General features: G+C 43.5%; 1 protein-coding gene across 8 annotated transcripts; it reads right to left on the bottom strand.

The window, feature by feature from the left end:
- Nucleotides 1-13060: 13060 nt before the first annotated feature.
- ACP3 (acid phosphatase 3) lies at nucleotides 13061-58404 on the bottom strand. Of its 8 annotated transcripts, none has more exons than XM_054729739.1 (12): nucleotides 58202-58219; nucleotides 55713-55882; nucleotides 43770-43865; nucleotides 42211-42297; nucleotides 41604-41756; nucleotides 36219-36317; nucleotides 34915-35007; nucleotides 33105-33237; nucleotides 28778-28860; nucleotides 25891-25994; nucleotides 22829-22998; nucleotides 13062-13668 (listed from the first exon to the last, which is right to left on the bottom strand). In XM_054729739.1, exons 2-12 carry the CDS (start codon nucleotides 55842-55844, stop codon nucleotides 13550-13552), a joined length of 1269 nt encoding a protein of 422 aa, XP_054585714.1. In that variant the 5' UTR covers nucleotides 55845-55882; nucleotides 58202-58219; the 3' UTR covers nucleotides 13062-13549. The 8 variants fall into 8 exon arrangements, with proteins under 8 accessions (XP_054585719.1, XP_054585714.1, XP_008151363.2 ...); XM_054729740.1 differs by lacking the exon at nucleotides 13062-13668 and adding an exon at nucleotides 19196-19328 and having other exon boundaries at nucleotides 58202-58221; XM_054729742.1 differs by lacking the exon at nucleotides 13062-13668 and adding an exon at nucleotides 22184-22477 and having other exon boundaries at nucleotides 58202-58218.
- Nucleotides 58405-59217: the final 813 nt, after the last annotated feature.

Genomic DNA, 59217 nt, shown 5'->3' with positions numbered 1-59217 from the left:
CAGGGATCCTGCTGATTGAAGACAAGAACTTTGATGATAAAAATGGTACTGGCTGTCTGTTGTCCTTGATGAGTGAAGAAACACAGTCACCGTCCCCACTTAAGAGAGGGAGAGAGTTAGACAAGTAACTTAGTCTCCCTGTGCCTCAGTTCCCTCATCTTAAAATGAACAAAAGTAATATGTCCTTCATAGAGTTATTGTGAGGATTGCTGTGCACTTCTAAAGTGCATGGAAAAGTACCTGGGACATAGCAATAGCTCAGAAAATGCTGCTGCAAATATCAGTACTAATATTGGAGTTATAATTTGTTTCATTGAAGTACCAGTAAGGCTAAATTCAGACCCCTAAAAAATAACACTTAAGATTGATAGCACTTAAAATTTTCTTCGTGTTTTTTTAATCCCAGCTACTCTTTGGTGTTACAAGAATGAGAATTAGAAAGCATCAACTGTTCCATTATTCAGAACACCTTATATGCATACATAATATATATACATGAATAATGGATATATTTGTGTTTATATGTCTATACACACACATATACACACATGCATATATCCATGTACACCTATATACATATATATACATGTTTGTATATATAGTTGGTTTTTACATAAGTGGTAGTAAACTATAGTTTCCTAGTTCAATATCTTACATTTTTTATTCACAATATATATTTGAAATTGGTCTGTATAATTTGCCTCATTCTTGTGAAAGCTGAAAATTATTTCATTGTATAGATGAAATGTACTTAGGCTTTTCTCCTATTAGAAGACATTTAGGTAGACATTTAGGTTCTTTTCAATCTTTTACTTTTACAAACAAGGCTGGAATGAACATCCTTGGACAGGTCATTTCAAATAATGTGCAAGAATATCTCTTGACTTTTTTTATTATTCAATTTGCTATAGTTGTTTCTTATTCTGCAGTAAATTGTGGCCTTCCTTATTGTTTAGAGTGTTTCTACAGTTGTGTTTTGTAGAAATATGTATATGCAAGATGTCTACTATGTGTAATTTATTAGTCTATATTCTATATGCTAAGCGTAACAAAAATAAAGTACATAAACACATGAGTAATGTCTGGAAAGATTTCCTGTGAATAGCTATCCCCAATTCTGGTGTTGATGCCTTTACGTTTCAATCTTGTGACCTAAGTTTCTTATCCTTTTAATGGCAATAGCCTCTAATCATGTTTTACCCAGATCTTCAGGCTCTCTTGGAGTTGGAATCGGCTATCTCACTTGATCGTTTCCCATTCCTTTTATTTTATAGTTTTTTTTTATCTCCAGAAATGAGGATGGTGGGGTTTGTTTTTCTCCTTTTAACTCTCTCCAAAAGCAAGAAAGTACTTCAAAAACATTTTAAAGATCAAAGAATTTCCAACAGCATAAGAGAATCCTGAGAAATTCAATATAAAAAATCATTGTTGAAAACACAAATTTAAAGTCACATAGGAAAAAAGATTGTATTCAGTTGCATTGAAAAAGAGCATGATATGGGTTGAGAAGTCTCAAATTCAATGGAGGACAGTAAGTTCATGATGGGCATTGCTTAGGTTCAGTTGTATGCCTTTCTGGCAAACAATCCTACACAATATCAGCAGCTGATGCTTATTGAGTACTTACTTTTTTCTAGGCACTGCTCTGAAAACACTGTTCCTACTCCAGCCTCAGGCAACTTCTGATTTGCTTTCTGTCTCTATGGATTTGTTCTTTCTAGCATTCCATTTAAATGGAATCATTTACTATCCAGTCTTTTGAGTCTGGCAAGTGATTAAACCTCTTTATGCTTCTGTTTCCTCATCTGAAAAACATGGCTAGGAATACTATCTTTCATGTTTGATAGAAATTATAAGCCAGTTAATATTCATGAAGTACTTAGAACAGTGTATGGCATGTAAGAAGTACTCTGAAAGTGTTTTCTATTCTTCTTCCAGGATTGTAGCAATATATTACTTAATGTTGCTGGAATCTGCAAATCCCAATAGGGAAGGAAGCATGTATCTCACATCAAATAAATATCATATTCATTTATGCATTCATTCATCAAATATTATTGAAAATCTAAGTTTAAGGCATGATTTTATGTTCTGCACATTTTGAGGAACTAACTCATAATCTTGAAAGACACATTTAAAAGTTCATGATATTAGTCAGCAAACCAGATGACGGTCCCTGGATCAGCATGGGATGGATAGAAAAGATAAAAATCAACGCTACATTAAAGAAAAGATTAGGTTTAACCAAAAACAGAACAGAAAATACACGTAATACCCACCCCCATCAGTTAGAATTTCTAACCTTGTCTTAACTTCTTTCCCAATTATAATATTACTTTCCAGGCGACCATAGTGGATTAGTGTATATTCTACTTTGGTTTTGTTAATTGTGCTTACTTAAATTAACCCAATAAAAGATATTATATCCTCTATTCAACTGATTTTGCTCTTCCCATTTTATTTCCACTAACTACTTTGCTTGAAAATCTTGGTGAATGGGTGGAAACTTTGCCTTTATGGATCAAAAGCTACCTCAAGATTTGGATTGAAGGGTGTTTTTTTCCCGTTTCTACCTATCCCTCTGATCCAGGTACCATTATCTATTCTGATTAATATAATTCATTCTTAAATATGGCTCTTAGGACAATGAGTTAGTACCTTGAAGTGTTCAGCATAATGTTTTAAGCCTATTATATTTTCAACAAATTTGATGAATGTGCAGATGAATGATGTGACAATTGTTTGACATGGGATATATACTCTCCTATATACTTTTCTCTCATTTTACTTTTAATCGATGTACATCATACTTGAACTGAGTTTTTTGTAGATGGCATGAAGTTGGGTTATATTTTCTTATCCATTCTGATAGTTCTTGTTTTTAAATGAGTATGTTCAGATCATATACATTAAGGTTAGTATTTATATATTTGAGTTTAAATTGTGGTATTCAGAATTCTGATGTTCTTTCCCAATCTGCCTATTGTTATTTACTTTTCAGACTAAAAAGTATTCTGTTTCCCCATGCATTCTGTCCAAGTGTCATGATTATATTCAGTAGGTGTGGAGTGTGCTTACTCCATTTTTCCTATAACTGGAATTCTGGGAATAATTACTTCCAGAGTTCCTCTGAATCTGGGGATCAGATTCCAAGTTTCTGACAGTCACATTAATGTTCCTATTAGATCTCAGAATATCAAATTTGCTATTAATCCAACATATTTATATAAATACTAGAGGCCCGGTGCATGAATTTGTGCATGGGTGGGGGCCAGCCAGCCCACCCCAATCTGAGCGATCAGGCCAGGCATCTGCGGAAAGGGGCCCCGGGTGGTTGATCGGCCAGCCCTGCCCCCTGGTTGAACTGAACTCCCTGTCAAGGGGACAATTTGCATATTAGCCTTTTATTATATAGGATTTTCCTTCAGTAATTACAACAACAAAAAAATACCCTTGAGGACTCCCAGGACAGGCAGCTCATAAAATTCTTCCCAGCTCAGTGCTGCCGACTCAGAAGGTCCCTCTAGTTCAGGGATGCTTGAGGTGAGCATTCATGATGCAGACTTTTCTAAGACCAAACCAAACAGAATCTCTAGGCTGGCAGGTGACTGATGTCACAAAATAATTGTATCTATTAAAATTTTAAACTAATATTATGTATCAGGTCCTATTCTAAGTATTGAGAATGTAGCAGTGAACAAGGAAATGGTCCTTACCTCTGGCAGGAGGCGAGGTGGGGTGTGGTGGAGGAGGACAATAGACACCTTGAAAAATAAGTGAATCAAATAGTTTCAGTTACGGATAAGTGCTGTGAAGAAATAAAAACAGGGTAGGGTGGAGGGAGGGAAGAAAGGCTCTCTAGGAAGTGACATTTAAGTTGAGATCTGAATGTCGGAACCTGGGAAAGATGTGGGGGGCAACAGTTTCCAGGAAAAGAGAAATGAAATTGCAAAGTCTTGGTCTACCTTTTTTGTATCTTCTCTTCTGCATTTGTGACCACAGAATTTAAATTTGGATGAGGAAAAGTTGTGTTTTTCCCCCAGGCAACAGCTGGAGACCTTAATGAACCTCAAACTGTATATAGGTAATAAGCAACACCAGTGTTTGACTGATATAACCCACTTCCTCAGCAACATTTTTCTGCAGATCAATGAAAGCCCAAGTTCTGGCCCAATATTAAGGAAATAGTGATAGTGCATTTTAGCTAGATATGAGGTTTAGAACGAAGGAGGCAGATCATTGGATTGTGGATGAAAGAATCCAGATTTGCTATTTCTTTCATTCATAAGAAACACTAAAATATAATTTGTATTTTGAATGTTATTTTTCAACTATGAAAGCAAGCATGCAAAGACCATTTATGGACAGTAGGTGTCAGCCTATACCTACAAAGTAGTGGTTGAGTCTTCCTGCAACCTCACAAGTATTTGAAAAAGAAGGAGTGGAGGAAGGAAGCTGGTGTGGCCGCTGTACCCTGGAGAAACAGAGCAGATGTTGAGGTGATGCAGGACTTACAGCACAGACATGAAGGGAAAATGTTTTAAAAGTTAAGGTCGTTCAAACACTCACTCAGCCAAGGGTAAAGTCCCTTCAGTGTTTTATATGTCCCTAGCTGACATACCACTTCCTGCCCACAAACACCACTGGGCACCTGATGCTATAACCCATCCTTATACAGAACCTCAAATCAGCCCTTCCCATTCAAGTGAGAGCATCTACTTCCAGTAATGGTTATGTGCCTCCTATGAGACTAACTTGCACAGATGACAACTATAAACTCTGAGCAAAATACATCTAATTGAAGATACTTGGAAGTGATCAAAAGCAGGCAAACACTAGAGGGGAATCAACAATAGGATAAAAGGGTGATTTTTATTTTTTCTGGCTCTTCGCCTGCAGGCATGTTCAAGTTTGTGCCATGAAGCAGCAGAGAGTGGGGGTGGAATAGCTAACGTGTATGTGTGTGTGTGTGTGTGAGGGAGGAATCCATAGTTTTACTAGTTTGAAGTACTAGAGGACAGAGTTTGAAGGCATCTACAGCCTCTAAAAGTGAGAAGAAAATCCCCCAAAATTGAAAGCCAGAGAGGGAAAACTATATACAAACTCTGTGGCTGACCCCCACAACTTGAACTAACCATACACAGGGAAGACTTCAAGCAGCCTAATTTAGATTAAAAGAACTGAACTGAGATTTGAGCTGCTGCCCTCTGCAGGGGAGACAGTTTGCAGTTTGAGTTCAGCCAACTTAACTGACTGCTTAAAACAAAAACAAAAAGAAAAAACACACCCAAATTTCTAGAGAAACACAATAAAATCCAGTCTTAAAATATCTCATTCACAATGTCCAAGACAATCCAAAATTATTCTATATACAAAGAAACAGAAAAACATAGCCCATACTTAGGAGAAAAGACAATTAAGACCAGTCCTGAGGTGACCAAGATACTGTAATTAGCATATAAGAATTTTAAAGCAGTTATCCAAGAAGGTGTTTCTTGGGGAAACAGATATACAGAGCTAAAAGGGAAACAAACACTGGCCATTCCAATTAACTTACAAGGTTCTTCATTTGTGGATTATAATTTGTACTAGAGGCCTGGTGCATGAAATTCGTGCCCTTGAGGGGGTGTTGGAAGCTGCCCATTGTCTTCACTAGCAGAGAGGTGTGGACAAGGATCCCTGAACGCTGGTGAACCTTGAGCCCTGGCAAAGGTCAGAGCTATGCACTGTTTAGTCGAGATAATGATAGCTGAAGCAATTTCCCAACCAGATAGTCATGTAAATCCTTACTGATAAGATAGACTGTCTGTTACTGGAATTGCCTGCCTAAGGGCTATAGGTATATCCCAAACTAAATAAAAGGATGGCAAGGCCTGAGCACAGGTGGAGTCCTTCCTCTTGCATTGGGCTCCTGCCTTGCCCCCCAATTTCCAAATCATTATTTCTTGTCTCATCTCTGTCATTTGTGCATGGCCCTTCTCCAGAGCCCGAATCCTGAACCACGCAGGACGTGGGTCATTCACAGAGGGGAGGTCCCTCAGCCTGGCCTGTGCCCTCTCGCAGTCTGGGAGCCTTGGGGGGATGTCCGACTGATGGCTTAGTAGGCCTAAGCCATCAGTTGGACATCCTTAGCATTGCCATGGAGGCGGGAGAGGCTCCCACCACTGCCACTGTGCTTACCAGCTGTGAGCCCGGCTTCTGGCTGAGCAGCGTTCCCCCTGTGGTAGCACACTCACCACCAGGGGGCAGCTCCTGCATTGAGTGTCTGCCCCCTGCTGGTCAGTGCACATCATAGTGACCGGTCATTCCACCATTTGGTCATTTGCATATTAGCTTTTTATTATGTAGGACATGCTGTAGATGAGACCTCCTAGAACCATAAGAAATGCAAAAAATTTACTGTTAACTCATTCTCGAATTGCCCCCACTTAAAATGAAATTGCCCCTCTCTGGGGCATATGCTGCACCTTGGGAACCACTGGGCTTGACACTTCTCCTCTCTGAGCTTCATTTCTGAATACATACGCATATCCCATGGGAATTGTAATCTCTTCTCCGTCTACCTCACTGGGTTGTCATGAGGAGGTTTTGAGCTAATAAACCTAGAAATGTTTCATCAAGTAAGTGATGTCTAAATGGGAAGGGATTGTTGTTTTTAAGCTCAGGGGCACCCTCACAGGTAGCAGGTGCTGATTAGGGGAGGAGGGCATGATTGTTTCCTGGGACTGTAGCTATGGAAGCTTTGCAGAGGGTTCCACAGGCCTCAGAGGGGTGGGCTCTGGCCAGCAGCCCTGTAGCGGTGGTTGTCCCTGGAGGCGCTGGTGAGGGGCAAGGCATTAGGGGGGGCTTTAGGGGGGCGGTGAGGCCGAAGGGGGAGTAACTGTCAAACCTTCCTGCTTGGCACCATTCTTTAAATTGTACGTGGCTGTTTCGCAGCTGTACCTGCTCAGGTCAGGGCTCCAATCTCCTGGAGTGGGGTGGGGGCTGGACCAGGGCAGAGCCAGGTGGGCTAGGAGGGCTGGTTTAGCCACACCCCCAGCGAGGTTCAGTGTGCTTCTGCTGTGGAGATGGCATTGCTGCTGTTGGGGGGAAGGGTCTGATCCGCTCAGGCCTGCCTCCACCCGGGTCTGGAGTTGTAGGAAGGAGAGGCATGCCTGGCCCAAGTGGAGGGGCCCGGCAGTGGTGGGCCACAGGCCCCAGGTATCTCGGGGGCGCTGACGGGTGGTCACCGGCATGCTATTATTGTGGGTGCCCCTGGCGGGGGTGGTGGGGGAAGAGATTGGGAGTCGGAGGTGAGGGCTGCAGCTACCTCCGAATCTGGGTCTTCTTCCCATCTGGTCAGCCTCCCCATCCACCCGGGGGTGTGGGGGCTGGGGTAGGGTGTCGGTGCATGGGGATTGGAAGAGTTCCCTGTGGCTGCTTCCTCTTCCTTCTTTGCATTCCGGGCTCCTGTCAGGCACTCTTCTCAGACCCCCGGGAACTTGGCTCTGGCCACCCACCCCCTGCTGCGCATGCAGCCTCCTGCTGGTCTGTCATTATGCAAATTGGTCATTACTGGGACACCGTACGGACAATTAGCATATTACCTCTCTATATATATATATATATATATATATGAATTTGAGAAAAAATGAGGACATGAAAGAAAAGGTTCAAGGTTAATAAATTCAAACAACTGAGCCCAGAGAAAATTTAGGGAGTACAGGAGAACTTGAAAAAATTCTTAGTAGTGTCTTTAAAGATATTCAAGAATAGATTGCATTCATAAGATACAAAAAGGCTGCTATGAAAAAGAAGCAATAGGTAGAAAAGAATTCCTGGGGAAAACATGAAAATAGATTTGCTAAGACCAAGATGGTGTTCTAGAAAAAGGGATTTCTTAGGATGTAGAAAAGTAAAATAAAAAGCTGGAAAATATGAGAAAAAAATGGAGGCTTCAAGATAGAATCAGGAAATTCAAGTTCCAGAACACAATTTTCTTGAATCAAAGACACATGTAAGCCATACCGGATTAGACAAAACAAACAAACAAACAAACAAATACTTATGCCTAAATATATTCTAGCAAAATTCCAGAACTTCAAGATTAAAAAGAATATCTTAAAAGATTCAGCAATACATACACATGAACATATGTGTATACACTCACACATAAAATAAAATAAAATAGACAACAGCAGATTACTTACATTAGAATGAGAATCAGACTGATATCGGATTTGTCATCAGTAGTCCTGTATGCTAGATGTCAACAGAATACTGCATTCAAATTCTAGAGGGAAGTGATTTTCAACCTGAAAAGTTTTATATATAGCCAATTGACAGGTAAGAGGGCAAATATAAACATATTTTGTGCTCATGTATCCTTTAAAAATTATATCAATATAATTTAAAAAAAAGAATACAAGAAAGAGGGCAATATGGGTTATATGAGCAGTGAAAGATGTAAAATTTCAGAAAATCCTTTCTAATAAAAGAGTAATATGCAAATTGACTGTATCTCTGCTACATCCACAAAGCCACACCCACCAGCCAATCAGGAGCGAGTATGCAAATCAATCCAACCAAGATGGCTGCAGCCACGGAGCAAGCAGGAGCCTTGGGTTTCCCCGGTAATGGAGGAAGCCAAGCTTTCCGCACACCCTGGCCGGCCTAGGCCTCCACTCAAGGCTACAAAGTTTCAATTATAGAAGATAAATAAATCCCAACAAAAATGGCTGCCGGCCATGGAGCAAGCAGGAGGCTTGGCTCCGCTCAAGGCTACAAAGTTTCAATTATAGAAGATAAATAAATCCTAGATATCAGGGCCTCTGCTTGGGTCGATGGGGGGCGTGACCAGCCTGCAAACCACCACAGGCTCTTCGCCCAGATGGCCCATGCCCCAAGGGAACCCCCACCCTGATCCAGAACACCCTTCAGGGCAAACTAGCTGGCTCCCACCCGTGCACCAGGCTTCTATCCTATCTAATAAAAGAGTAATATGCAGATTGACCATCACTCCAATACACAAGATGGCTGCCCCCATGTGGTCAAAGATGGCTGCCCCCATGTGGACAAAAGATGGCCGCCACAAGATGGCCAGCAGGGGAGGGCAGTTGGGAGGGACCAGGCCTGCAAGGGAGGGTAATTGGGGGTGATCAAGCCTGCAGGGGAGGGCAGTTAGGGGTGACCAGGCCAGCAGAGGAGGGAAGTTGGGGGCGACTGGGCCTGCAGGGAAGAGCAGTTGGGGGGGACCCAGGCCTGCATGGGAAGGCAGTTGGGGGTGACCAGGCCTGCAAGGGAGGGCAGTTAGGGGCAAACAGGCTGGCAGGGGAACAGTTAGGCATCAATCAGGCTGGCAGGGGAGTGGTTAGGGGGTGATCAGGCTGGCAGGCAGAAGCAGTTAGGGGCAATCAGGAAGGCAGGCAGGCGAGCAGTTGGAAGCCAGCAGTCCTGGATTGTGAGAGGTATGTCCACTGCCCTTTTAGGCCCGATCTTACCGGGATCGGGCCTAAACGGGCAGTCGGACATCCCTCATGGGGTCCCAAATTGGAGAGGGTGCAGGCTGGGCTGAGGGACATCCGCTCCCCATGCATGAATTTTGTGCACCAGGCCTCTAGTAAAGGTATAAGTGTAGTTCATAAAATTCATGCTACTCACAGGGGAACAATGAGCAGATGTTGTTGACAGCACTGCCTTTGATGATTGGAAGTGGGTAGGAAGATCTTTTACTTTGTATTTTATGCTCTTCTATATTATCTGCACTTATTTTTGTTTTGAATATAATCACCTGTAACTGTATTAAAAATTACTTTAAATGACACCCTTCCCCCCAAATCTGGCAATACTTATTTTCTAAGCATGATGTCATTTTTTTCTTAAAATATTTGATAAGAAAAGGAACTTGTCCATTTAGTTTAGGGTAGTTTTAGAAAAAGTATATTTGCTACTTAGGCAAGTTTACAAAAAAAAAAACACATTTCAGAAAAATCTTTTATTGATTCAGCACCCATGCAAAAATAGTAAGAGATAGACATAAAAATTTGACTTTTATTTTTTCACAATAACCTGAAAGTGGATTTTACAAATGATAACAAATACATTCTCTCTGCTTCAGAAGATTGCCATCTAATGGTCTAAAGTGGTACTGCCCAATATGGCAGCCACTGGCCACATAAGGCTATTGAGACTTGACATATGCCTAGTGCAAATTGAGATGTGCTGTGTAACACTCATCAGATTTCAAATACTTAGTATGAAAAAAACTGTAAAATATCTCATTAATAAACTTTAAAAATATTGATTATATGTTGAAGTGATATTTTAGATGCACTGGCTAAATAAATTTTATTATTAGAATTAATTTCATTATTTTTACCTTTTGAAAATTTGAAATCCCATACGTGGCTCTCATTTGTGGCTTGCATTATATTTCTATTACTCCTTTATTATGTATATGTAGCCCTTATTTTTCAAATAGAGTTTCTGTAAAAAAAAGTTTTAAAGGAGAAAACTAACAATTGGGCTTTCACTCACCAAGAAATCCCCCCTGGCTATGAAGAGAGAATCAATGCCAACAATATTACAACAAGACAGAAAATAGAACATTGAGAGAATAGGGAACATGATCAGGAGAAAAAAAAATGCCAATTTTAATATTAAAAACTTCTCTTGTTTGAATGACTTCCAGTAAAATGTTTGCCTCTAATGCTTGTACTCTTCTAATGCCACCAATTATTCTTTTTGTAAGCATGTTCTCTTAATACTTTCTTTATGCAATGCCATTCTAGCTAGGAATATTCTACCTCAACTCGTCCTTAGAACTTTCCTACATATACATTGCTGATAATTTGTATGGTAGGGAATGTCCCTACATTGATATAGTAATTATTGCAATATTCTAATTCTGCTCAAAGGCCTCTCCAGTGGTTCAAATGTGGGGAATACATTTCAGAGCAGAGCTCATCTCAACCCTAGCAATTGTCTTTCATACAATATTCGTCATCGTGTCAACTGGACCCATCTTTCCTGACCCACCTGAAAAAGTCCCTTTTATCAGTAGAGATAATTTCCTCTGGAAATTGGATGATTAACTTATTTCCTGAGGAATGTTACAGTACATTTGTGCTCTTTGCTTTATCACTATAGATCATTTGTCACTTTGAATTTTCATTTGTCACATGGGAATTCTTCCGTAAAGTATGAAAAATAGTTACAGCATTGATCAACAGCATAGTTCTGTGGAAAGTAGAAGTAACAGCTAAGTTGGGAGTGAGAACTTTCTTTACAGTAATCTAAAGATGGTAGAGGAAGAGAACGGGAGATGTTAAAAATCTCTCAGAACAATAGAAACTAGAGGTCCTTTTAGCCACTTATTGTAAGAAAAGATAAGAAGAAAAGTTTGTGAAAGCTTTTACTTTCACATTCTGTCAACCCTGTATAAGATAGTTGTTGGGCCAAACACCTTAATAAACACATTAGGAATGAACAATTTAGCATCTAGGCCAGAGATTAGCAAATAGTAGGTCTTCCATAGATGTTGGTTGAATGAGTGAGAAAATCCATGACTTGCGGTTCTGTTCATACTTCTATTTTAAAGTCTCATCACTTATTACCATAGGATATTGTGACTTCCTTAGTGATATGGCTGGCTACTTTGTGGAGACAGAAATGTGTTCTTTTTTCTTGCTGCTATAGATGTTTTGCCTTTCCCCAAGCTGAGAACGTAGTCAAATCTTGTATTTCTTGCCTATGTGCCTCCTGTATTCCCACAGAAAGCAGCAGGTGCCAGGCAAGAGAAGACAACTTCTCAGGCTTTTGTTTGCAATAGCCATATCTCAGTGAGAATTAAGCAGAAATTGAGGATGAGAGGTAAGTGCTTGGAGTTGTGGAAGCTGTGGAATCCAAGGGAGAGGAAGGTTTCTGAGACTAAGACCAAAAGATGGGGTAGGATTCTGGGGGCAGCGGGTTCTATGCTGGTGGAAGATCCCAGCAGGTAACACCCCAGTAGGGGACTGGACAATGCCAGGCTGATGTGCTCCAAGTGTGTGACCTTGGGAGTCATGGCACCGATGCCCTCTGCCTACCTTCAGAGCACCACGTGGGCATGGAAGTGAGCTGATTGAAGACCAGTGTGGACAGCAATCTAGTGGACCCTTACCTGACTCTTTCCACTAGGTACACTCTGGGACTTTTAGTTGAACCTGAGGAGGTGAAGAACGCTACCAATGAAGGAAATCAAGTTTTCCACCAACTGGATGGTTGAAGCTCAATGCAGAAAATAATTGTTAAGAATAAATTTCAGACTCACTACAATGGTACCATTCGTGGAAGTGTTTGCTTGGACGATGACCAACCCAGAGTACAAAATGAAGAAACACATTGTTCATAGACCATGAGAACTAGATGTGACTTCTGTGAAGAGTCGGGACTCTCAGTTCTAGATTATGAAGCCACGGTTTTAGATTTTAAAACATTTGTTCCAACTTGGACTAAAGCTGGCGCAGAGCTGAGGCAGTTGGTCATAATCCTTCAGTCTACTTTTCTATCTACCTCACCACTTGAGAAATCCAGATCTATTTGCAGCAATTAAAATACATTATCATTTCACCATGGCTATGAATAGCCCTTATCAAAGTGAAATCTCTTAATTTTAAAATGAAACAAAGAAATCAGAACTTTATAAATATCAAGCTCTGATAGTTGAGGTAAAAGAAGAAGAAGGAGGAGGAGGAGGAGGAAGAAGAGGAGGAGGAAGAAGAGGAGGAGGAGGAGGAGAAGGAGGAGGAAGGAAAAAGGAAGAAGGAAGAAGAACCACCACTACCAGGGGTACGTAGATTTTCTAGTTATTCCCTATTATAAAAATTATGGGGAAAATGACCTGAGCTACAACTAAAGCAGTTGATATTATAGTTTCTGATAATTAAATATAGGCATTTTTAATATAGATATATGTATGTATGTGTTGGCTATCAAACATTAGGTAGGAGTTTCTTTTCCAGTGTGTGTGTGTGTGTGTGTGTGTGTGTGTGTGTGTGTGTGCATTTGTATTAAACCTACTTAGTGGCTGAAAAAAACACACAACACAACCAAATTTATTAAACCTTCTGATTGGGTCTTATTTTATAAGGATCATCCTATATAATTCTACTGCTAATCTAATCACCGCCCCCCCCCAATTATCCAGGCTTCTTTAATCTATGTCTTTGCCACACCTTGTAACCTTTTGATCTTTGCAGGCTAAAGGTTGATTGGAGTTTGGCTTCTTGTTTCTGTCTGGACATCTGTGCCAGAGAATACAACTGTTTGCAGAGAACTTCTTCCTAGACATAGCCGAATGAGAAGCCTGCACTGCGATGAGACCTAACCAAGCAACCTGGGTGTTCATTCATCAGTCAGTCCAGCAGCTGTCTCTGGGTCACTCACTGTGAGTTCCTGCTCTAGGCAGACTCAAAAGGAAGAGTGTGGGCAGGGTTGCACCCACATGGTGAAACTGTCCTTTGAATCCTGTGTCACTGAGAGATGCTGCTTCACAGAAGGTTGGCATGTCCGCCCTTCTTCAGCTGTCTGTTCAGATGTCCCGATAGGAGTCTCTCTGCCAGCAGGGCCCATGGCGGACGAGGGTAAATAGAAGCACCACTAGAATACCAGACACCAGGCAAAAGGCAATGGCAAGGATGAGCCTTAGGACTGTGGGAAAACAGGAAGAACATTAATGGGTTAGAAATATGTGAAGATTACTAATCAATCAGTGTTGATTTCTGCCTTTAAAAAAATTCATGTTTTTATTGATTTCAGAGAGAGGAAGGGAGAGGGAGAGAGAGATAGAAACATCGATCGCTTGCCTCCTACATGCCCCTACTGGGGATCGTGCCCCCAAACCTGCCATGTGCCTTGACTGGGAATCCAACTTGCAACCTATGGGTGCACAGGATGACACCCAACCAACTGACCCACACCAGCCAGGGCTCTGCCTTAATTGTAAACGTCAGTGGCATTTCTGAAGCAGCCTTGAAATCAGCATAGTGTGGTGAAAAGAGCAATAGACTAGGACTCAGGAGAGGACCTAGGCCAGTGGTCGGCAAACTCATTAGTCAACAGAGCCAAATATCAACAATACAACGATTGAAATTTCTTTTGAGAGCCAAATTTTTTAAACTTAAACTTCTTCTAACGCCACTTCTTCAAAATAGACTCGCCCAGGCCGTGGTATTTTGTGGAAGAGCCACACTCAAGGGGCCAAAGAGCTGCCTGTGGCTCGTGAGCTGCAGTTTGCTGACCACTGACCTAGGTCCCAGTTCCAGTATGATTTTGAACTTTGTGTCTCAACTCCTACAGGAGGGCAATTGACTAAAGTATTTCTAAAGTCCTCTTCCAGGACTAACTTCATGTATTTTTCTACAATTAAAATTATTAATTGTTCCTGGTCTCAGGGTCAAAGGAATTTCTGAATACTCAACTGCAATCATTAATTGGATCTAAAAGAAATGGAATATCATCTTTCAACCTTTGAATTTGATTTTTGGTAAATATCTTTTAGAGAGGAAACCTTGAGCACAGATTGATGATGGCAAGCATTTTTTAGGATAACTGTGTACTACTGTTAATCTGTACCTTTATTTACACATATCCCTTTGACAGCTGATCAGGCATAATACAGATATATGGGGTCATTTTAAATTAGATGCTATTCATTATTTCATCTGGAAAGTTATCCTAACCCCACCCACATATACATCCTAGTCAACTATAGTGTGTATATCATAAATATATAAATGTGTGTCTGATTTTCATTATACCATCTCTAGATGTATGTCTGATTTTCATTATACCATCTCTAGATTTATATCTGATTTTCATTGTAAAAATATGGATTTCTTGTTGGCAAAGGCAATGGGAGAACAAACATCTCTGATCCTGGAAGCTCTGTCTACAGATCCCTAGTTAGTGAGTATTCACGGAACCCAGTTGAAAATCATTTATTTAGCCTAACTTTATCATTGTAAAGATGATAAAAATGAGAAGTGGAGAGATTAGATAATTTGGCTAAGTTAAAGCAGATATTTGAATTTGGATTGGAATACATAGGATCTTATCAGTCGTATAATTTTAAAAGCCATCTATTCACTAATGACTTCCAAATTTAAATCTTCCCCAAACTCAAGACTCATATATCCAACAGTGTCCTCGACATATGCCCTTGGACATCTAGTAGGCATTCCAAAACTGCACTCCCAACCTCTGTTCACCCCTACCCCCCACACCCTGCCAAATCTGTTCCTCCCGCATCCTCCCCACTTCAGTTGATGGTAACCTCCTTCTCCTAGTGTCTCGCTCCAAAACTCTTGGAGTCTTCCTTGACTCTTTCTCTCACATCATATACCCAACCAGTCAGGAAATCCTGTTCTTCTATAAAAAACTGTATTTGGAATGCAATGATTTCTCCCTTTCTCTGCCACCACCCTGCTTTGAGCCACCATCATTTTTTTTTGGCCAGGAATATTACAATGCCCTTCTGTCTTGCTCCTTAGCTTCTATCCTTTCTTCTCTACAATTATTCTGTTTTTAACCCAAATGACTTCAAGTCAAATCAGCGTATTCCTCTACTTAAAGTCTGTAGTGAATGCTCATCTACAGGAATGAAAGCCCAAACCCTGATTAAAACAGTTGATGAGACTCTTCATCATCTGGCTTTTTAACCTCTTGGATTTCCTCTCCTGTCCCTGTCCTTCTACTTCTTCTCTTTTGGCCACACAGGCCTTCTTGTCCATCCTCAAACATGCCAGGCACACTCCCCCTTACTGCCTTTGCTATATTGTTATCATTGTCTGGATGCTCTTTTCATATATCTCTGCATCAGGCCACTGCATCACATTCTTTCTCAAATCTCATCTTCGAATTGAGGGCTTTCATTTAAAGGTGCAATCTGTATGTCCTCTCCCCAGATCCATTTCCAGTCTGGTGCTAATGATCTTCACTTTCCAAAGTACTTTCTTATCATGTTTATTAATTATTGTCCATCCTTTTTCCCTCTCTAATAGAATGTAAGCTTCATGAAGGCAGACAATTTTGTCTCTTTTGTTCAAATATATCTAATGCACTTATAACAGTACCTGCCCCATAGTGAGTGCTCAATAAATATTTGTGGAATGAATCAATGGTCTAGAACTCCTGGGTTCCTGACTATTAGTCCAGTGCTTTTCTCATGATGTCAGGAATTCTATTAGCAACATGAGAAAGTGAATATTAATAAAATTAGATCCTGGGAGTTGGGTGCCATTAGGATTGAGGATGGAGTTAATGTCAAGTTGGAGGGAACTAAATGGAATTGAGGAAGGAAGGAAAGGACTAAATGGAAATGAGGAAGGCAGAGACTAATGATTCTTAAAAACTAATGTTCATGACTGTCTGTATTTGGAAATTATTTTCTTTTTTTAAAATATATTTTTATTGATTTCAGGGAAGAATAGAAAGGGAGAGAGAGATAGAAACATCAATGATGAGAATTATTGATTGGATGCCTCCTGCACACCCCCCACTGGGGATTGAGCCCATAACCCGGGTATATGCCCTGACCGGGAATTGAACTGTGACCTCCTGGTTCATAGGTTGACACTCAACCACACCAGCAGGGTGGAAATGATTTTCAGTGATTTTTTTGGCTATGTTGTCATGGTGGTTCAATGGAATAGGTTTTTCCTCTTTCCTTCCTTCATGCCTCCCTAGGCATGCAGAGAGCACACACCATATGCCAGACCAGCTGTGTGTTAGGTTCTGGGGGTCTATGATCCCTTCTCTTGAGGAGATTCAATACCTAGAGGAATAATCAGATAGATAATTATGAGATAGTGTGATACATAGTAAAATGGAGTCATAAAAAATATGCCTGTCTTGCAATTGACACAAGGTATTCTATTTGGAAGAGAAAGAGTTTGGAAAGTCTTCTGAGAAAATGATAAGATCTGAATGGGCCTGTGTGCTAAATAAGATTTTGCCAGGAGACAAGATGAATAGCTCAAGAGTATGTTTGGAAAAATAATAAACAGTTACATGCAACTGGAGTATAGGTTATGGTGAGGTGAGACCAGATATGTAGGTTGGGGTTCAGGTTTTAGAAGTCTGGTTTGCCGTGGGGCAAATGGAAATCATTAACAATTATTACACATGGAAGTGACATGGCTTAATTTGTGTTTTAAAAAACCTTAAAACTGCCCAGCTGACGTGGCTCAGTTAGGGCTTGTTTAATTCTGTCTCCCTCTCCTCTTGCCTGCTTCCCTACCTCCCTGCCCAGATCTACAAGCCACAAGAGACAATTTTCTTATATTGCTGCTGTTTCCTCAGCAAACTTAATGCCTGCTACATAGGCACATACTGTGTACATAATAGGTATTCAATAAAAATCTATTGCTTATTAAATATTCATGTACTTTGACCCACTAATCCCATTTTTTGGAATTTGCCCTAAGGAAATGGTGCACAAGACAGTATGGGATGGAAAGGAACTTTGATATAATAGAAATATGGTGTTGGAAAGTGTTAGGCTTGAATCCAGACCCTACCACTTGTGGCATGTGATTTTCTGAGGTTCAGTATTTTTCTCTGCATAATGGGGATATGTGAAGTTGTCAGGGAAAGGAAAAGAGGCTGCTGAATTAGTCACTGATGACTTTCAAAAAGGAAGTTTCAAAAAACATGAAGGATTGGGGTGTGTATGGGAGGCAACCAATTGAAGTTTCTCACATCTATGTTTCTCTCTAAAAATCAATAATCATATCCTTGGGTGAGGATTAAAATCATGAAGGAAGGTTGATCATTTTACAGAATAGTTCCAGAGAGGGAGATGAGGAAATAGAGTTAGTGCAAATTATTAGTTTGAGAAAATTGAGATTGAAGAGAATGATAGAACAGGCACTGGAGGGCATTCTCTGATGAGAAGATTTGGTCATTTTCATCATAGAAGGGATGGAGCCTTCTACTATGGTACAAAATGAAGCTAAGAGACTCATTGAGGTCCAAGGAAACTGAAGCGTTGGGGACCATATGAACAGGGAAAGGAGTTAGGTTACTCAAGGAGGAAGATGTTTTCAGAGGGACAGCAGTAAAGGCAGGTTCAAGCTACTGAGATATTTTGAGGTAGTGACAGAACTTAAAAGGGCTTTCAATGTATTATCTTGGTCTTCTTAGGATATATCATGAAAATTAAAGAAGCCAAGATAGCATTAGAAATTTAAGAAAAACACATACAACACAATGCCTTTCTATAGAAAACGGGAAAAGTATCCCGTAAGGGTGAATACCAAGCAGGGTTGAAAGACCCAGCTGCAGTTGGAACAGAAATTTCAACACTCATAGTTTGAAATGGTGACAACAGGCTTAAGCTTCACCCAGCAGATCAGAATGGAGAAACTGTGTGATTGATTTGATGTAGGGTTGGATATTGGTATGGTGGGCAGGGTATGAGGTGGGGCATTGTTAGGAAGGTCCAAATTGCTTAGATTGAGGGCAGAAGTGGAAATGAGGTGTGAGTTGGTATATACCAAAGCAAGTTTCCAATGTCTTTTTATGAATGATGAGACATGTCTTGGGAAAACTGATGATAATGGCAACAAGGATGGGAAAAAAATATTACAATCAGATGGCCTAATTGCTGAGGTAGGAGAGGTGCTGGGATGGGTATCACTGAACAGGCCTCTAAATAGCAATGGGGGAATAAAAGAATACCATGGTGACTATGCTGAAATAAGAGGGCAAATAACACAGACATGTTGATATATACATATGGATATACTAGTAGCCCATTTGCAGGAAGAATCCTGCAAGTGGCTGCTGCGGCCGCACGCCGCTGCCGCTGCCACCGTTGTTGCGGCTGCTGCGCCTGCACCCGCACACCGCTGCCGCCTGCCCCGCTCCGCCCTGCCTGGGCTTTCCCTCTGGTAGCCACCTTGCTTTCCGCTTTTCCTCCCTCTTCCTTCTAAGTTGTCTTCAGTCTTCACTCCTCCCTCCCTCAGTGTATGCAAATTAACTGCCATCTTTGCTGGGTAATTTGCATACTCGCCCTGATTGGTTGGTGGGCATGGCTTTGGCTGGTGGGCGTGGCTTGTGCATAGCGAAGGTGCGGTCAATTTGCATATTACTATTTTATTAGGTAGGATAGTCCATGATGGTGTCTTTATCAGGCAGTCACATTTGAGGCTCATTCATAGCTTTCCTCTATTTATTAAACAACTGAGTGCAGGCTTCTGACATCTGGGTCCGGCCATGAGGAAGCCAGGCTGGGTATGGACGGCTGAACATTTATTCAATTAGCAAATATTGGTTGAAGGTACCAGGTTCTAAGCATTGTAGACTGCCTGGAGATTCAAGGAGGAAAAAAGTATGGATCCTGCCTTCAAGGCTCATAGTTGACTCTTGGGCATGTGTATATGTGCTATAGAATCTCAACTTTACAAGGATTATTAGGGACATGGGAACTGCCTACCAGTGCATCTCCTTCCTATGAAATAACTAGAGTGGAGATTGAGGTAAGGGTTAGGAGAGTGCTAGTGAAGAATATCTGATTGTGTTAGTAAAATTTGGGAATTACAAAAGCATTTTCTAAAAAAGAAATTTTTTTAAGTAACACAGTATGGAACTTAGACTTATCATGAAATTTCCAGCAAAGGCTCTGGCTCATTTAATTGATGTGAGAATTAAATTAATTGGTCTACTAGCTGAAAACACTGCCTACAAGTATGAGTAGGATTTCATGGGTAGAAATCCCCTCAGGAGTAGGGTTGCCAGGCATTCTGTATATCTAGAACATGTCCTTATTTAATGACATTGTCCTGCTTCCTGTATTGGACTTCTCAGAACAGCCTAAATGTCCTTAATTTGGCCTTTTAAAATATATATTATAAAAATTTAGCAGCTAGAACTATTAATTATCTTGGCATCTTGCACTTTTATTTGCTAAATTTGGATGCCCTATTAAGGAGCCATTCAACCCTTACACTCTTCAGTGCTTCACCTTGCTCTCTAGTGTCTCATCAAAGCAAGTGACCACCAGCCCAACGGACACTCCCAGTCCCAGAAATTTCCTAACACAGACACAATCTGTCTTCCTGAAATGTTTCCCTGCTGCCTTTACCATCACTATAGAACAAATGCAATCCTTTTTACTTACAGAAGTTCAAATATTAAATTCACTTTGTTGGAGACCACCTCATGTTATAGACTCTTAACAAGCTTTCTTTGAGCTAAAACCAGTTGTGTGCTGGTAACTGGATCTCATAAAACAAAAATAAAAAAAACAATAACACACTGATTTGTGGCATATGCTCACTTCTGTGGTGAAAATACTCCAGCCGTGACACCATGACCAATTTCAAACCACCAAAAGGAAGTCATTGAATCATAGTTGGGGAGCAATGCTCACGCTCCTCTCTTGATCTGCTTGAACTCACCAGTAGCTGAGTTTTCTTCTTCTAAACATATTTTGCTGCTTAATTATATTTCATCCTATGTGGATCTTGAAATGTTGATAGTGGTGTTTTGAGGAAAATATTTACAAACATACCGCAGGTAGATTTGATAAGAGATGACGGATTAGCTATAGAGGATGGAGAGGGTGGGGTCAAAAAACACTCCCAAGTTACTTGGTATTGCTGCCAATCAAGATGGATTCTAAGAGTAGGTTCAGGGAGGAAAGATAACTAATGTATACACTCATTGAGCAAATGTTCATTGAGCACCAATCCATGCCAGGCATAGGCACTTCTAGGTGTCCAGGACAGATATAGCAGAGAACAAAATAGAATCCTGGTTATTGTGGAGATGACATATTATTTCTTTAGAATTGGCCCCTTAGGAATCTTCTGGGGAGTAACTCCCCTATCCATTCCAGCTTCAAGCCAATAGGACATTTGGTATATGCCTTTCAAGTACCTTGTACCACATTTTTAGAAAGCCCCATCCAAACTGATTTCAGATGGGTTAGTTGTCCCTTCCTGCAAGAAGCCTCCCTGATATTCCTTACTACCTCCTGCCCTCCAAATCCAGGTAGCTCTTGTTCCCATAGCAACCCTGGTAGACATAAGACATAAACCCTAGTTTTTCTGTGTAATATGTATCTCTTTAATTCGTACTACATCATATCTTGCCCAAGGATGTTTTCTTAGCAAGTTTTATCCTAAATAGATGAAGCAGAGCCATCCATCAGCTTAGCCTTTATCCGAAGTAGTAAAGTCCAAACTAAATACATTTTCAATGTATAATGTTAATGTAAGCCAGTCAAATAATTATACTTTATATATTTTTTCCTCCTGTTACATTAAAATAAAGCCACAAAACAAAAAAAGTCCCTAAAATCTGTCTTTTGGGAATTTTATTATAATTAAATACACACTCTTTTCATCATCCATTATAAAAATGTAATGGTATTGAACTTCCTAACAATGACTTTATTCACTATTTTACACTTTGGCTCACTTCTGGAGGAAAGTTACATGCACAGAGGAGAAAGAGTAATTAGATGATGTCCCCAAAGCCACATATTTACTTGGGAAAGAAATCATGCAAATAAGTATGTCCATAGTATTTCCTGTCAGTCATCCCATGGCCAACTGGGAGGGGGAATGGCCTAGCTCTAGACTCTGGCACCCAGTAGAAACCATCTCTAGAAACCATTTCATTTTTAGCTGTAAGCATGGCATAGCATGTTGTTCTCTAGATGTATGGCATCTACCACATGGCAAATATACAGGACTCCAAAAAGTCATCATTTGAACATGATTTCTTCTTACATAGTGAGTAGTTTCAGCAGGACCTGTGGGTGCGTAGGTTTTTTGCAGAAAACAGGACCAGAGCCTTACCCGTCGCTGTTGTTGTCAGAACAGGTATCACAGCCACACTTTCAATATTCCAATAAGCTTAGATCTTGGAGGCATTCAGGACATTCTGACATTTCTAATTTTGTTCCATTTTGAAACTGTGTCATCATACTTCCTCTTTTATATCAACTTCACATGCAACATGTCTTACCATGGAGCTTTGAGAGCAACTCCACTCTGCAGGGCTCTCATCTTGATGTGTTGGGCCTGAGTATCTTGTTCTCAGCAAATTAATTATTTGCTATTATGTCTATACATATGCATTATGTACAGCAAAGTTTGCTGGCAAGATTGCTTTTGTTTTCATCAAAAGTAACATGAATTTTCCCGTGCCAAAGTGTACAAAGAGGTATTTATTTTTCAGCTCTGCCACCCAATACGTTTTTACAGAAACATTGAAAGATAGGATCAGTTTCCTGGTGTAGATTACTTCTCCAGATCTCTGTACTGTAGCTCATTTCTTTGCTTCTTGTGAGAAGGCTGGAAGTAATGGGTAAGTTGGTTCTCTGCCCATTAGCCTAGGATTAAAGTCTTCCCGTCTTTGCTGTCACCGAGATTTGTTTGACATCTTTTCCACTTCAGATACTTAAAGAATAGCCTCATTTAATTCTGCTTAAATAAAATCTTGAAATCTTTAAACAACAAAAGGTCCTATGTGGTCAATTGTGTAGCTCATGGGAGCTCCAGGAATTTTGATCGAAGTCTTATCTCTGGTTATATGTTGGCATTGATGCCCTTTTATATTAACACTGAAATAAATCAGGTCAGGGTTTATGGCAAGTGGGGGCAGGGGCAGGTAGAGAGGTAGGAGTTGTCTGAAATTGGGGTCCCTGAAACATATGATTATCACCCAAAACCTGTTTCTTTTAAATCTGGGGGTAATGGCCATGTTATATTCTCAAAGCATTGTCCACCCTAAGGAAGGGCGACCTGCCCTTTCTGCAGGGCTCTGCGTGCACCCTAATCCCCAATGTCCTTAGTACCTTCATGTTTGCTTGTGATTCTACACTCCGTGGACCAGTCTTGGGGGATCACAGGTGCAACCAGCTCAGCAAACTTCGTCAGTGGGCAGCTGGGGGTGCAGCCTGGCAGCGTGAGGGGATATGGCTCATGGTGAGTCTCATTCCGATAGTACATCTCCACGAAGTAGTCCCTGGTGGAGGAAGGTAGAGGAGAGAGCTCTGTTAGTTTTGTATTGTTGAACTTGCCATTGAATTTCGTGTCCCTGGATCCGGGTGAGGCCTCGTGCACCTAGGCCCGGGTGAGCCCAAGTGGCCCTGGGTCTGGGAGAGGCCAAGCATCCCTGGGTCTGGGTGAGACCATGTGTCCCTGGATCCGGGTGAGGCCGCGTGCACCTAGGCCCGGGTGAGCCCAAGTGGCCCTGGGTCTGGGAGAGGCCAAGCGTCCCTGGGTCCGGGTGAGACCATGCGTCCCTGGATCCGGATGAGGCCTCGTGCACCTAGGCCCGGGTGAGCCCAAGTGGCCCTGGGTCTGGGAGAGGCCAAGCGTCCCTGGGTCCGGGTGTGACCATGTGTCCCTGGATCCAGATGAGGCCTCGTGCACCTAGGCCCGGGTGAGCCCACATGCCCCTGGGTCTGGGAGAGGCCAAGCGTCCCTGGGTACAGGTGAAGCCAGATCCTGGGTCCGGGTGAGGCCGTGCGCCCCTGGATCCATCCGGGTGAGGCTGGGTCCCAGGCCCGGGTGAGACCACGCGCCCCTTGGGTAGGGGTGAGGCCACGTGCCCCTTAGTCTGGGTGACGCCGTGCCCCTGGGTTCGGCCGAGACCAAACCAGAGGGAGTCGGACCTCCATTACCACCATTTGTCCACCATCCAGAGCTGAGGGTTCAGTGCTGACATGTACACATAAGGAACACTGGACATTGAAATTGGGTCCAAAAGAACTGTTGGTCCAGGGGGAAGCTCGCTACAGATTGATTCATTTGCCTGTCAGCATACTATTATTGCTCGTCTCACATTCAGTTCTTATTAGTATATATCTAGTGACATATGATCTCGCTCACTAGGGGAAATGATGAACAACATAGATGAGGAACAAGAACAGAACCAGAAGCAAGGAGGCATCGATCGGACTATCGGGCCTCAGAGGGAGGATAGGGGAGGGTAGGGGGAGGGTGGGGGGGGAGGGGGAGAGTTCAACCAAAGGACCTGTATGCATGCATATAGCCTATCCAACGGTTAAGTTGAGCTTGTAAACCACCAGCTGAGGGACTAGTAGAAAAATATATGGGAATAAGTAGATTTTAACCAATTTAGGGGTGAGAATGGGGAGATAGTGCAGGTGGGCCAGATCAAGAGGGTGGAAATGGGGGAGGGGGTTGGTTTGTTAGAAGACCAGGGGCATAGGAGGTGGAGATCAGAATACTTAATCAGAGAAGAAGCTGAAAGGCTGTGGTTGGAGGAGTTGGGGGTGATTTGATGAGTTTTTGAGTAAGAATTGGGGTGGGATGTTGGGGTTCCTTTCTCCTATTTTTTTCCTTTATGCTTCTCATTTGCTCCTTCCTTTTCTCTCTTTTCATCCCTCAGTATTTTTCAGTCTTTCCTCTGAATGAATCCATCTCCCCTCTCCTTAACCAGGTCTTAAACATGGAACTGAATAATACATAACATATGTGTTTGAATATAGCAAAGACTTTATCAAAATTATACCTCAGAAAGAGGAAGTGGGGATATATATTCAAATCCTTACATTCTCTCATATTAAAGAGGGTTCTCTCCATATTTGATTTCAAAAAACAGTGTACTTTTTGGGGGAAGGTGCATTGTCCTAAACCAATCTCAGTAGAGTTAGTATGAAGTGCTTATGAAAGTCATTTGCCAATGAGGCCAGAGAGAAATTCAAATAGGATTTAGTGATTTCTTTTTTTCTTTGGAAGTGGAGTATAATAACCTCACAATTGCACATTTGGATGTTGTTATAAACAAGCCTTTAAACATTACTTTAAAAAGCCATATAAACAAATATGTAATCACTTATAAGTTTTTAAAAACGTCCCTAATATTATGGGAATGAGTACTTATATTGAGGGACAACTTTTCCAGTGACAGCATTTTTATCTGAAGATGATATGGCAGTCCTGTTCGGTTTGACTCAGTTGCTTGAGCTTCGTCCCGTGCACTGAAAGGTCGCTGATTCGATTCCTAGTTAGGGCACATGCCCAGTTATTGGGTCCAGTCCCCATCAGTATACATACAGGAGGCAGCCAATCAATATTTCTCTCCCTCCCTCTCTCTCCCTCTCCCTTCCTTTCTCTAAAATAAATAAAAATGTATTTTTTTTAAAAAAAGTAGTTTTAAAAAAAGATGATATGCAAAGATGACCCAAAGTCCTTCAAAATTTGTGATTCTCTTTCCATAGAACGGAATTAAAACTGAGGAGTGACTACATTTCCCAGAACCCCTGCACCTCAGTGGGACCAAGTGACTAATTTCAGCCAGTAGAATGTAAGTAGAAGTGATAGGTTCCCCTTCTGGGCTGAGGTGGTTCATAAGCAGGTTGCTTTCTCCACCCTCTTGATCCTTTCTGCAAGCTGCCTGCAGATGAGCCCAGCACTCTTAAAAACTGTAGGTCCAAAAGATGGAACCCTGGGTCACTGAATCACCATGTGTGGCTCCTACTGACTAGGAACATCTACATTGAACTGTCAGATGAATGAGTGAGAAATAAATCTCCATTGATTAAGTAAGCCTCTGAGAATTCGAGGTTCATTTCTACAGCAGCCCAAATTACTCTTATTAGTTAATACCGCTGGTAAACAGTTTTAGGGATTCAAAATTGGCTCTAGTGGTGAAGACAAGTTAAGATGCATACAGAAGTTTGGATATAATTGTTTCATAAAATGTGAATGGCAAACAATATTTTTAATTTAGTGAATTATTTAATATAGTATATGATTTTTAAGTTTATGTACCAATCTAAAAATTAAATATTTGAAGAATACAGTTAATCTAACAATAGCAATAATAATAATAAAAAACTTCAGGTCCAATGATACTAATTTTGAAAAGCACCTCTTAGACACTTACCCCTTCTCAAGGTACAATTCCATTAAGTGGCAGGAAGCATAGGGAGGAAGGATTCCGTTGAAAACATCTAGCGCCATCTGTAGGCCACTTACAGTAGTATCATGCTGCCGAGATTTGAAATCATTTTTTAATCTTTACCTTGGTTTCAGATTTACATTCAATAGGTATATATTAAGCATTTGTAAAGCACCATGATGGTTTGTGATTTAATTAAATTTCCTATCCCCCTAATGACTATAGGAGTAGAGAGGAGAAGAACTAATTTTGGTTGAGCATCTGCTGTGTGCTAGGCAGTCAGATTTGCATATACATCATTACTTCCAATTAAAAGATGAAGAAACAGACCCAAGAAAAATTAAGTAGCTTGCTTACTGTCATATAATACCACAAAGGAAGAAAGTACATTTAAGCCAAATCTTCTGATTTTTTCCCCTGCCTTTTCCCAGAGGCATCTCTCTTTTAGCTTGTTATTTTCATTAAAATTTTAAAATATTTTGGAACATATTAATGCTAGATTCTTTTTGTGTATAGGATAATCTGGGGTTTTAAAATTAGAGATGAATATATGAAGTCATAAATGTTTAAGGAGAATAAAAAATAAGGAAGTAGAGTGTATAGCTTAAAAATAATTGTTCAGCCCAGCCAGTGTGGCTCAGTGGTTGAGCGTCAACCTATGAACCAGGAGGTCACGGTTAGATTCCCAGTGAGGGCACATGCCTGGGTTGTGAGCTTGATTCCCAGTGTGGGGTGTGTCAGAGGCAGCTGATCAATGATTCTCTCTCATCATTAATGTTTCTATCTCTCTTCTTCTCTCCCTCCATCTCTGAAATCAATAAAAAGATATTTTTAAAAAAATAATTGTTCTGCCCTCGCTGGTTTGGCTCAATGGATAAGGTGTCGGCCTGCAGACTGAAGGGTCCCAGGTTTGATTCCGGCCAAGGGCACATGCCTGGGTTACGGGCTCGATCCCCAGTAGGGGCAGTGCAGGAGGCAGCTAATCAATGATTCTCTCTCATCATTGATGTTTCTATCTCTCTCTCCCTCTCCCTTCCTCTCTAAAATCAATAAAATATATTTTTAAAAAAAAGAGAGAGAAAAAAATTGTTCAATATTCATCCCAGGGTGGCTGAGAAGCATAGGGGACTGGTTTTGTCACTGATTAGCTATCTAATTCTAAGAAATCCTCAACTTCATATCTGCCAAGTGGGTATAACATTTGTTTGCCTAAGCCAGTGGTTCTCAACCTTTCTAATGCCGTGACCCTTTAATACTGTTCCTCATGTTGTGGTGACCCCCAACCATAAAATTATTGTCGTGACCCACAAGTTGAAAACCGCTGCTGTAGAGCCTAAGACCATCGGAAAACACAGATATTTACATTCCGATTCATCAACAGTAGCAAAATTACAGTTATGAAGTAGCAACGAAAATAATTTTATGGTTGGGGTCACCACAACATGAGGAACTGTATTAAAGGGTCGTGGCATTAGAAAGGTTGAGAACCACTGGCCTAAGCTATATTGCAGTGTACAAATATTCAAAAGGGGTTAGAACTGTTTTACTAGAGAAAGAAATGGATTATAGATATGTGATGTCCCAGAAATCAGACAAGTTAGGACTGGAAACCAGATTAGAAACTAGGGAAACTTGTGCAACTGACTTTCCAGGCCTGCCTCTCTCCAGGAAGCTCTACACTGCATGAGCTCTTCCTCTGGTCTATGCCATTTAGAACCCCTGATGATAAGCAGAGTTCCCTGTATCTTCAATCACCTCTTCCATCTTTGTGCAGAATGAAAGCATGCCTTTCTCTAGCCACACCACATCTCCAGGATCCTCTGTCATGGAGACAGTGGGTGGAAGACTGAGTCAACATACTATGTCCAGTTTCCCTGCTTGTCCCAGACTCCATGGACGGGCATTTCAGGGCATGGTCCCTGGAAACTCCCCTCCACCTGTGTCTCTTCCCCTGTCTCTCCTGCTCCAAGGAGGAAGTCTTCTCCCAGATCGCTCCCTTTTCTTTCTGTACCCAAATGCAGCTCTAACTTCACGTTGCAACTCTCTTTCCCTTTCCTCTTCTACCTGTCCATTTGCCATCTGGAGTTTTCAACTTGGATGCCCCCTGGCATTTCAAACCCGGTTGTCGAATTGGTACATTCACCTGGCCTAAAACTACTTCTGTTAATGGTTCCATCTTCCTCCCAGTCTTCGAGGCTTGAAACATTGCCTTTACCTTCCACATCATTGCCTTCCACCCACATTCCAGTTCATCACCATGTCCTGCACTCAGCTTCTCCTCTCATATGGTTTGGAAAAGTTAGTGCTTGTCTTCTCCGAGGCACCAAAGCACTGGCTTGATGGCATTTCTGTACTGCTCTGTAGGGTGTTTCTGTATACACTCCTCTTATCAGTGTTAGATTGCAAATTCCTCAAAGGCCAGAATTATGTATTTAATTTTAAAAGCTTTGAACAGGTGCTTACCACCTACTGGGCAATAAGGAAATGATGATCAAGATGAGGCCCTGCCCTGGCTGGTGTTACAGATATGTGACGTCCCAGAAATCACATAAGTTAGAACTGGAAACCAGATTAGAAACTAAGCGAAACTTGTGCAACTGACTTTTCATTTGGTTGGGGCATCATCCTGTGCACTGAATGGCTGTCCCTTTGCTTCCTGGTCAGGGAACATGCCTGGATTGTGGGTTTGATCCCCAGTTAGGGGGCGTGCAGGAGGCAGCTGGATGTTTCACTCTCACATGGATGTTTCTCTCTCTCTCTCCCTCTCCCTTCCTCTCTGTCAATAAAAATATATTTTTAAAAATGAGGCCCCCACCTTCAAGAGATCACACACCTGAACAAGTGGAGGTTGAATGGAGACAAAAATACTTACTGCAGAATACATGATAAGCTTTCTGTGGTTCCATGGTTGAGCTGCTGTCTTTATATGATTGAGGATTTCACCAACCAGGACACCTAAAAGAAGATAGAGCAACTGTGGAGCTGGACCAAACAGGGGCTTCTATTTTAGTTGATAAGCTTTCAGTTAATTCATACTTAGTGATTCTCTCTGCCACGATTCTCAAGACCTAAGAGAGGAAAAGAACTAATTTCGGTTGAGCATCTGCCATGGGCTAGCAGTGTGATTTACATGCATTATTTTACTGAATTCTGACTTGTGTAATTGACTGTGTAAGTTAGGAGGTCGAGCAATGTGGAAGGGATTTCAGATGGCTTTTCCCCAGACAGTTGTTAGCCAATGGTCCCCTCCAGGGCAGGCCTGAAGTGACCGCCTGGTGTGCACTTCTCTGTCTTCACCTCTCTTGCTTCCACTCTCTGGCAGTCAGACCTGTTGGAGACCATGGGAGAAAGCAGCGCTCTGGTTGTCTGTCCAGTTCATGGACTGATTCCTGCGGACCATTTCTGTAGGTTCCCTGGGTGTCACCATTAGGGGGGCATGCAGCATCTTTAGCTTCATGTGTCTTCATCGATGAGAGATTCTGCCCTTCATAGTTGTGGCTCCTGCGGTGGTGAAAGGTGGATGCACAACTCAGTCTCCATCCTGTTTTCAGACACTGAAGGCTGAGGGTACCTTGCGGTGCCAGGTGCTGTTTGGGGAGCATGTTGCCTCAGGGATTCCGCCATCATCACCTGAAGACCCCTTGTGTCTCTGTTGGTGGTCTCTCTACTCCATTACACATGTGCTCTCTTGTCTTAAGAATGATCAGTTTTTGCTTTTTTTTTTTTTTTTTTTTTTTTTTGTAATGAGCAGGTCATTGATGTTAATAGACACATACTGAGCAGCTTCAATGGGCCAGATACTTGGCTAGGTGAATCACACGTTTCCTGTCCCCAGAAAGCTCATAAAATAGTAAGAAGATACTTTATTGGTCTGTATACCAATAAGCACGATAAAGGATAATTATGGGGGGGGAGGTGACCTGCTTTCTGTAGATATGCTGGGACTTTTTTTTATTAAAAATGGAAGGAGCTGGCCAGGCCGGTGTGGCTGAACATTGACCCAGGGTAGATTCTGGCGAGGACACATGCCCATGTTGCGGGCTCGATCTCTAGTGGGGGCGTTGCAAGAGGCAGCCGATCAATGATTCTCTCTTATCACTGATGTCTCTCCCTCTCTCCTTTCCTCTCTCTGAAATCAATGAAAACATATTTAAAAAATAAAAAAACAAAAACAAAATGGAAGCAGCTGGATGCTACATCCTCAACAGGCCTACATCTTTCTGTCCCAGGGAAGGTTGCCTTCAGGGAGCCCTTAAGAACTTTAGTTTGATCTTCATGCCACCTCAGTACTAAACCCTGAAGCCAAGTTTCTGTGAGTCATGACAGCCATCTTCAATCAACCTGTCCCTTGTCAGCAGGCGCCTTTGCAGCAGGCTTCAGCGCTGATAATGGAATGCTATTAGCTCTTGGCTGGGGGTGATTGTACACCTGGTCTTCGGAAAAACTAGGGGAACTATCTCAAGTATCCCCAGGTTCCTAGTAATGATGTCTTATAGGAGGGGAAACTGAGACTCAGAGAGTTCCACGACCTGTCCAAGATTACACAACTCTGAGCAGACAGGCTGAGCTTCTCTGAACCCAGCATGTCCTACTTCACAACCCTGGCTCTTAGTCATTAGACCATGCTGCAATATAAGCTAGCTGTTGAGTGCTCCACTGCATCATTTATTAACTCTGCATAAACTAGACAAAATGCCATTGATTGAAAGACATAAATGCCACTTCCCTCACTCTTGGGCCACAGCATGGATTGGCACACCTTTTCAGAAAAGGGCCAGATAGTAGATGTTTTAGGCTTTGTGGGCCATAGGGTCTGTCACAGCTGTTCACTCTTGGGTAGAAGCACAAAGGCAGCCATAGGCATGACCGGAGAATGAGTGTGGCTGGGTTTCAATAACATTGTATTTACCAAAAAATAGTCAGTGGGCTGGATTTGGACTACAGGGTGTGGTTTGCCAACCCCTGATCTAGAGCACACAGAGATTTCCATCAGTATGAGTATGACCAGCCGTGTATTTCTAAATGAACTGTAAGGATTTTCTTGGTGTGTGTGTAGCAGGTGAGTTGAGGGCGTATATTACCCAACAGTGTCACCCCCGGAAACCAGCTGTTAGAACAAAAAGCTTTGGCAGAGGTCCGAAGCTGCTGCTCAAACTCCTGATGTTCCCATGTGACTCTGTCACCCAGACAATACATGTTTTCTCGGCAGGATGGCGTCCAGTCACTTCATCATCCAACAAGCACGCAGCTGACAAGTCTCTCTTGCCCAGCCAGATCGGAACAATAGGCTGAGCTAGTGTTTTGGCAGGTATCACTCAGGAAACAATTTCCTGGCTTATCAATAGCACCGGACTTCCTCCAGAAAATGCAGATTCTGATTCAGCTGGTTTGAGGTGGGGCCTGAGATTTTGCATTGCTAGCCCCATGATAGGTGATGTTGCTGGTCCTTGGACTGCATTTTCCGTGGCAAGGGGCTGAATTCCTGAGCCCATGACTAGGTTGGAGGAAAGAAATCAAGAGTGCTGCCTCCACCATCTAATGGGACTTGGTATTAAGTCATAATGCTGGCACCCGGGGGTCCATGTATGAGGCCTGGTGCTTATATAGCCAATGAGGCCCATCTTTCACCTCTGCATCGTTTTGTTATTTAGTGTATAGGGTGAAGCTGTTTCCTGGGCTCTGTCCTTTACGCACAGTCTGTATCCTGCCTGCTGTTTTCCTTCAATATACCAGATCCCATCAATGACTCATCTCTGGATGCTCCCCCTTCCCAAAAGGCTGGATCTTGCTGCCCATACCCTTAGCATGGAGTAAGAACTTGTATATTTCTACCACGTCTGCCTCTGTGCCATGCAATCAAGACTTCTGTGACAGTAGGCCTGCAACTTCCTCACATCACTAATGACCACTGTCTTAAGCATTTGCCACAAGCTACTTTGTACACCTCATATGAAGTTGCTCTTGACCATCCGGACTTTATGCCTCATTAGCTGCTCTTCTGGTTATAGCTTCCATCACTCTTTTTTGGTAGCTATAATTGACTCCTCTCCTGGCTGGTGATTTGCATTCTTTCTCTAGCTATGCAGTCCCAAGCAAACTTCCCCCAGTGTGGTCCAACCACCAGGATGCTTTGCTTCTCTGTATTCTTCTGGGGTTCTGCTGAACTTGTCCTGACCCCATGAAAATAGAGTCTGGCCATGGATGGAGTCCTGTTGTGATTGTACTGTTTTCCTCACACTGTGTAGAGGATATGACTTGAACCATCTCCTATGGCGTAGGATTGCTTCATTGTTATGTCAGCCTGACATAATGGACCTTCTCTTGCTCTCCATCCTTAGTTTTAATGCCTATATTAACAACACCTGAACCTGTCACACCCTTTGGTGTCTTGGACCCTCCTATTGATGCCCTCAGAGGCCTCAGTGTCTATCTCCACCCTGTCTGGTCCTGGCTTCTTTCTTCCACCCACCTGTCCTGATTATAAGGGCTTGGCATGCTCTTGCCTAGGTCTACCCTCATTATGATAAGATGTCTCACGCTACGAAGGGCCATATCTAGCTGAGGAGAAGCATCACTGAGAAATAAGCACTTTGTAACACCAATGGAAAAATTTCAGCTGAGTCAGAAGCTTGCCAATTGCAATAGGTATTAATCTAAAGGCTATAATCAGCCTGCAAAATATGTTTGATTAACTTTCGAAATAGCTACCGCCAAGGGTTTCGGGAAAACAGGCCACTTTTGTCATACTGCCCACTTGAAAAATTCATCCTCTAGGCTACTGGACACATTGATTTTCATGGGGGCTCAGATACGAAATCCTTGATTCTTTGATCTGAAGAGGATGAAAAGTATCATTTAGCTTTAGCCCAAAGCCTTCATTTTCCAGATGGGAAAACTAAGGCCCAGAGTGGGTAATGCTAGTAATTATAATAACGCATAACATTTATCCTCAGCATATTATGTACCAGGTAGTGTTTGTCCTAAGCCTTTTGAACATATTTGTTCATTTTAATCCTTATGACCTATGAAGTGGATATCATTATTATCCTGGTTTTGCATCATGGAAACTGGTAGGCACAAGAGTGATCAAGTGATTTTCCCAAAGTCACATAGCTGATTAGTGGTGGAACCAGGACTTAGACCTGTATCGTGCAACCACAAATACAATATGCTCCTATCATTTTAAAAAATGTACTTACCCCCCTGTAGTCTAGATTTCTCTTTCTGCTTGTGAATTCCATACAGGGACAGGAGGGACAATTCTGACAATTCTTTCAACTTAGTCATGGTGTCCCCTGTGGCCCAGGAGGGTAACGTGAAATTGTGAACACTCTGCAGCAAAGAAAAAGGAAGGAAATGTGTATTTTCATTTCTCAGTGCCCTCTTTGTTCTTTCACCCCATTGAACTACTGGGTCCAGCCTTTCGTGTCCTGTGTTTCCGTCTAGGAAAACTTCACTTTGTGACAAATAGTGGCATTGATTTTCAGAAGAAAAAGTCACAGAAACTAATCTGCCCCCTCCTACCAAGTCCATAGCTTTGGGCTTAACTCTGGGTCAAAGGATAATTCGTATTTTGAAGAGTAAGGTTGTGGTAGGGCAGGAATATACCTTATTCTCTTATGAGAGGTTTAGAAATATTTTTATTAACCTAGGGGTAAGACCAAGCCAACAGGGTTAGATGATGTTTCCTTAAAAGCTGAATGAGCAGCCTAAAAGGATGGATGGGAAGGTAAGATATTTCTAGAGCCTTCGATAATATACTCCTACTCCCATCAGCTTCCAGTTCTCTGCCTCTTGAGGAAAGCCTGCACCTTGCACACAGTGGGCATTTGGTAAATTGATGACTGAATTATACAGCAGGGCAGGCAGAGATGCTGTGCCAATATTTATTATCTGCCATGAAAGTTAATTACGCTTGCCTGAGTTTCAAAGGCAGGAGAGAGAGAGAGAGAGAGAGAGAGAGAGAGAGAGAGAGAGAGAGAGAGAGAGAGAGAGAGGAGAGAGAGAGAGAGAGAGGAGAGAGAGAGAGAGAGAGAGAGAGAGAGAGAGAGAGAGAGAGAGAGAGAATAGACCAAAGAAAAGTGAGAAGTGAGGAAAGGAGAGAAAGAGGTGAAAAAGAACCACACACCATGACCACATTATGGAATAGCTCCCATCAAACTGTAGTAAAGAAGAAAGAAAAAAAAAATCAAGACTGGTACCAAAATGTGGGCTCTTGTCTCCATTGAAGACTGTTTCTAAATAGACTGACATAGCTTCCTTGAAACAGGAGCTGCTGAAAAAGTAAGAATATTGGGAACGTGAAGTGTGCTTGGGAGGGGGCAAACGGGGTCATCTGTTATTGTGACGGAACTATGAAAGTGATCGGTGCCCTGTAGACACGCACGAGGACCGCAGAATCAGGAGTGGACATGAGTTGTGGGGGTGGTCAGACTTTTGCCCCAGGATTCCGTGAACTGGTTGGGAAACCAGGATTGTAGAGTATTCCTTTTGGCCAGCAGGTGGAGCACGTGAGTGCAAAACACCACGTGTCCTTGAAAAACTCAGTAGTTAATTTAGCTTCAAAGGCTATTTTGTATGCATTACATGGCAAGGAAGAGATCCCTTCCTGATAAACCATTTTCAGTAGTGGCTTAAAGTTGGCTTGCTTGTTTTATATCCAGAAATCAGATTAATATTTTTTCTCTTACTGTACGATAACATTGTGTTTTTCATTAAAATCTATGACAGGAACCCAGCATTCCTGAGTGACTGAAAAATAAGTGACAAAGCACAGAAGAAAAGCAATTTTGTTTGCAATTTTCTAAAGGGTGAAAACATAAATAATGGTGAGAAGAAGTCAGGATATTCAAGTTAATATAAAGAAAGCCTGAATTATGTTTCAATATTAAAGAAAGTATAAGTAATATATCTGCAAAAAAAGCAAAAGAAAATGTATTAATCTATTTCAAAGTAGGCATAAATCAAAATCAGATTTCAAGTTCATTTTTAATATATTTTTTCTTTTACCTCACAAAATAAAGGGTCGTAGACTTTACTCCAAATTCCGAAAAGGTCCTTGCCATGGTGTCCTGAAAGTTTGGGCAGCGTTTCCATAAAATCCTGAAACACATGGAGAGGGAAAGAAATTTCTATGCCAGGTTTCACGTCAGCATTATTGCTATTTTGGGCTGGATAACTTCCTGTTGTGGGGCGCTGCCCTACATATTATAGGATATTTAGTAGTATCCCTGGCCTCTACCGACTAGATTACCCCCACTGAGAACTGTTATTCATTACAAAAAAGTGTGCCAGTATTACTGGCTACAATGCCAACCCAGCCAGAGTGGCTCAGTGGTTGAGCATCGACCCAGGAACCAAGAGGTTACTGGTTCAATTACCAGTCAGGGCACATGCTCTGGTTATGGGCTTGATTCCCAGTAGGGGCATGCAGGAGGCAGCTGATCGATGTTTCTATCTCTTTATCCCACTCCCTTTCTCTCTCTAAAAACAATTAAAACATATCCATTTTTTTTTTTTTACAAATACTAATTGATCATTTCTCATTACTGCATTCAAAATGTGAGCAAAGGCTGGCTTACCGCCACATGCTCCTTGTTTGTCCTGGAAGCAGACTGGAGTGCACTGCCTCAAAATTCCTTTTGGAAGTAGGTTACTTACGTATAACTCACATATAAGTCAGTGGCCAAGGTGAGAAGGGAAAGCACGGCCCAGGTCAAAGGACCCCAGGGCAACACAGCAGAAACAGGACCTGGTGTCTGGCTGTGAGTGTGAGATTTGGATGAGATGCGAACATTCTCTATGTTCTATAGGATTCCTAGGTTGCCACGTTAATGAGACCCACCATTCAGCTATCTGCCTGATGAAACTGGCAGCAATTTCTGAGAAGCATTTTGGAAGATAATTTACCTTTTGCATAGTCTTGAAAGGGGCATTTCACAAAGTGGAAACATTAAAACACACACACACACACCTATCCTTTGTATACAGTAGGCCCAGCCCCTCAGCCTCACAATAATGCAGATCATCTCAGACTTGCATTTATTTTGAGCCAGCCACACACTTTCACCTGGTTCTGGGTCCTGCTCAGGGACATGGGTATAAGATTCCGAAGGGACTGGCTTCTTTCTGCCTGTGGTCCCAGCACAACGATGGGGAAGAGGAAACGATGACTGACCTTCATTAAGGAGTCTCACCGATTGCCTAGACCAGCCACCGCAGGCCCGTTCCACCCACACTTTCAAGAAGCTGCAGCTCCGCCCTTTGACTTGGCCCTCATACTCATGCACACATGTAATGACACCATTTTTAACCTTGTAAGGCTGCAGCCTCTTCTGGAATTCCTCCGATTTCAAAGTCTCCCTCTCTAGTTCTTGAAAACGAGGGCAGTTCCTGAAAGGCAGGAATAGCAACTGAGGACAAAAGAAAAATCATAAAAGCTTTGTTAGTCAGAAGAACTTTGCTAAGGAAGCTGCAGCCATATTTTAGTCATTAGGTGCCAAGAGACATTCATAAGAGATTCAAATGTGTTTTGAGCTAAATGGAAATCCTAAAATTGAGGGGAAAGTGGTAAGTGATCTGCTGGTCTTAAAAAGTAGAATAGGCACCCAGAACTGAAAATCTTTTTTTTTCTCCCTTTCATGAACTTGCCTAAGAGAACTGTGCTATTGGTAAATAGTCATACTTCCTGGTTTTTCCAGGTGAGATAATAACCCATATCTTGCTTCCCTCCCGACTCCTTTTATTCTCTAGGTGCACATGAGTATAGAGAAATGAATTACAGGTTCTGGAAAGAATCTTGAGAGATCAATTAAACCATTCGTTGACTTAATTCTTGCAAATTCGCAGACTGTTAAAATAAGGGCACGTATTAAATCCATAGAAAAATATACTTAAAGACCTATTATGAGGACAAAGTGATCATGCAAAAATAAGTTTAAATCCAACAACCTTTTATAGCTTTCACCATACTCCAGAGGCTGGTGACTCCGAGTTGATTTTGCTGCTCTTGTTTTCCCTCTGTGGCTAGTCCTGAATTTCTAGCCCTTGGTCGATATCACTGCTTGGATGGTTCTCTTCTTCCCCAAATGTAACATGTATAAAGCTGAGCTCAACTTTGTCATTTTTAACCGTTTCCTCTTCGCCATCTCTCTACTTTTGCTTCATAAGCTCATCCCTTTTGCTTGCTGATTTCAAAATATTTCCAGAAGAGACCCCTTTTCCTGGTCTCCCTTGTCCCTTTCCCGTCCAAGCCACCCAAACCTGTGTTTCGACCACTGAGAGTTTCCTGTTGGATAGGATGGTGTCCACCCTTCCTAGCTTCACATGCCATCTCCGCAAGCAGCCTCACACATCCTTTTTGTTTGATTTGTGTAAACACGAATCCTCTTAAAGCATCAGTCAGATCATGCCGTCCTGTGCTTTATAACCCTTATTGGCTTTCCATCTTACTTGGAACAAAACCTAAACTCACCGTTGGCCCCTAGTGACTGCGCTGCCCTGCTTCCCACGGCTGTCCTCACTCACTCCTCTCCAGCACACTGTGGGCCTTGGACGTCCCTTGGACACCCAGGCTTGAGGTCTCTGAGGACTGTTCCCTGCTTGAGACACTCCCTCACTGACTCCCACCCTGGATTTTCTAACCATCCTGCCCAGCCACCACATTGCCTTGTTTTATTCCCTTCAAGGAGCTCATCACCATCTGAAATTATTTTCTTTCTTTCTTTTCCTTCCTTCCTCCCTTCCTTCCTCCCTTCCTTCCTTCCTTCCTTCCTTCCTTCTTTCTTTCTTTCTTTCTTCTTTCTTTCTTTCTTTCTTTCTTTCTTTCTTTCTTTCTCTCTTTCTTCTTTCTTTCTCTATTTCCTATAAAATATAAACTCGAGGACAACCAGATCTTGACTATCCTGTTCACTCATATGTCGTCAATGCCTGGAACAGGGCCTGGCATATGAACAGCCACTGAGAAAACACTTTTTTATGTAAGTTGCTTCCTGTCATTTCTGAGTCTGTGTGCCACTTGTCTTACCTGTCTTTCCTTCCCCTAACGTCTTTGCCATCTAATTTCCAGCCCTCATTTCCTTATTTCTGAATTGCTTCAACCACGTCAGAGGCTCAAGTATCTTTTCCTTCTAAGTCACTGTCAGACAAATGCCTCAAAACATTACTCATCATCCATGTATGGTATTGAAGAAGGTATACTTTAAAAATTTTTTTAAAACTTTAAGTTTTCAATTACAGTTTTAATTCTGAAAAAAAGTATACTTTTATATCTACTGCTTTATGTCAAATTTCATTGCATGACTTTCAAATCCTACCTAATAAAACAGTAATATGCAAATAGACTGCACCTTCGCTACGCCCAAGCCACGCCCACCCACCAAAGCCACACCCACCAGCCAATCAGGGCGAGTATGCAAATTACCCAACAAAGATGGTGGTTAATTTGCATATGCTGAGAGAGGGAGGAGTGAAGACTGAAGACAACTTAGAAGGAAGAAGGAGGAAAAGTGGAAAGCAAGGTGGCTGCCAGAGGGAAAGCCCGGGCGGGGTTGGAGCGGGGTGGAACGGGGTGGAGCGGGGCAGGTGGCAGTGGCAAGCGGGTGCAGGCGTGGTGGCCGTAAAGGCGGCTGCAGCGGCAGCGCACGAGGCCACAACAGCCGCTTGCAGGATTTTCCTGCAAATGGGCTACTAGTTTTTCCATAGTTAGAAATGACATTATTGAGGGAAAAAGCACAAGACTGTTCCGTTAAAGGTCTAGGTTTTAATGAATTATTTCATCTTCCTGGACTTGTTCCCTCATTCCACATATTGAAAAAAATCAGGCTGAAAATATATAGAACTAGAGGCCCAGTGCACACAATTTGTGCACTGGTAGGATCCCTAACTGCTGCTGGCTGCCGGCAAGGGCCTCCCTCCCTTCCCCCAGCCAGCCCCACCCCCTGGTCAAACTCCCGGACAAACTCCCAGTTGAGGGGACAATTTGCATACTATGCTTTTATTATATAGAATAATACCTAAACATCTGCCAAACATTTTGCAGTTTACAAAGTCTTTTCCATTTCTTAACTAACTTAGTTTTCTCAAACCCCTATGAAGCAGTTAGGGGGCGACTGTTGTTCTCATTTTACAGAAAAGGAAACTGAGGTACTGGGAGGTTACTCAAGGTCAAGTGTCTGAAGTAGTTGGTTCTCAGACCTAGCTTTTCCCAACTTTAAATCTAGCCCTCCTTTTACAGCACACTGCTGTTCAGCCTCATGATTCCTTCTGGCTAATAATTTGGATCTCTAATCTGTACCCAAGACAGCTTCATTCTTTCTAAATATGAACTCAGAACACAGAAGGGCATGTTTATTCACCCACTGCCTTCCGGCTGCCTTCCTCTCTTTCCTACCCCTCCTCCAAGGTCTGGTTCAAGTTCTCACTCTCTCCACGAAGACCCGAATGACTGACTGACTGCCCTTTGGTAGCTCCACGTACATCTCATTCTCTGACTTCCTTCAGCATGTACAGCTTGTATTTGAAATCACTGCTCACCATCTTGCATTGGATTCTACACATTTCACACATGTGAATCTTTTTCATCAAATGGACCTATAAATTAACGAAGAAACCTGGCATCATATTTTTCTACAGCACTTAGCACAGCTCTGGGGATAACTTTGTATTGCTTGATTTTATTAGATTTCTTAGTTGATGTTAGAGGACTGTTTTACCTGAGAGAGCAGGGAGCTGGAAGCCATAGGTAGGTAATCTTACTTGTTTCTCTCTTCCTCTCCCTCACTCTTCTTGTTTTTCTCTTTACTATTCTCTTTACTATTTAATTTACTTACTACCTTTTGGGATTAAGGATTTAACAGCTACCTTGGTCAACCTTGGCTAAATTTAGTGTTGCCGTCCACTCTTTAAGCAGAAAAGGCTGTGTTGAAAGTGACTTTTTTTTTCTGTTTGGAAGAATATATTCACAAACTCCTAAGAATACTGATAGTCATAATACTTCACTCCTGATTATGTGATGGAAAGAGGCATAAATAAATAATCCTGACTTTTCAGGAAACATTAGAAAAATTGTTTGGAATAGATTTACCTAGAGTGAGGTTAACAGGGTTGGGAAAAATTCTTCTGTCACCAGATGAAGCAATTGAATCAAATTTCCAGGAGCACTGGCAGGGCAGAGAGGATAGCAACCCGCCCCCGAGGTGTTTGGGCTACAGTCAGTGGTCACGCTGAGCCTCAGAGAGAGATGAGATGGTCATGCTTTTACTGTGACTGCAGAGGAATGAGAAGGGTTCCTCGTCCTAAACTATTTCCTTCACATAGTCTTAGATTCTACACCTGGGAGATGAGTTAGATTTATTACTATTAAAAATAGCAATTCCTCTGAAAAGTTTAAAGAGTTCTTGATCAGTCCTACCCAGTGTAAATAAACTTGAGAGCTTGCCTTAAAGTACTGGTTCTCAGACTTGGCTGTCTCTGGAGTCATCTAGAGAGATTATTTTAAAAACACTGCTGTCTGGCCCTGCTGGTGTGGCTTAGTTGGTTGGAGTGTCATCCCATACACCAGAAAGGTTGTGGGTTCGATCCCTGGTCGGGGCACATATGGGAGGCAACCTGTCAATGTTTTTCTATCACAGTGATGTTTCTCTCTTGCTCTCTCCCTTCCTCTCTCTCTAATATCAATAAAAACTTATCCTCAGATGTGGCTTAAAAAAATACTGATGCCTGGGTTCCAACCTCAGAGATGCTGATTTGTTATGGAGAGTCCCCTGGGCATTAGGAGTTTTAAGAAATTGTCAGGTGGCCGAAACCGGTTTGGCTCAGTGGATAGAGCGTCAGCCTGCGGACTGAAGGGTCCCAGGTTCGATTCCGGTCAGGGGCATGTACCTTGGTTGCGGGCACATCCCCGGTGGTGGGCGTGCAGGAGGCAGCTGATCGATGTTTCTAACTCTCTATCCCTCTCCCTTCCTCTCTGTAAAACATCAATAAAATATATTTTAAAAAAAGAAATTGTCAGGTGATTCTAATATGTAGCTAAATTTGAGAAGCACTGGTTTTCAGAGAAGAAAATTGTTCTGAAATTACCTGGTTTCAGCTGTGATGCCTACCAGTTGTGTGGCTTCGGGTCCATTTTGTTTAACTTCTCTAAGCACTTATTTCCCTGGCTATCAAAGAACAATAATACTGTCCATTCAAAAGTAAAAATAATGACACATAAAAAGTGTCCAGTACCAATCATATTTTCAATTCAATTCTTTTTTTTTTCTACCTAGAAATGGGGATTTTTTTCATGGAGGAGGGGTACTTTGTAGGTAAAGAGGTCTTAGGATATTCTGTGATGGAGGAGAACCTGTGTGGGGCACCAAAGAATTTAACACTAGGAGCCGTGTGTATGTGTGTATGTATGTATGTATGTATGTGTGTGTGTGTGTGTGTGTGTGTGTAGATAGATAGGGACAAATTGCCAAAAGTTGAAAGAGTGGCAAAACAAAATAGATGATAAAGATCCAAAGAGAAATTCTGTTCCTACTCTCTCTTGCCTTGGGCTTTCTATGTCCTACATTGTCCTTTGCACCTCTATTTAGGAAAGAATTAAGGCTGCACAGCCCAAGAAGAGTCCTGACTCCCAAATCCACAAGTATTGAGCAACCTGATGCCCGCCTTCCAGGCCCAATAGAATCTCCTGGTTTTCCCAGAATACTGACCCGATCTTCCACAAGAGGGACTGTGTGCACTGGGATGGGCTGCCAGGGCAGGTTGGGATTCCAGAGGCTAATACCCTCGGGGGGGAACAGGGCTGCAAGGTTTGTCATGGCACTCATCAATGTCCGGTCAATGTCTGTGCTGCGAACATAAACCTAGAGTGGGAAAATCAGAGCAGAATCCCACTGAGAGGAACCGTGGGTTTTTCCTGTGCAGCTAGTACCTGAGAAAGGACAGCATATCCACACCAAAATATTAGCAAACATTGTGATAGCATCATGATCATAAGATCTGTTATGGAAGAGACAGTATTATGAGCATGCCGCGTTATAAAGCAACCTGTTATGCCAATAATTGAATTGACAAAAGAAACCAATTAAGTAGAGGCTACGTGTCACTACTTGCCAAGCTAAAGTCTTTACCATAGGTGTCCTTAACATTTTAGCTCACTCATATTCATAATGTTTTAGGAATAAAATATTTGTAGAAAGAGGAATACATTTCTAAGCAAGATATCTGTTGGGAAATAGGCAAAGCACGTTGAGAAATGCAACGTATGTTAAATTCTTGCAGAGGGACAAGGCTCCCACTTTTAGCTCCCCAACTTGCCTGTTGATGTTTATAGGACTCATTCAAGAATTTTCCATATCTTTTCCTTATATACTCTCCAAGTTCATAATGCTGTTCCATGCCCAACTAGGGGAAAAATAAAAGCACAAATTATTGAAAGTAAGTTCTGTGACTCTTATCTACGCACCTCATCTCTCCTCATTAAATGAATGAACAATGGTGTACTTTAATAGTTCCACAATAACACATTTTTAAATGAAAACAAGAAAAAAAGCTGTAATTTTTAGTCATGACTCCCTGAGAAAACTCTTTACCTTCATTACCACTTAACATAGAGCCTTGTACAGTTAATAATTGGTGATGAATCTGATTTACATAAATGATTCATCCCTGGTGTGGTAGGGCATTCAATGGTCATCTTTGTTGGCAGAGCATTCAAAGGGCTGGTTGACCACTTTGGGGGTTGGTGGAAGAAATTCAACCATTAAGAGGTTGGATTTGATGAATCTGAAGATCACATTCAACCTCTGGGTGCAATGTTTTATTATTTGTACAGTTTATTTATGCGTGGTACATGAAAAAACTAGAGCCCGTTACTCAAAGTATGGTCTGTGGATCATCAGTACTAGCATTATTTCAGAGTATGTTAGAAACCAAATTCCTGGGCCCCACCTAGTTTGAGGATGAGCTCAGGAATCGGTTTTCAACAAGCTCCCTAAGACTGTGATGGCCAGTAATCATTGAGAAGCATTACTTAAACTCAATGATCCCTAAGCCTATCTGTGCGTCAGAAGCAGAAGGTATCTAGGGGTGCTTGTTGAAATACAGATTCCTCAGCATTTCCCCCCAAGATGCCTGCTCATTAAATCCCTGGGTGTAGCCCTGGAATCTGCATTTTAACAAGTGCCCCGAGTGATTCAGATCCATGTAGTAGAGCACCATGCTTTGAGAAACACTGCATTCAGGTCTGTCTTTAATCCAGACCTTCACCAGAGCTTCAGGAGTCAAAGAGGATGTGGTCCCTGTAGCTTCTGCTTGGCCCCACACGCTCATTTGCTTGTCACTCCTGGCCACCGCTATCACCACCACCCCTCTAGCACGGGGAAGGAGGTGATAGGAGCAATGTGTGCTTTGAGGTTGAGTGTTGAGTGTCGACCTATGAACCAGGAGGTCATGGTTTGATTCCCAGTCAGGGCACATGCCTGGGTTGCATGCTCGATCTCCAGTAGGGGGCGTGCAGGAGGCAGCTGATCAATGATTCTCTCTCATCATTGATGTTTCTATCTCTCTCCCTCTCCCTTCCTCTCTGAAATCAATAAAAATATATTTTAAAAAATTGAAACAGGAAATTCTATATACTTTTGGTACAATTTATTAGTCACTAAGGCTGACGAGAAATTAACAAGGCTAACCATTAGTTCCTCTTTGTTCCACAGTTGAAACACATTTTAGACTTTTTAGATCCCAGGTAATTGTGCAAAATATTTTCTCAGATCTGAGTAACCAAACTGGTTTTATGGTTTCAATGGATTACAAACCCCACAATGTTTAGTTTCCCTTGAGACTTATCACCAACTTTAGCTAAAAATCCAACCAACCTGAGTGAGTTGGCCAAATCCTTGTGGCCATGAGGTTTCTTTAACGGGGTCATTAGGAAAGGTTTCAATGGGACTTCGGTCTCCATGCCTAAAAACCTGAAAATAGATCAAGACAGTAATGTTACAAATGTCATTTTGGTATTTTTTGCCTCTACTCATCATAATAGATGTTTTTCTAAACCACTGGTTCTCAATCGTGGCTGCTCATAAAATCACCTGAGGAGTTAAAAATATTCTGAGGATGGAGCCACCCCTAGTGATTTTGTTTTATGAATTTGGGATACAGCCAGGGCATCAGGATTTCAAAAACCTTCCCAGGTAAATCATAGGTTAAGAACCACTGTTCTAAGATCTCTAACACTTTTCCTGTGTTTCAGGTAAAGCAAGTAACAAATGATTAGCCATTAGGAGGCAGACCATCCGCACATGGAGACTGGTTTTACATCGGATAGGACGAGAAGGAACACAAAGCTCAGTAAGATCACTTTATTGCAGATGAACTCTGATGAGAATAATCCTCCCTTAATTGTGGTTACAGTAATAATGGTGTCAACATTTTTTGCCTATAATAAAATGCTACATAGAAATTACAACTATTTTGCATCAATGATTCTTCAGTTTTTAGGAGGTTGGAGGTAAAGGAATTGTGGTGTGGAGATGAGAAGAGCAAATTCTCTATACTTTAAGGACATACTTTGGATGTGTACACGTCATGCTATTTTTAAAAATGTTTTTAATTTTTTAATTGATTTCAGAGAGAGGATGGGAGAGGGAGAGAGGGATAGAAACATCAACCATGAGAATCATTGATCCATTGCCTCGTGCACACCCCGCAACTCAGACATGTGCCCTGACCAGAAATCGAACTGTGACCTCCTCTTTCATGGGTTAATGCTCAACTACTGAGCTTCACTGGTTGGTATGTCATGCTATTTTGATTGCCCATTTTACTCTTTGGGAGGGTGTAGCCTGAACTTTTGAAACCTTGATTATAATATGTTTTCTGAGCAGTATACCAAGCCAAACACAAAGTTATTTTATAAGCAAAAGATAGGGAAAGAAAAACACTCAAAAAGTAAAAGATGGCTCCAGCCTGTTTGGCTCAGTAGATAGAGTGTCGGCCCTCGAGCTGAAAGGTCCTGGGTTCAATTCCAGTCAAGGGCACAAACCTCGGTTGCAGGCTTGATTCCTGGCCCTGGTTAGGGCTCATGCGGGAGGCAAGCAATTGGTGTGTCTCTTTCACATTGATGTTTCTCTCTCTATCTCTCCCCCTCCACTCACTCTAAAAATCAATGGAAAAATATCCTTGGGTGAGGATTAACAACAACAACAAAAAGTACAAGATGAAGTCTGCATTGATGCCAGTACACATATTTAATTGCACTTTTCACTTATACTACCTGGCTAAGATGCTCCACTGAAAAGAAAGCCAGGAGGCTGTTCTTTTGAAATTCTGTAAAAGAGCTCAGTAGACGCTGAATAAGAAAGAGTATCAAAGCTTTAGCCATCTTTGAGGCAGTGAGGGAGGATTCTAAGATGTTGGTCGTGTCTCTGGTGTCTGAAGAAAACTGATCTTTTGGTCCCTAAACCAGCAATTTTCAACAGGTGTGCTCAAGAAATTTTAAACCATGCAATACCTGGCTATTTAGTCAGGGACACTGACCTCTTTTCCCTTAGATTGTCAAATAAAAAATGACAATAGCCAACACAACAATAGCTGTTTGGTGTGAATGAATCAAAATTAAAACTTTTTTTAAAAAAAATCAGATTGGCATGTGCCGCAGAATTTTAGTAATTAGTTTATGTGTGCCATGAGATGAGAAAGGTTGAAAATCGCTTCCCTAAACTAAAATCTCATTAGAACAGGCTACAGCAAACAGAGGGCTACTGGTGCAGTGGGTCTTAAGAAACCATCTGGGCCAGGTAAGGCATTACTGTCATAAACGGTGCCCTGATGGCAGGAAGAAGGGCCACATAGTCTCTGACGCGCACCTACAGTTATTTGTCACCAAGAGTGACTTGGTCACGACCAGAGATTATTGAGGCTAAACGGTAGTGCTTCTCTTTTCACAATGAAAACACACTTTAGACATTTAGATCCCGAAATAGTACATGCAAAATGCTTTCCAGATCTGAGTAACTAAAGTTGTTATATGGGTCAATAGATTATAAACTCCACATGGTTTCATTTCCCCGGTTTCTCAACTTCAGTACTGTTGACATTTGGGTTGGATAATTGCTTGTGAGGAGCTGTCCTATGCCTTATAGGATGTTCAGCAGCATCCTTAGCCTTTGCCCACTAGATGACAGTAGCATTCCCCACTTGTGACAACCAAAAAGGCACGTGCCCTGACTGGGAATCAAACCGTGACTCCTGGTTCATAGGTCCACACTCAACCACTGAGCCACCGCGGCCAGGCAGACCTCAAGTGCTTTTTTAAAAAAGTCCATCAGAATGTGTTACTTGGTTGCATAGAATCCACTCATTCTGTTAAAGTTTATTGGGCAGAAAATCGTAAAGATATACAAAAGTAGAGATTTTTATAGTGAGCCCCTGCCTACTCTCAGACATTATATCATTTCAGACATTATATCATTTCCTATTGCTCTTTGCATAAAATTATAATTTCCTTACTCTGGCTCACAAGATCCTACCTGATCTGGCCCTGCCCTCCATAATGTTCTCACCTTACATTTTTGCTAAACATGGTTAGTCACCAAGCCCTCCTGCTGGCCCATCCATCCGATATAATAAATTTGTTCCAGCCTCAGAGTGTTGATGTCCTATCTGCCTCAAATGTCCTGTGTCTACTTCTTCCCCTGGGGCACACCACACACACACTTGGTCGCTGAATTCACGTCTGTCCTGGGAAAGGCAACCTCTGTGGGAAGGCCTCCCTTGACTACAGGCTACAAAGTAATTCCTGCTCCATCTCTCTCTCATCCCTCGGCTCTATTTTTATTCCTATTTTCTTGTGTTTTGTGTGTATGCGTATCTGGCATCTCTTCTCCCCTAAATTCCTTGAGAGTAGAATCCTTGCTGTCATGGGCACTGCTATATCCCCAAAACAGTGCGGGCACATAGGAAGCACATGCTCCCACACAGCAAGATGCCCTGCGCTCTGCCCAGGGAGATGCCTTTGAAGGACATGCAGGCCTGGGGGCCACAGAGCCCTGGAGAGACCCTGGAGGGTTGTTTGTGAGTGGAGGCCGGAGCCCTGGCTTTTGTTTGCCAGTAGAGAGTTCTCTCTGGTCCCTCTTTTATATGCCAACCAATTTGTAGGCGTGGCTCCTGACAGTTACAGCTGGAGTCCCCAGCACCTGGTACGCCACAAAGAAGTTCCACTTCCTCTTTAATACCAAGATAACGTTACACGCCATGCTGGGTCATTTGGGGGATTCAAAATACAAACATAAGAGCCTGGCATCTAGTGGATGCTCACAATATGGTAGCTGCGATTCTTACTTTGATGGGAGCAGAGGAAAACATTTATAGGCCTTGAGAAGTTCCTGCCTGTGTTCCAAGGTATTGTTCAAACATGAACAATTAAGATGAAAGCAAATAAAAGGCAGTCACAATTCTTATTCTAGAGAAAAGTTATGAAGGAAAGGACCAGTAAGTCCATGGATCAGTAAGTCAAACCGTGGTTGAAGTGAATAAATTCTGTTGAACGCTTGAGTCACATTTAAAATTTTTATTTTTCTAGTTTTTATTGGGCCAGGGACCCAAAGCTGGGAAGAAAAATGATCAAACTTAAAAGAAAAAAAGACATGTAAATACTTCACCCTTTTCAGAACAGAAAGAATAAATAGGAAAGAAACACACACACACACACACACACACACACACACACACACACACAACAAACCCTGGCATTTTAATTAAGTGGTTATGAACATTATAAAAAGCACACATGGGATAATTGTGTAAGTGTACGTATGTTAATAATAGTTACAATGTTTGGGGCACTTACCAGATAGGCTTATAAGTACTTCTATGTATTAACTCAATGAAATCTCACAACAACTCCAGGAAGTACTATTATCCCCATTTTACTGATGATGAAACTGAGGCACAGATAGGTTAAGTTACTCATCAAAAGCCACACAGCTAGTAAGGGGTCGAGCTATAATCAAACTCAGGTGCCCTGATAATGCTATAGTGTGCTGTGTAGTACACGGTATTGTAAGTTTCTTCGGTGTTTGTAGTTCATATTAATTTTTAAGAATTTCAAATGTTTAATGCCTTGTATATATCCCACCTCCATGACATCATCATCTTTCCAGCAACCAAAATTAGAAAACTCAGAATCATTTTGGTTTCTCTTTTTTCCTTACTATTCAACCCACAGGGATTCTGCCTTTGCAATTATTTTTTAAGAAATTCATCCTTTATTTTCCAAGTCAGGTCTTTACTGTGCTTTTCCTGAACTGTGGTAGCATCCTCTCTCTGTTCTCCCCTCCAGCTTTTTCCCTCCTCAAACCATACTGCACATGTGCCACCCCAAGAGAAAATGAATTAGAATTCATAGTGGGTAAGACTTGAGTACAAAGAGGTGAAATAGTTAGTCTAAGGTTCTAGTTAGTCTAAGGTTATAGTGTAGATAATGATCTAGTTACTAGTACCTTATGTTCTCTTTTCTTTGCTCCCTTTCATTTACACGTGCCTAACTACAAAGTTTACTTATTAATTTTATAAACTAGAAAGTACAATTTGTATTTTATTAAATTTACAAGCTCAAAAATAACAAAGGATTATTTAGAACCTTGAGGACATCATGCTAAGTAAGATAAGTAATTCACAAAAGGACAAATACTGTATGATTTCACTTATATGAAATATATAGAGTAGTCAAATTCATAGTCAGAAAGTAGGATGGTGGTTGCCAGGGGCTGAGGGGAGGGGAGAATAGGAGTTGCTCTATAAAGGGTATGGAGTTTCTGTTTTCAAGATGAAAAGAGTTGTGACATAAGTAATCCTTTCAACAATAAAGATTTTTTTAAAAACAAAAAATGAAAGAATTAATGCCACAGAAACAAATAAACAAATAAAAAACTGAGGTAAGAAGTAATCTATTCAATGAAAAATATATAACATTTATCCAAGCTTTATAATTCAGAGCAAATAGATATATTATCAACATGTCCCTCCAAATTTTATAGCAAGACAAATGTGTATCAAGAGAGATATTATTTGTAATTGTCTAAAAATACGTTATCGAAACCAAGATGGCGGCATAGGTGAAAGACCTAACCTGCAGCCGGGCACAACAATTTCAAAGGCACAACTAGAGGTCAGAACGGACATCGTCCAGAACCACAGGAGAGCTGGCGGACTGAAATGCCCACAGCTGGGGGGAAGGAGAAGGCCACAGGGACAATCGGGGGAGCAGTAAAAGCCTGAGGTATGGAGAAACTGGCGGAGACACGAGCATGCGCGCCTGCGGGGAGGATGGAGCCGGAGAGGAAGGGGCGGCTGACGGCCTGGCCGGCGTTCACTGGCAGGAAGGAGATAAAGGCTCCGGCGTGCGCTAAGCGCCGGCTTCGACTGCACTGAGCGCCAGTTCCGGGCGAAACCCTGGGAAGCCAGGCGCAGGCTGGGGGAATGAATCTGGGCTGTGGGGCGCAGGCACAGAGGAGCGGGGTAAGGCAGAGCTCCAGAGGCGCGCATGGGAAGGGGCGCAAAGGACGGACTGTTGCCTGCTCCACTGAACTGCCCTAGCGGGAAGGAGACATAAGCTCAGGACCGTGCTGAACCCCAGTTCCGACTGCACTGAACCCCAGTTCCGGGCGAAACCCTGGGAAGCCAGGCGCACGCTGGGGGAATGAATTTGGGCTGTGGTGGCGGAGGCACAGAGAAGCGGCGGCTCCAGACGCGCGCACTGGATGGTGCGCAGAGGACGGACTTTTGCCTGCGCCACTGGGTGGCCCTGCTGGAAGGAGACAGGGACGCCAGACTGCGCTGAGACCCAGTTCCAACTACACTGAAACCCAGTTCCAGGCGAGAATCTGGGAGTCCAGATTCATTAGGGGAGGGACTGGACTGTTTGGCAGTGGGCGAAACTCCAGGGCGCGTTTCTCTCAGAGGTGTTTGCAAGGAATACAGAGGGACACAGACACAGGAGCCTCATAGGGCGGGGCTGTCAGGAAGCCAAGGTTGTAGGCTCCACCCTGTAGCTCCGCCCCAGCCAAGCTGAGCAGAAGCTTTTTCCTGCTGAGTGCCTCAGGTAGTGGCTGACCCACACTACATTGGAGACCTAGAAACGAGGGCATCTAGTGGTTGGTGGGAGATGACACCAGATTTCAATCACTTGCATAAGGGAGGCATTCTAGAGGCAGACTCAGTGAGCGCCAAGGCATTGCTGCATCAAGACCCGGCCCACAAACATGTCTCCTGCACAGCAACTCTTCCTATATAGACAAAGAGGGTCCTCACGGCCAATTGGCCTGGAGGACAATTCCTCCCAGTGACACCAACAACAATCAAGACTTAACTGTACAAAGGAGGACCAAGATGGAGACATAGGGCGGCAGACTGATCGTTGCCTACCACAACAATATTGAGACTACGACGGGAGAGCAGAGCAGACACCAGCCAGAAAGACCGGGGGGCTGGCTGAGCAGATGCTCTACAACTAGAATAAAAGAGAGGGGTACGCAGGATGATGCTGATGCCGGTGACCCAAAGTCCACACTTTAAGAACTATGGCTCAGGCGACACAATGGTGGCCTGGAACGTGCTCGGCACAGTTCCCCCGGCGGTCTCCGGCTGAGGGGACGGCTCCACTCGCTGCTGAGCACGGACAGACGAGCCCCTGGGAGACATGGGGTGGGAGACTCCGTGCTTGCTGACCTCCGAGTCCTTCAAGAATCTCAATGCCCCGAAGTGGCCAGGTGCGCACGCTCAGCGACTGGCCACCATTGCAGACCCAAGGGCCGACGCAGCGACACCGGACCAGCCCACCGCCGGGCACCGGGCACACCGGAGCCTTGCCGAGCCCGCCGCCCAACGAGTTCTGCGGCAGCCGCCCTGGAGCTCTGAGAAAATGACCGAAGGAATTGCTGAGAGGGAATTGACCAACAGGAATTGGGATCAAGAAGACGAAACCCCGCTGAGACCCGAGTCCAGGCGAGCCTGCGAGCCTCTGGGCTCAGATGTGGTCACACGCCTCTGGGTCTAGGTGAGGCCTCACGCCCCTGGGTTTGGGTGAGGCCACGCGCCCCTGGGTCCAGGTGAAGCTGGACTCCGGGTTCGGGTGAGGCCATGTGCCCCTGGGTCCGGGCGAATCTGAACCCTGGGTCCGGGTGAGGCCGTGGGCCCCTGGATCCGGATAAGGCTGGGTCCCAAGTACGGGTGAGGCCGTGAGCCCCTGGATCCGGGTGAGACCACGCGACCAGGGGTCTGAGAGAGGTAATGCGCCCCTGGGTCCGGGTGGCTTCGTGCACCTAGGTCCAGGTGAGGCCACGTGCCCCTGGGTCTGAGAGAGGCCACACACCCCTAGGTCCGGGCGAGACCATGTGTCCCTGGATCCGGGTGGGGCCTCGTGCACCTAGGCCCGGGTGGGGCCGCGTGCCCCTGGGTCTGGGGGAGGCCAGGCGTCCCTGGGTCCGGGTGAGACCGTGTGTCCCTGGATCCGGGTGAGGCCTCGTGCACCTAGGCCCGGGTGAGGCCACGTGCCCCTGGGTCTGGGGGAGGCCAGGCATCCCTGGGTCCGGGTGAGACCGTGTGTCCCTGGATCCGGGTGAGGCCTCGTGCGCCTAGGCCCGGGTGAGGCCACGTGCCCCTGGGTCTGGGGGAGGCCAGGCGTCCCTGGGTCCGGGTGAGACCGTGTGTACCTGGATCCGGGTGAGACTTCGTGCACCTAGGCATGGGTGAGGTCACGTGCCCCGGGGTCTGAGAGGCCAAGCGTCCCTGGGTCCGGGTGAGACCATGTGTCCCTGGATCCGGCCTCGTGCACCTAGACCCGGGTGAGCCCAAGTGGCCCTGGGTCTGGGAGAGGCCAAGCGTCCCTGGGTCCGGGTGAGACCATGTGTCCCTTGAGCCGGATGAGGCCTCGTGCACCTAGGCCCGGGTGAGGCCACGTGCCCCTGGGTCTGGGAGAGGCCAAGCGTCCCTGGGTCCGGGTGAGACCATGTGTCCCTGGATCCGGGTGAGGCCTCGTGCACCTAGGCCCGGGTGAGCCCAAGTGGCCCTGGGTCTGGGAGAGGCCAAGCGTCCCTGGGTCCGGGTGAGACCATGTGTCCCTGGATCCGGGTGAGGCCTCGTGCACCTAGGCCCGGGTGAGCCCAAGTGGCCCTGGGTCTGGGAGAGGCCAAGCGTCCCTGGGTCCGGGTGAGACCATGTGTCCCAGGATCCGGGTGAGGCCTCGTGCACCTAGGCCCGGGTGAGCCCAAGTGGCCCTGGGTCTGGGAGAGGCCAAGCGTCCCTGGGTCCGGGTGAGACCATGTGTCCCTGGATCCGGGTGAGGCCTCGTGCACCTAGGCCCGGGTGAGCCCAAGTGGCCCTGGGTCTGGGAGAGGCCAAGCGTCCCTGGGTCCGGGTGCGACCATGTGTCCCTGGAGCCGGATGAGGCCTCGTGCACCTAGGCCCGGGTGAGGCCACGTGCCCCTGGGTCTGGGAGAGGCCAAGCGTCCCTGGGTCCGGGTGAGACCATGTGTCCCTGGATCCGGGTGAGGCCTCGTGCACCTAGGCCCGGGTGAGCCCAAGTGGCCCTGGGTCTGGAAGAGGCCAAGCGTCCCTGGGTCCGGGTGAGACCATGTGTCCCTGGATCCGGGTGAGGCCTCGTGCACCTAGGCCCGGGTGAGCCCAAGTGGCCCTGGGTCTGGGAGAGGCCAAGCGTCCCTGGGTCCGGGTGAGACCATGTGTCCCAGGATCCGGGTGAGGCCTCGTGCACCTAGGCCCGGGTGAGCCCAAGTGGCCCTGGGTCTGGGAGAGGCCAAGCGTCCCTGGGTCCGGGTGAGACCATGTGTCCCTGGATCCGGGTGAGGCCTCGTGCACCTAGGCCCGGGTGAGCCCAAGTGGCCCTGGGTCTGGGAGAGGCCAAGCATCCCTGGGTCCGGGTGAGACCATGTGTCCCTGGATCCGGGTGAGGCCTCGTGCACCTAGGCCCGGGTGAGGCCACGTGCCCCTGGGTCTGGGAGAGGCCAAGCGTCCCTGGGTCCGGGTGAGACCATGTGTCCCTGGATCCGGATGAGGCCTCGTGCACCTAGGCCCGGGTGAGCCCAAGTGGCCCTGGGTCTGGGAGAGGCCAAGTGTCCCTGGGTCCGGGTGAGACCATGTGTCCCTGGATCCGGGTGAGGCCTCGTACACCTAGGCCCGAGTGAGCCCAAGTGGCCCTGGGTCTGGGAGAGGCCAAGCGTCCCTGGGTCCGGGAGAGACCATGTGTCCCTGGAACCAGGTGAGGCCTTGTGCAACTAAGCCCGGGTGAGGCCACGTGCCCCTGGGTCTGGGAGAGGCCAAGCATCCCTGGGTACGGGTGAAGCCAGATCCTGGGTCCGGGTGAGGCCGTGCGCCCCTGGATCCATCCGGGTGAGGCTGGGTCCCAGGCCCGGGTGAGACCACGCGCCCCTTGGGTATGGGTGAGGCCACGTGCCCTTTAGTCCGGGTGACGCCGTGCCCCTGGGTTCGGCCGAGACCAAACCTGAGGGAGTCGGACCTCCATTACCACCATTTGTCCACCATCCAGAGCTGAGGGGTCAGTGCTGACATGTACACATAAGGAACTACTGGACATTGAAATTGGGTCTCAAAAGAACTGTTGGTCCAGGGGGAAGCTCGCTACAGATTGATTCATTTGCCTGTCAGCATAACTATTATTGCTCGTCTCACATTCAGTTCTTATTAGTATATATCTAGTGACATATGATCTCGCTCATCTAGGAGAAATGATGAACAACATAGACTGAGGAACAAGAACAGAACCAGAAGCAAGGAGGCATCGATCGGACTATCGGGCCTCAGAGGGAGGATAGGGGAGGGTAGAGGGAGGGTGGGGGGAGGGGAAGAGTTCAACCAAAGGACCTGTATGCATGCATATAAGCCTATCAAACGGTTAAGTTCAACTGGGGGTTGGGGCATGCGTGGGGATGGGAATGGGGGGATGAGGACAAATATGTGACACCTTAATCAATAAAGAAATTTAAAAAAAAAAATAAAAAATAAAAAATAAATAAATAAATAAAAATAAAAATACGTTATCTTAGAGAAGTGCCTTCACTGGAAGAATGTTTGTGATAATTAAATCAATTGCTTTTGTGTTTAAAAAAGAAAGATGAAAAGAGTTCTGGAGTTGGATGGTTTTAAGAGTAGTACCGCAATATGAATACACCTAATGCCAACGAACTGCACACTTAAAATGGTTAAGATGGGAAGAATTTTATGTCCTGTGCATTTTACCACCATTTTAAACAAGAATAATTAAAGATCAGCTAGGTTTTATCCAAAAAGTTGGAAAGGTTCTGTTTTACCTGATGACTTCACATTTGTATCGTGGTTACTCTTTCATATGGATGTCATGACATTTGAACCTAAAGACAACTCTGTGAAGTAGGAAATATAGTTATGGTCATTATCCCCAACTTTAAGTTTGGGGAAAACTTGAGACTCAGCTGGATTAAGTGGCCTGTCTGTGGTCTCATACCTGGTAAGTGGTTCTGGAACTTGAATCAATGAAAGTTTAATGTTTTCCTAGGTATGGCTTTCCACTTTTATTTTAGCTCATAGTGCTAGAAAATTTAGAACAGCATTGGGCTGTCTGCTTGAGGAGTAACTTGCCTATGTTTCCTTTCCCGGAGGAATGAGGAAGAATCCTGAAGGTCTGATGTCCATGGAAAAGTGTGATGGCCAGCCTCATTTGAATTTGCCCAACCACAGTGTGCAAGTTACTCATCCCAGTATAGAGATAATGTGCTTAAGATATGGGGACTATTTTCTTCCAGAATATCCCATGGCCTGAGTAAGAGTTTTGCAAGGTTAACCATAAAGAATAAGAAGAGCTTATACTGTGTGACTCATCACCCCTTTTTTGTTGTTGTTAATCCTCACCCAAGGATATTTTTCCATTGATTTTTAGAGAGAGTGCTAGGGAGGGGGGAGAAGGAGAGAGCAGGCAGAAGAAGAGACATGGATGTGAGAGAGACACATTGATTGGTTGTCTCCCACACTCGACCTGACTGGGGCCAGGAATCGAACCCTCAACCCTTTGATGCGCAGGCTGAGGTGACTCATCATCTCTTTCTTTGTAAAACCTGGGTGGAATGAGGAGTTTTTATCTCTGTCTGAGATCACCTGAACTTGTGGTTTCCCCTGTTTGGGGAGAGAGAATGCTTTTAAATGGCATCTCCCTATTTATGGATGGAATAATGATGTACAGAATTACAGTAGGAGTGTGTGAGCATACAGATGAAACAAGATTGCCCATGAGTGATAATTATTGAAGCTGGCTGATGGGTACATTGGGATTCACCTTACTTATTCTCTGTCTATAAATTTAAAAATAGCAATTCTCTAAGGGTTTCCTACGGTATACTCTCTGGAAAAAGGGAGGTAGATTGTGTAGTCAAAATTTAGGAAATACAATTTACAAAATCCTTTCTTTGAAAGCTACAGTATAAATTAGAATGTTAAAGACTGGGAGTTCTGCATTTAAGAGACCTTTAAACACAGTTTAAACCATGTTCAATCCCCAACGCTGATTTGACTATTGAAACCCACTTCACCAAGCAACGTCTATCAACAACTAGTCCAACTAGCATTCTGGGACACACTTTGGTGAACCTGTTTTAGAAGATCATGTGGTGACCCTGCTTATGAGACAGAACAAGGACGGTCTCCTGCTCTTCCTGCCAAGAACAGCTTTTCAGAGTTGTGGGAGATTTCTTTACTTTGGATCACAGAGGAAAAGCGAGAAAACCACCTGCGGATTATGAGTTAAGCCAACACACCAAACCTCCACGGGCCGATCTCAGCTCCAGGTGCTGGGTTTTCTGCACATAACAGGAACATATTGTCCAGTGATTCAGGGCATGGCCTCTGGGATCATACAGCCTGGGTCCAAATCTTAGCTGTGTGTTCATGGGAAAGTTGCTTAACCTCTGTGTCTCAATTTTTCCATCTATAAAATAGGGATCATAAAAAACCTTATAGTGTGGTTGCCAGATTTAGCAAATACAAATACAGGATGCCCAAATATCGCATGGAACATACTAACACTAAAAAATTATTTGCTGTTTATCTGACATTAAAATTTAACTGGGCATCCTGTGCTTTCCTGGCAACACTACTTTATAGGGTGGTTGGGAGGATTATGTGAAATAATCCATTTTGAACTCTCAGAACAGTGCCTGGCACCTAATAAGCACTCAATTAACTATGGGCTATTGTCATTAATATTATCTCTTTAATCAGAGGCACCTTTCTTTTGTTCTGGTTCTCCTGATAATTTTCCAAGCATTTTCCTGGGTATATAATGGAACTAATTAGTCAAATATTTGCTATAATCCACAGAAAGAAGAAGGTAATATCTTCTGGCTTAAGTCCTTAGACAGAAGTTGTTTTGTAAGGGCCAAGAAAGGTGTATTAAGTTGCCTTTCATCTACCATTAATGGAAGGAAGCTGTGGTAGGAGAAATTGTTAACATTGGCTTTGTGTGAGAATTGTTCATTGTTTTTGGCTCCCAGTGAACTACCTGCGTAACGTTTTTCTTAGGGAAGACTTAACTGAGACTCCCTAAACTTATGTTAACTAAGAGTGGAGGGGAAGAAAGGAAAGTTTGGTAGTCAAGGGAAGTTAGCCTAGGCCAGGGGTTGGCAAACTCATTAGTCAACAAAGTTTGGTAGTCAAGGGAAGTTAGCCTAGGCCAGGGGTCGGCAAACTCATTAGTCAACAGAGCCAAATATCAACTGTACAACGATTGAAATTTCTTTTGAGAGCCACATTTTTTAAACTTAAACTTCTTCTAACGCCACTTCTTCAAAATAGACTCGCCCAGGCCGTGGTATTTTGTGGAAGAGCCGCACTCAAGGGGCCAAAGAGCCACATGTTTGCCGACCACGGGCCTAGGCTGTTGTAAAACATGGAGGAGACCCGACCACAGGCAGTTCACTGAGGTTTGACTGTAATATCTCAGAGAGGGTCACTACTCAACTGGCTTGTGACAGGTTTACAGCATTGCAGGGCAATTTCTGCAGTTCCCACACTTGCTCAATGCACATGTTAGCAAAGGAACCCACGCACAGAACTAAAAGTCTAACTCGCATGGATTTCCCTGTGTAACTGAAAGTCTAACTTCCCATGGTAGGTGCACAATATTACACAGCTTTTCAGCACAAAAACCTGACAGCTGGTGAATCGTCTATAAATAAATTGATGGTATATTTCTCTGGTTCTCTCTCTCTCTCATTGTTGACTCATGACCTAGTAAAGATTTATTGGACTAAGAATCATGACTTGCATAAACACATGGTAATGACTTTTTTTTTTGTAGAAGGAAAAGGAGTTTTGACTACATTTAAGCTGACAAAATAGGAACTCCATGTTTAATAAGAAAATTCTAAAAAATAAATAATGAACATTCTTACAGAGAGAAAAATCTTCGTATTTATCAGCATACTTTCACGATCAAATGAAAAATGTGAGAAAGAGAGGGAGAGAACCTGTGAAAGACAAGGAAAGGGTCAGAGGCAGAAACAGATCAAAGTGAAACAGAGATACAGAGAAAATCAGACACAAACAGAAACCAACAGAAGGATTCATTCCAGAACTCGTATGTAAAGTGGAAAATCCCCTTTACTCTGCGAACTCTCTTTCTATTTTTAAAACAATGCCAACAGTATATTTTCTTTCCCTAACATCATGCATTAGGCAGCCTCTCCTCCCCGCACCTCCCCACCTTTTCTCATAACTTGTCACACATATGGGTGGGGAAAAACATGATTTCAGTGGTCAACCAAATCGATGTATCAGGAAGTCATCCTAGAACGCTTGAGTTTAGTTTCACTTTTCCGTTTCAAACACTATTTATAAATTTCCTGATAAACAGAAGGGTTTCTTTACTCAGAAATGACTGTTTTTTGGGTTTGCAAACAAATAATCATTAAACATAATGAAGCTAGTTCAGCCCCTGGTACTAAACAGCGCCAGCTGTGGCTTCTTCTCCCTCCCGGCTGGATTGGCTGTCAAAAGGAATCTGTATTCAAGGCAGTTGTGAAGAAAGTGGATAAACGAGGAACATGGGCAAAGGCAAAAATACTCAAACCAAACACCTTTGCATCCGCACAGGTTAACACTTCACTCCAAGGAACTTGCGAAACCTGATTATTCACTCGCCCAGTTTGGTCTCCCCAAGACAACAAACAGAAGGGTAACCAGGAACTTGACACTCGTTGTTCAGACCCTGCTTTTGAGAGAAAAGCAGTGAGAAAAGAGTACTCACCAGTGCCACAAACTTCAGCTCCTTAGCTCCCACACCTGGGTCCCGCCAGAAGGAAAGCAGGAGCAAGAAGCTAAGGCTGGCTGCCCTGGGCCCCAGGCTCGGGGCAGCTGTCATGCTGGGGAGAGCTGCTGCTGGCAGGACCTAGGAGGTGCAACTTCCCCCGAAAAAGCCATTAAAGGGGAAGCTATTTAATGAAGAATTAAAAGAGAAGGAGGAGCTGGGAGGAGCCAGACTCCTCACTTGTAAAACCTCCAGGTAGCTTGGGGCGGGGTTTGGCACGGTCAGCTTCATTTTGGGGCTGGGTGTTGGAGATCACAATCTTCTGGATTTAAGTTGCAAGGAGACCCAGGGAGGGGAAAGCTGGGGCTCAAGGTCGCAGAGCAAATTCGCAGGCATTTCTTTTTGAGTTTACCTTTATCCTTCCTTTCGATGGGGTGTGATCCAGCGTTGGCTTTGTGGCTGTCACTTGGGAAAGGGATTTACCCCGACTTTGGAAGCATTAGGCCAGTCATGATTCATCTCTTGGAAATCCAGAATTATAAGGGGTGAACCATGGAAGAAACTGGCAGTGTAATAGAATAGTAAGAAGCTAGGAAAATTCCAGGACAAGTGGGATAGCGAAAGCGGTAGCAAGAAGGTAAGGTGAAAGCTTGCTGCCCTGGCCACCAGGAGCGGGGAGCAATGGGCAGCGGTAGCTCGTCCCAGGCTCACCCCCCTGAACCTGTCCCCAAAGCCCCCTTTTCTCTGACTTCCCAGTGAGCCAAAGCAGCCCAGCCTAGGCTCTCCTATTGCTTCTTCTATGCCCTTCCTTGTTTCACTGTCCTAAGTATATTTTTACTGTGGCCAATACATTCTTGCTTGCTTGTCTATACTTGATCTCTTGATAAGAACCGAGGTCTCCTCGTTTCACCGGTAACACAGGTACTGGCATATTTTGGGTCTATTACCCAGGCTACACGTGACTCCCTTTTCTAAAACTCCCATGTAGCCCACAGAGGTATTCTTAAGTTGCAGAA

Source organism: Eptesicus fuscus, chromosome 18 (genome assembly GCF_027574615.1).
Source record: "Eptesicus fuscus isolate TK198812 chromosome 18, DD_ASM_mEF_20220401, whole genome shotgun sequence".
Lineage (NCBI taxonomy): Eukaryota > Metazoa > Chordata > Mammalia > Chiroptera > Vespertilionidae > Eptesicus > Eptesicus fuscus.
This window is presented reverse-complemented; position numbering and strand designations above follow the sequence as displayed.

What these genes read in the sequence shown, in the direction of transcription:
- ACP3 (XM_054729739.1), bottom strand. Translation starts at nt 55,844, where the DNA reads ATGAACACACAGCTAAGATTTGGACCCAGGCTGTATGATCCCAGAGGC. An exon ending in AGAGGCTGCAGCCTTACAAG is followed by an intron (nt 35,008 to 36,218) that starts GTTAAAAATGGT and finishes CATGTGTTTCAG; the next exon opens with GATTTTATGGAAACGCTGCC. An exon ending in GAAATCTAGACTACAGGGGG is followed by an intron (nt 28,861 to 33,104) that starts GTAAGTACATTT and finishes ATCTTCTTTTAG; the next exon opens with GTGTCCTGGTTGGTGAAATC.